General features: G+C 29.6%; 2 protein-coding genes across 3 annotated transcripts; both read left to right on the top strand.

The window, feature by feature from the left end:
* Positions 1 to 21,619: 21,619 nt before the first annotated feature.
* On the top strand, positions 21,620 to 35,726 carry LOC111287969 (uncharacterized). 2 transcript variants are annotated; one of them, XM_089759145.1, is made up of 4 exons: positions 21,620 to 21,730; positions 34,467 to 34,750; positions 34,868 to 34,924; positions 35,462 to 35,726. In XM_089759145.1, the coding sequence occupies exons 1-3, from the start codon at positions 21,635 to 21,637 to the stop codon at positions 34,899 to 34,901; spliced, it is 414 nt and encodes a 137-aa protein (XP_089615271.1). In that variant the 5' UTR covers positions 21,620 to 21,634; the 3' UTR covers positions 34,902 to 34,924; positions 35,462 to 35,726. The 2 variants fall into 2 exon arrangements, with proteins under 2 accessions (XP_089615271.1, XP_022734402.2); XM_022878667.2 differs by lacking the exon at positions 21,620 to 21,730 and adding an exon at positions 31,951 to 32,415.
* A 23,459-nt stretch (positions 35,727 to 59,185) lies between these two features.
* On the top strand, positions 59,186 to 64,927 carry LOC111288568 (uncharacterized). The gene is made up of 4 exons (XM_022879502.2): positions 59,186 to 59,928; positions 61,627 to 61,720; positions 64,276 to 64,556; positions 64,687 to 64,927. The coding sequence occupies exons 2-4, from the start codon at positions 61,688 to 61,690 to the stop codon at positions 64,724 to 64,726; spliced, it is 354 nt and encodes a 117-aa protein (XP_022735237.2). The 5' UTR covers positions 59,186 to 59,928; positions 61,627 to 61,687; the 3' UTR covers positions 64,727 to 64,927.
* The last annotated feature ends 7,162 nt before the right edge of the window (positions 64,928 to 72,089 follow it).

Below are 72,089 nucleotides of genomic sequence, written 5' to 3'. Positions count from 1 at the left end.
GAGAAATGAAAATAATAACAACAACAACAACAACAACAATAACAACAACAACAATAATAATAATAATAATAATAATAATATAAGAATATAAGAATATATATACAGAAATACCAAAGAAAGAAAATAATAATAATAAAATAATAGTGACATTAAAAAAAGGTCGATCTAATTAGGCCCGGATAAAAAATAGGCCCAAACAAAAAATGGGCCTAGTTGGGCCTTGATACAAATAGGCCTAATTGGGCTCAAACACCAATATGCCTAATTAAGCCTGGACACCAATTAGCCTAATTAGGCCCGGACACAAATGGGTGTCTAATTAGGCCTAGACACCAATAGGCCTAATTGGGCCTAAACACAAACAAGTGTTTACAACTACCCTTTTTTGCACATCTTTGTTAGACAAGGATATTGCAAAGATCTAGATACTCACTCTATTTGAGTTGAATCAAGAATGATCTTAAAATCTGAAAAATGACTTGGATTGAACCAAGATTGGGTGACTTGGACTAACCACGAGTTAAGATGAAGCGACCAGGACTGGGTTAAGGTCGAAAATAAGTGATTAAGAAGAAACCACTAATCATAAGAAATTATCTGGACTGAGCTAAGATCAAGTGGTCAAGGTAAAATCACAAGTCAAAACAAAGTCGCCAGGACCAAGTCGAGGTCAAAAATAAATGATCAGGATAAAACCATGAATCATAAGAAATAATCTAGATTGAGTCAAGATTAAGTGATCAGGACAAAACCACAAGTCAAAATAAAGCGACCAGGATCGAGTCGAGGTCGAAAATAAATTATCGAGATGAAACCATAAATCATAAGAAATGATCTAGATTGAGCCAAGATCAAATGACCGAGACGAAACTACAAGTAAAAAATGAAGCGATCAAGTCGAGGTCAAAAATAAATGATCAAGACAAAAATTGAATCACAAGAAATGATCTAGACTGAGCTAAGATCAAGTGACGAAGATGAAACCATGAGCCAAAATAAAGCAACCAGGATCGAGTCAAGATTAAAAATAAATTATTGGGATGAAACCACGAATCATAAGAAATGATCTGGACTAAATCAAGATCAAGTGATCGGGACGAAACCATGATGAAAAATAAAGTGACCAGGACTGAGTTGAGGTCGAAAATAAATTATCAGAATGAAACCATGAGTCATAAGAAATAATCTGGACTGAGCCAATATCATATAAATGGATAATGTAAGTGCATGTCCTATCTAGAATGCAAACATCAATTATGGTACTAAGGCTTCTGCATTTCTCATTTCTGCACACATTTGGCAAAGAAATCTTCTTTCGTTAGCTTGAACACTTATCCTGAGGAAAATTATGGAAGCCATTTTTCTCTTACTTGAAGGAATTCATCTTTGGTCCTTGTCTCTTTTAATCTTTCGAAATATCACACATTTCTTGTGACTTTGTTTAATTATTAATCATTATCTCAATTTCAAAGAGTGGGATGCAAGTTATGCACTTTTTCCATTCATGGCAAGGTACAAAGAGAAAGGATAAATATATTGACAACGTATAAAACTAAGAGAGAACAATAAGATGGCTTTCATTTATTTGGATAAGCAATAAATTACAAATAATGGTATAGAGATAAAAAAAAAAGAGTATTCAAAAGCAGCTATTTAGGGTAGCGATGCCCCAAGACAAATAATTAGATAACCATGACAACAAATCTTGGATCTTTTTCAAAAACTTAATCAAAACACGATGCCCTTACACTTTAAAGCTCTTTGAAATTTACTGTCCCTGGTATGCCTTCCAAATGATGTTGTATTCTATTTACCCGAGTTTACTTCCATTCAATTCAAGCTACTTTTTAAGATTTTTAACTTGAACTTCTTTTTGGGGCCAAGCTACCTTTTCAGGATTTCAACTTGAAATCTTTTTTTTTTATTTTGTTTTTTTTTTGTTAAGAAAGTACTTCTTCACTGCATCAAAATTAACAAGACTAAGAAGTTCATCTTCATCCATTTTTGACAAAATTAAGGCTCTTTTTATAATATATGGTCTCTCTCAATTTGGGGACCATTTTCTTCTATCATCATGCTAACTTGGAAGAATTTTTTTCAATACTAACTCTCATTCTCAAAATTGATGAGGTCTGACCTTTTGGTTACAAGCTTTTATCATTTTCTTTTGGTACAATTAGCCATGGCAAAGTGTCATCAATCTTTTCTCCTCAATAAAGTTCAATTGCTTATAGTGCTCTTGAATCTATTCAGCTTCTTCTAATCCTACTTCCTTTAAGACCTTTAGCAATGGGATTTCTACTTCTACTAGCAATACAACTTCCATTCCATAAACCAAGAAAAAAAGAGTTGCCCTAGTAGAGGTGTGCATGAAAGTTTGATATGCATGTAGAGCAAAAGGCAATTTCTTGTGCCAATCCTTGTATGTTTTAGTCATCTTCTCTAGAATTTTTTTGATATTTCTATTTACAGCTTCTATTGCCCCATTTATTTTGGACGGTATAAAGCTAAATTGTGGTACTTGATCTTGAACTAAACACATACTTCTTGCATTATCTTGCTATTCAAATTCTTTATATTGTCTGAGATGATTCTTTCTGAGAGGCCATATCTGCAGATTATTTCTCTTTTGATGAATTTGCATATCACTAATCTAGTCACAGTTATGAAAAAAATGGTTTCAACCTATTTAGTAAAGTAATCAATCATCACAAAAATGAATCTATTCCCATTTGAAACCTTTGGGGTAATAAGACCAATGACATCCATTCTTCACATAGAAAACGATCAAGGTGGTGCTATAACATGTAAAGCACTGAGAGGAACATGGATCTTATCAGTATAAATTTGACATTTATGACATTTTCGAGCATAATCAATGCAATCTTTCTCCATTATCAACCAGTAATATCCAACTCACATAACCTGTCTTGCCATCATATGTCTATTTGTATGTGCTCCATATACACCATTGTGAACTTCTTCGAAAATCTTTTTAGCCTCAGAGGCCTCCACACAATGTAATAATACTTGGTCCTTACCTCGTTTGTACAAAATTTCTCCATCCAAAAAAAATCCCATAGCCAATCTTTTCAAGATTCTCTTATCATTTTCTATTTCTTGATCTAGGTACTATTGATTCTTTAGATGTTGCATAATATCATGATACCATGGGTGGCCATCCTTCTTCTGTTCCAAGTTGCCATAATGTACTGGCATGTCTTTAATATGTAGTTTGATGGGTTAAATTTCAGCAATATCACCGATCTATACCATTGTAGCCAAGGTCACCAAAACATCTGCAATCTAATTTTCTTCATGAGGTAAGTGTTCAAACTAAATTACCTTGAATTGTTTGCACAGTTTTAAGATGTATTTGTGATAAAGGATGAGTTTGGAATCTCTTGTTTCCCATTCACCTTTTAGTTGATAAATGACTAGAGCTGAATCCCCATACACCTTTAATGTTTCAATTTTCTTTTCCAAAGTAGCATGTAACCCCATAACACAAGCCTTACATTCGGCTACATTATTAGTGCAGTTGAAATTCAATCTTGTTATAACAAGATAGTAATGTTCTATTGGAGATATTAAAACTGCTTCAATCTCATACCCTATAGCATTGGTGGCCCTATCGAAATACATCCTCTATATCACTTCCTCATCATTAGCTTCTTCTAACTCTATGATGACCATTAGTTCCTTATCAAAAAATCAAGCTTCATGGGCTCATAATCGCTAATGGCCCTATCTACCAAGAATTCAATAATGACACTTCTTTTGATTGCTTTTTGGCTCACATATACTATGTTATATTCAAAAAGCATCACCTGCCATATTGTGATTTTTTCTGATAGTGATGGGTTTTCAAAGATGTATTTAATGGGATCCAATTTAGCTATGAGCTAATTTATATAGTAAAGCATATATTACCTGAGTCTTTTAGCTGTCCAAGCTAAAGCACAACATATTTTCTCTAGTGATGAATACTTAGACTCATATTCTATGAATTTCTTGCTCAGGTAATAAATAACTTTCTTTTTCTCATCGGATTCATCTTATTAGCCCAACACACATCCCATTGATCCCTCATGTACCACTATGTATAGAATCAATGGTTTTTTCAGAATAAGGGTGCTAATATTAAAAAGTTTTATAAGTATTGTTTAATCTTATCAAAAGCTTCTTGACATTGTTCATTCCACTCCTCTGGATTATTCTTCCGAACGAGTTTGAAAATGGGATCACATTTAAGAGTGAGTTAAAAAATAAACTGAGAAATATAGTTCAATATGTCTAAGAAGCCTCAAACCTCTTTTTGTGTGCTTGAAGGAGATAAATTCTAAATGGCCCGAATTTTGTTCTAGTTGACTTCTATTCTTTTTTCACTGACTATAAATCCCAATAACTTTTCTGACCTAGCTTTAAATGTACATTTAGTCAGATTCAATTTAAGCTGAAACTCCCTTAACCTCTCAAATAATTTTTATGGTTAATCACATGATCCTCTCTTTTTCGGGACTTGATAATCATGTCATCCACATATACTTCAATCATTTTATGCACCATATCATAAAAGAGGGTTACCATAACTCTTTGATAAGTTGTCTCGACATTTTTTAGCTCAAAAGGCATGACCTTGTAGCCAAATGCTCCCCACATAGTGATAAATGTGGTCTTTTCCATATCATTTGGTGCCATCTTTATCTGATTATAACTAAAAAAATCATCCATAAAAGAGAACACTAAATGTTAGGCTATATTGTCCACCAATGTATCTATGTGAGGTAGAGAAAAATTATCCTTTCGGTTAGCTCTATTCAGTCTCAATAGTCTACATACATTTATACCTTTTAATTTTTTTTGGGAACAGGTACTGTATTAGCTACCCATTCAGGATATTTAGCCACTTATAAAAAGCCTACATCAAACTATTTTTTAACTTCCTTTTTTATTTTCAACAACATTTTCGGTTTCATCCTTTTTAGTTTTTACTGCATCGGTTTGCATTATGGCTTCAATGGTAGCCTATGCTCCACTATTTCAGTGTTAAGTCCAGACATATCTTGGTAGGACCAAGTAAATACATCCACAAACTCTCAGAGCAAATCCTCTAACCACTACCAATCAATCGCTAAGAGTGAAGTGTCAATCTTGACTTTTTTCTTATTTTTGGCATCACTCAAATTGATCAATTTAATAGTTTCTCGATGAGGCTCAATGCTCTTATCTTCTAGCTCAATTAGCCTCATTAAATTCGAAGATAAAGTGTATTCCTCATAATCTTCTTCAGTATCAAGTTCATTGGTATTAATTGAATTTTTAAAGTTAAACCTTAGATCATTGTCATGATTACCTTCACATTCATTTGGTGACCTAAAAGTTAATAAAATAGGAAATATTGGCAATAAACTTTGATGGGGTAGTGAATGGAATGAAAGAAATGAATAAAATGTATGCTCCTACTTTTATTGACATAATGAAAAATAAAAGGCCCAAACATAAGAGTTCATCCCAATACTTTTGGGCATAAATAATTAGGAGATATGATTACATTGAAGAAAAATTGAAAACAATAGGCATTTAGATCACCCTCCAATTTTGTAATTCATATCTCTATGTGTAGGGTAAACTAAAGCTTCCTCATTTTTACTTTCATTATCCACCATATGAATGGATAGATTAGCCTAAGCTTCCTTTCATTTTGGTTATTCTTTTTTGTTCTCTTTAGCTCCCCGGTACATGTATCCTCCAAGAATGAAAGTTTAATTTAATCGAGGGAAGATCATTGGCCCATTTTGTACCTTTTTGCTGTTGTTTTGCCATTTTTCCATCTTATAACCCAATCTTATTCTATAGCTATGATCTTCTATCTTAAAAAGCTCTCTCATCTCTTAAAGGCTTTTGCCTAAACCAAACCCAATACTTTAACCCTTGTTAATCATCTGATTAATCATAATCCGACTGAACTTGAGCACTTCGCCTACTGTATTAACTAGTTCAAAAGATCTATAAAACATTTTAATGATTCTTCTACTACTTCCATATATAAGGCATTTAAGGTTTGAGTTAAAGGATCTGTAACAACATTTTAATGATTCTTTTATTATTTTTATATATAGGGCATTTATGGGTTGAGTCACAATAGATCTTCTTCTCTAGCCACAAACACCAATTGTTCTTTTACATTGAATTTGATCTTTTGATGCAATGAGAAAAAGACAGTGCCCACTTTATGGATCCATGATCTTTCTAATAAGCAGTTATATGATGGAAAGATATCTATCATCTAAAATTTTATGTTAAAGACACATTGCCCAATTTGTATAGACAACTCAACATCTCTTAAGACTTCTCGTCTAGTCTCATCAAATGTTTTGACCATTAGCTGACTATTTTGAATATGAGACATATCAAAAGGCAGCTTGGCTAAAATAGACATAGACATGACATTAATAGCTAATCTATTGTCAATAACGACCTTAGCTATTATATAGCCTTTACATTTGATAGTGATATGCAATGCCTCGGTGCTCTTTTTACCCTTAGGTGAATCTTATCATAGTTGAAAGCGATGTAATATGGCACTACTAGATTCCCTGTTAAGTGGGCCATATAAACTTGATTAAATACCTTTAACAAGGCATTACAATATGGTTCAGAGTTTAAGAGAAGTGATAGTAAAGAAATTCTAGCTGGCATCTTATTCAGTTACTCCACCACAGAATATTTACTTAGTTTAAAAGCTCATAGGCCTCTTTTTCAAGCATAAACTTTAAGGTATCTTTCATTAAAATCTCTAGTTCAATCTGCTTCCCCTTTTTATTTTTCAAAGTTATTGGAGCGTAACATCTTTGACTTTTAGTTATGCCTTCTACTCAGGTTATATTGGTAGATTCAGATTTTGGCATACCCTTTTATTGCCCCTGAGTTGTCACCTCATACTCATGTCTCCAAGGTACCACTTTGTTTTTTTTATAAGAAAATAGGTGTAGAACTTTGAAAGCTACTAGTTTAGGAACAAACTTATTCCTAGCTTATTGTGGCTTCTTTTTATAGCATATAGTGATAGGTTTTAGCACCAACCTCTCTGTCATAGCCACTTTAATGTCTTTTAAGGCCATTGACTCTTTATATAACTCTATTTGATAAGAGTCCATCAGCTTTTAAACTTTACCATGAAATTGCTTACAGATGTTAATTGAGTGTCCTAGTGCCTCACTACGATACTTACATCCTTGATTTGATATGCATCTTCCTACATAAATGTATGGAGTCACTGGTTGTATCATCATAGCTTTACATAGAGCTTCATACAGTTGGTTAAATGGCATCTTAAGCTCCTCTAGTCTCTTTTTCACATGTTTTTCACCTACATCTAAAGTGTTGATTATATGACTGTACATGGGATTCCCACTAACATTGGGTGCTAAATTTTTATTAGTATCAAAGCTTATCAACCCTTTCTTGATTAAACTTTATACCTTATGCTTGAAAGGCATGTAAATTTTAGTAAAGTGTACTACTCTAAAATGGTAATCACAATGAGCATTGAAATCATACCATTTAGGGTAAGGAGGTTCAAGCTACTCAGCAGGAATATGAGCAATTAAATGGTTTTTGTAGAGCTCTTGATATAGCTCCATGTAGCTTATGGGTATAAGATAAAAAATGGGTATTTCCTTGGTTCGTGGTTCTCTGGCATTACTTGTAATGCTAATAGATGAGCAAGATATCTTGGTGAAGATAGATAAGATGGTCGGGTGGTTGGTTGGTAGAGAGATATAGAAGTATAGTTCACCGAATAGTGGTATGTAGGGTAGGTAGGTTGAGAGTAACTTTTGAATTACTGCCCTTCAAGACTCATAGCTTGAGTCTCATTTTTCTTCTTCTTAGGTGCTTTTTTGGAAAACTCAAATTCTTTAAGCTTATCATTTTTTATGGTATTTTTTATAATCTCTTATGAAATCACCATATCAGCAAAGTTTTTAGTCGTATTTTTTATCATCATTTCATAATATGATAACTTTAGAGTGCTCACAAATAACATAGTAATTTTTTTCTCTTTTAAAAGAGATTGTACTTAGACAGCTACATCCTACCACTTTTGGCCGTATTACTTGAAGGATTCAGATGCCTTCTTTTTCCATTGCTTGCAAAAAAAGACGGTCAAGAGCTATATCAATAATGTGGTGATATTGATTAATAAAAGATCTAGTAAGATCTTTTCATGTCTTTATGCGGGTCCCATCCAACTAAACATACCACCTCATTATAGATCCAGTTAAGTTGTCTTGAAACACATTCATAAGTAGCTTCTCATTACTAACATGTGTTACTATTTTATGATAGTACATAGTTATATGTGTGATAGGACACTTAGTGCCATCATACTTCTCAAACTCTGGTACTTTAAACTTAGGTGGCATCACCACGCTTGGTACTAGACAAAGTCTTACTACATCTATGGATCCATAAAAGTCAATTCCTTCTACAGCCCATAATATTTCTTCTAGCCTGTTCATCGCATGATCAATCTTAGAATTCTCTAAGGGCACTACAGTCTATAGCTTTTTTTTCTCTTTTGCTTTATCTACAATAAGGAGTTGAATGGGTTTAGCTATCTTTTTAGCATAAATAGAATTTTCATAACTTTGGACGTTCTCATGACCAGGTGCATAAATCATCCCTGGGTAATTGTATATTGGAAAAGTTGCCTATTGAGGTTGGAATATCAGGGCCATTTGATTCTGTCATGGGTCGAAGCCTTAAAGATATGTTGATTTAGTAGCTTCTTGCAAAGTATCTTCTTCCATTAATTTTTCTCTATTTACCTTTTCCAGAGCTTTTAGAATTTTACTCAATTTGTTTTTAAATACTTCTTGGGTATTTTTTATCCTTTCAAGGTGACTTGAATTGTCATGTTCCATATTTCTAGCTCAAGCCTGGGTGTTGTATGGACGTGTAACTATTTTTGCACCTTAGTATCATAATTGAAAATTCAATGATGATGTTATGATAATGAATAAATGAATGAGTGTGATGCAAATGCATGAAAGAGAAAAGAAAAGAAAATATTTGCCCCTTAAAAATTTAACAAAAAAAAACTTTCATTTATTTCATAAAAGTTTATTTTACATCAAATATAATATTGTCCTTTTATCAAAATGCTTAACTTGATTATACTGATCCTTATCCTCTTCAATAAAGTTTAACAGCCTCTATCCATGCTCCCCTACTGGTGTAACTGAAGCTCTCAATATATCAGCCTTTTCTGCTATCTCGCTCGCTTTAATCACAACCTTGTCTATCTGAGCTGTGAAGTGCTTTATGTATCTTTGTCTTCTCGATCCTTCTCTTTTGCTGCCCCACACCTAATAAGATAACTCATTGTGCCCTCCATGAGGATTCTAACATGATTTTTTTATTCATTCAACTTCAATGTTAGAGTCAAAATGTAATCTGCAAGCATTTGATTCTCTTGCTTAACCTCTTCAAAGTCATCTTCTATTTAGGCACGCTCCTTTTTCAACTCTTCATTCTTATAAGCTAGATTTATGTTATTTATTTTTTTGGCCTGCACCTATATACGTAATCTCTTATGTTCTTATCATAGCTCTTTCAGCTCTTTTAAGGTATCATCCCATTCTCTAACAACTTTTCGGGCCTTGCTGTATTCCTTAAAAATCCTATGGACTTAGATTTTTAATTTTTTAATTTTATTTTACCATTGGTCTTTTTTTTCTTGTAGCTTTAAAATTTCTTACTTCATTTCTCTTTCTCCATTTCATGCTCTAACTCTGAAAGCTTACTGTCTGACTCTTGGCCCACTGGCAGGTGATGATCTTAAGGCATAAATGTAATCTCCTGACCCTTCTTGTTTCTCTAAATCAGGTACCTTTAAGTGATTTTATCAGTGAATGGCCTTGGGCTTACCCTATTGGACTTTTTTCAAGCCTTAATCATGCTATCAATCTTCTGAAAAGTTTGATCTCCCCATGTAAACAATCAAACTAGCTAAGCTTATAGGTCATAAGAGTAAACTATTCAACCCATGCTGTCTTTTTACCATCAATGGTGCATAACTCGTTGATCCTTATAGAACTAAAAATGAAACCCCTGTCTTATCTCCATATTGATATAGCATAGGTTCCCTGTTCATCCACGGAGCTAACCATTTTACTTGACTAGCTGTGAGCTCCTGTAACAAACACTTCCACTCTTTCTGAGTTTTTACTTATGGCCAAGTGCTCTGACAGAATTCCCTAATCGAACTTCGAGTGTAGAAATAAAGTTTGGTAAAAGCACTTTTCTTGCATTTGAAATGACTTTTTATCCATATATATAGTAAGGGTATACAGCCCATGAAACATGCCTTGTCATTCTGCCTATAAAAATTCAGAGATCTGATGGTTTTTGTCAAGATAACTGGTGAAGGATTACACTTTTTTTTAATCTGCTCAAATAAATCCACCATTTCTATCTCAATGTGGCCTAAAATCTTGGGAAATAAACAACCCATATAAGGCTAGAACAAATACATTCATTCCTTGATCATCATCTGGATGCTTGATAATGAAATCTCGAAGAACCTCTCATAGAATACACTTGTGATGTCTTTTCTCTCAGATGTATGAATCTATAACCATTTTTCCCACTCCTAAAATCTGACCCAGCTTCTTGCGACTTCCTAATTTATATTTTTTCATGTATATTCTATCTAGATACAGTACATGCATACCCATTAGAGTTGAATACTCCTCTATTGTTAGTATTAGATCAATCTCATTAAAGATGAAACATCGGTAGGAAAGATCTTAAAAGTGTACCATTAGCTTGATAAGTGAATGGTAAACTTCCAGTAACAAAAAATACATAACATGCTTAAACTTCTCACAAAAAGCCTCTTACCTTGAAGGAGTCATAGTGTTTCATATATCTGATAAGCTTTTTAGATCATTATGTTTGAGAAGTAGGCGAACTTCTTTTGATAGTGTAGGGACATAACTAAGTGGCAAACAATCTTCTTCTTCTAGCTGCTTCTTTTTTTATTCTATCTTCACATATATAGAAGAGTCACATTTAAACAGTGTAGATGAGGCACAAACCTGACATTTTATGGAATACATGAAAGCTTTTGTTGAAATAGCTTTGGGGTAAAAATACTATGCAATCTGTAAACATGTTTATAAATGTGCAAAAATAAAATCAATAAAAGAAGACAAAGAGATTAGTTAGTCACGTCAATAAAACAAAGAGTAAACATCACATAGCAAGTAAGATAACAACATGGCATTGAATTTTGGATTATCTATAAATAGTAGGAAGATAAGCCTCTATGGTTAGGCTTTTAGGGTTGACTATATGTGATTTGGGTTAATTCTAAAATATTCCCAAATTGTTCCCTATATCATGGTCTTTTACAGACTAGTAAGGCACCACAATCTTCACCCATCATAGGCTACCACCGGAAAGGGTTCAATTTGAGTAAGAGTGTTTCGTAGACCTATGTGAAGACATGAAATCTCATGAGAGCATAGGTACTTCACTCCTTCCTAAAGGTAGAGCCTAGGTGGAGGGCTTATGTTATCTACATACAAATGAATGACAGGTATATACATACAATAAATAAATAATTAAGTAAATATGAACAAATAAATAAGTAGGTATACACAAGGAAAATAAATAATAAAGCAGATATAAGCAATTAAAAGGAATAATTCCAAATTTATTAAGCAAGGCTTGGATAATAAGAAGTCATTTACTAACTTAACTTTCAACATCTTGAGTAGAGTCACCAAACTATCATAACGTATAGATCCATAGATCTACTACTAGACATGGATTAGAGGAGTTGCCACTAATCTTTTTTGTTTAGGTGTGATTGGCCACCTGAAACATATTTTGATATGTGAAAACAAATTTTAGGTTCAAAAGTCGATTACGCATGGAGAAAGTTGTAGCACCCCCACAATGCCCATTTAAATGATGGTACCAGTATGATTTCAAATTATCCAAGCCTTGATCATTTTTATGATTTATCGTATAATTTAATATTAAAAATTAATCTTGAAATTATCCCAAAAGTTTGGTAGCAATTTAAGATAATTTTCACACATCAGGGGTATTCATAAATACTAGTGTCATATTCTGAAGAGGCTCCGTCATTGGATTCACTAAAGTATTTTATTCAATAAAGTCTCCCAATAGTTTGGTAACTTAATTCAAAGCAATCCTCCAATAGTTTAAAAGATAAATTTTTTTTTTATCATTTTTTAAAACTAATTTATGAAATTTTCCAATAATTTGGTGGATTCCACAAATTTATTTTATAAAGATTTCTTTTTGTTCAAAAAAGATTTATATATATTTTGTTAATTTTTATTTCAAAACTATGTTTTTTTTTATTTGAAATGACTTTTTATTATTTGAACAAAATTTTTTTTATTTTTAGAAATAAAAGTGGTAGAAATAACTCTTTTTTAAAAAAATAAAATAAAAAAGTAATAAAAAATGGGTTAAAAATCAAATAAAATAAAAAAATAAAAATAAAATGAAAATGGGAAAACTTGCGATCGAGTCTGGTCAATACTAGGGTCAACGCGCAGATCCTCGCCAAGTCACCCGTGGGTCAAGATCTTCCAAAACATTGCCATTTCAGAGTAATATAAAAGGTAGCACCTCAGCGCTTTCTTCAGAATTACCCAAGCTTCTCTATCTACCTCTAGTTTTCTCTACCTTCTCTCTAAAAACCCACTAGCAAATTCAATTGAAAACTAGAAATCTCACTGGTTTCTAAGGATGTCATTAAAAAATTCAACTGAAAACTAGAAAATCCATCAGTTTCTAGAAAACTTGTTAGATTCTGGAGATCTTGTCAGAATCTCATCAAAAAATTCAAATGATCATCGAAAAATTCATGTTCTTCCCAAAAACCTAAAAAAACCCTAGAAAAACCCAAATTTCTTCAAATCCTTTTAGATTTTTCCCAAATTTTATCCCAATTGCTCCCAAAGTTGTCTTGAACCCTAATTCTAACCTAGAAACCTAAAATTAAACCCACAACTTCATATTGAACCCAAAATTAAACTCCTAGAACTATTTTGCCCAAAATTTCTTAGATTTTTTTTAATAATTTTCTCTGCGTATCCTCTGTTAGAATTAATCCAATTTATAGGTAACTTTAGAAATAATTTTAGGAAATGGATAGAATTAATCCCAGGCTTGAATCTTGAGTTTGCATTTTGTCCAACGTGACTTTTGATCCAAAATTCCAACAATTGTGCACTGATATGATTTTGGCATTATAGTTTGACCATATAATGGGATTTTGATCATACTCTAAATTTCCACGTGCAAATTAGAACAGAAAAGGAAAGAAAAAATAAAAAAAAAAAAGCAAAGAGAGAAACAAAAAAATAATAATAACAATGACATTAAAAAAAGGTCGACCTAATTAAGCCCAAACAAAAATAGGCCTAGCTGGGCCCAGACATCAATCGACCTAATTGGACCAAGACACAAACGGGTGTCTAATTAGGCCCAGACACTAATAGGCCTAATTGGGCCAAGACACAAATGGGTGTCTACAATCCTTTTTATCTATTTTCTTTTACTTTAATGGCTGATGTCCATTCTCAAACACCAAACCCAGTAAACTCATCCTCCTTAACACCTACAATCTTTAATCCTCATGACTCTAATTGTCTTTTTCATCTATATCATATTTTAAGCTTTTCAATTTTATTCTATTTTATTTTAAAGGAATTCTTTTAAATTATTATTTTGCTATTTCACATTTATTGTTAATGCATAAAATGTATATATGACAATATGAGTAGTGATGTATGTAATTATATTTTTTTCAAAATAGAATTTTATCTAGGATGAAAATGGCAACATTGGTATGAGAAATATTTATTTATTATTTATTTTTTTATCTTAATAACTTGGTGGAATTAAAAACATTTACCTTTTGTTGTAATGTGCTTGTCCAAGAACTGATTACAAGATGTGAAAAACATTTTAAAGTTTCAAAACTAAAAGAGTCACAACTAATTTTTTTTTAAAGGTGCAATTGGCCATTTAAAATGTTAATATTTTATTTTTAAAAGTGCAATTGGCCATCTAAAATATTTATCTTTTTAATAGAATAATAAAAACAAGTTTTAAAGTTTATTAAAAAATATTTTGGTTTATGAAAACAGTGATGGGTTTGAAAGTTAATTATATGCAAGAAATGATTAGCACTCTTACAACACCCATTAAAATTGGTACTAATTGATTACATGTTTTCATTGAGTTTTAATAAAAATGGTCCTGAGTTTAAAAAATTAATTCCTTGAACTTCATTTATTCCTTTCAAAATCAATTTTCTTGAAATCAAATCATTTTGAATTTTGAACTTTGAAAATCAACCATTTTATTTTTGAATTTTTGAAAACAAATCTAATTGTTTCGGATAAAGATGAAAACTTCTTAGTATTAAAACATTTCTTTCATTTCCTTATATTTAGGTGAAATTCCAAAAATATCCCCTTATTTTGGTAATTTTCATAATATCCCATAAAACCCAGATAAATTTCTCATAAATGATAATTATTGATAATCCTTCTTATATTTAGTTTAGATCTCAAGCATTATGTTTACTTGAAATATTACCTTATTTTATTTTTTTTAAATATTTTTTAAAGAAACTTTATTCAAAAATCATGTAAATGATATGCACGTGTATAACAAGACATAATATATGCAAAACAATTAAAATGTGAATGACAAATAAAAATGCATGAATGCAATGACAATTTAGGAATGCATAACAATTTATCAAAATGAAATGTAAATGTATGAGAATGGGTCTACGGTTAGATTTTAAAGTTTTAGTTAGGTTCTTAGTTTAAGGTTTGGTTTAGGGTTTAGGATTTGGTTTAAGGTTTAGGTTTTAGGATTTGGTTTAGGGTTAGGTTTAAGATTTAGAATTTAGGGTTTAGGATTTGGGGTTTGGTTTATGGTTTAGGATAAAATTAGGTTTCATTTAGGGTTTAGGGTATTGAAGAAAGTTTAATTAGCATCATTCTCACTTTTTCTTGTGCGAATGCTTATGATAATTAAATGCTAATCATGAAATGAAACTACATATGAATGATGAATTCAATTAGGCTACCATGCAATTACATGACAAAGACAAATTCACAAACACTTGAAAACATAGTAAAAGACCACATTTTTTTTCACCAAACACTTAGAAATTTCCTACAATATTAATTTTTTTAAAATTTTCATCAAAAACTTAGAAAGCAATATATAAAAAACATTTTTTAATGAGAACATTTATAAAAAAAACATAACAAATTACCAAAATAACTAGTTGAAGAAAACCATTTTTTAAAATCACAAAACATGTAGCAGACAAATCACAATACAAGGGAACATATGATCATAAGATTCCATCACCAAAAACTCATTAAAACACATAAGAGCAAAATGGGGTATTTTGAAAGAAAATGAGGTTTGTGTCTTTTATGTTATTTTCAGGGGTTTATGTATGCTATTATCTAATTTTATCCATAGAATCGAAAAAGAACTAATTACGATGAAAAATGCATTAAAGAGTAAAAGCAAATAAAAATTTAAAAATAAAAATTAAAAATAATAAAAAAAGCAAGAAAAGTTCCAAAATAACTAAATTCTAAAATTTTAATTTCCCTTAACCACTTCACTTGAATAATTCCCCCACTTTGGTTAAATTCACTAACTAAGTTGCTAACCATGAGCATTAATTTAACTACAGATCTGTTTCAATGCTCTTGTAAACATGTTCTTCTTAAGTAAACCCTATATTTCTATTATGATTAATCTAAAAAGGATTGATTAAGTATAAGCTCTATTTGGTTCTATTTAGTGCCAATATTTGTAAAAGTAACGTTCCCAAAACTTATCGCCAGCAAAGAATTTTGCCAGCCATTGACTAATTGTAAGCGAAGCTCTTTTGGTTATTCACTTTAAGCAAAACAAAAGAAAAAAAAAAAAACCATAAAGTTTGAAGCTAAAGATAGAGTTTGAAGTCAAATTCACATGTTTTTGTAGAGATAGAGGTTTAATAAAAAGCCTCTATTTGTAGAAAAGATGTATAATAAAAAACTTGTATTTGGTGAGTGTAAAGATATATATATTTATAAATATAGGGCAAGATCAATTTACACCAGTGTAAAACTTTTTAGTTTTACATATTTTTTTTATCATTAATTTCAATAGATCCAAGAAATGAGAGAGATAAGCAAGAAAAAAATAGTTTAATCTCATCCCTTGAATCTATTAAAATTAATGTTTAAAAATGTGTAAAACTAGGTAAAAAAAAAGTTATATTGTATAAGTTAATCTCTCATATATATTTATATATATATATATAGACAACCTATTTCATTGAAGCCTAGGCCAATTAACTTAGACTTGATTCAAGCCTAATTCTTGATTTTTTATATTTTATTATTTTTTTATCTTTTTATTTTCACTTTTTATTGTATTGTAGACACCCTATTTTGTCTAAACTTTTTTTTCTTTTTTTGGAATTAGGCTTCAATTGAGAGATTTTTGAAATTTAATTTTAGAATCAATTGGCATTAAAACTGATGCGGAGAGATTGTCGAGATTTAATTTCATAATCAATTCACATTAAAATGATAGGGAGAGATTTTTGGGATTTGATTTCAGAATCAATTCTCATTAAAAAGGAAATCAAATAAAATTATAGATTTAAAAGGAATTGATTGAGCATAAATTCTTATATAAATCTATGATCAAAGTAAAATGGGGACATTCAGAAAAAAAGATTATGTAGAAAATCTTAAGAGAAAAGAGAGAAATTTGTTTAGCAACTAAGAGGTTTTAGGTTCTGGGTTTGATTTGTTTAGATTTTCTAGAATTGGGATTTGATATTTTTGGGTTTGAATTTTTGTAGAGTTTTGCAATATAGGGATTTCTAGGTTTAGTTTTTTAGATAATTTATTGGGTTTCTGAAAATTCTATGTCAGCATTTGGGATTTATTCGTTAATTTTTGAAAATTAGTTAGAGAGAAGACAGAAGAATAATTATTTTTAGAAAAAGAGACATACTCATACACTTATGAAGAATAGCCTAAAATTTGAGACCCCTAGATTTGTGTGTTTTACCATGCACATTTCGACCCAATCGCAGGTATTCTCTTCACATATTCCACTCCAATTTTTATTTTGACTTTATTTTTCTTATTTTTTTATTTTATTTTGTTTATTTTTATTTACTCTTATTATTTCTTATTTTAAATTGTAAAAAATAAATTATTTATTATTGTGATTTTTTTTCTTTGTGAGTTTCATTTTACTTATTTACAAAAATAAAAAATAAAAAAAAAATATCTTTTCAAATAAATTCATGAATCCTACCAAACTATTAAGGAATTTTCATGGATTTAATTTTTAAAATGGAATCCACCAAACTTTTGAAAAATTTCATAAATCAATTTTTTTTAAAAAGTAAAAATAAAAAATAAAAAATAATTTTTATCCTCTAAACTGTTGGAGGATTGCATTCCAAATTAAGTCCTACTAAACTATTAGGAGACTTTACTAATTTTTCAAAATAAAATTCTTAAATAAATTCGACGACGGAGCCTCTTTAGAGTGGGACACTAATCCCCATGAATACTCCTGAGATGAGAAAATTATCTTAAATTGCTACTAAACTATTGAGACAATTTTAAGACTAATTTTAAATATTAAATTATTTGGTAAATCACAAATATGATCAAGGCTTGGATAATCTAAAATTAAATTTGTACCATCTTCTGGATGAGCGTTATGAGGGTACTATAACATTTTTCATGTGCAACCGCACTTCTAAATCTAAACTCTAGTTTCATAGATTAGAAATTATTATTTAAAGATACCTAAGTCAATCTTAAGACTCTTCTTTAAATAGGACAAATTCAATTAGGTGGTTAATCACACCTAAATAAAAAAAGATTAGTGGTGACTCTTTTTATCTATGTCTAGTGGTAGGTTTACGGATCTATACATTATAACAATTAGGGGACTCCACTGGGGAAACCAAGAGTCAGGCTAACGAATGATTTCTTGTTATCCAAGCCTTGCCTAATAAATTTGAGATTTTTTTTCTTTCCTATTTATGTTTTTCATTGCTTATATTTGTTAGTTATTCATTTATTTGTTGTATATATCTACCATTCATTTGCATATAGATAATATAAAGCTCTCCACCCAAGCTCTATCTTTAGGAGGGAGTGAAGTACCTATGCCCTTGTGAGATTTCATGTCTCCGCATGGGCCTACGAAACACTCTCACTCAAATTGAATCATTTTCGCTTGTAGCCTATGATGAGTAAGGATCGGGCTGCCTTATTAGTCTGTGATGGACTATAATGTAAGAAATAATTTGGACACCTTTTAGAGATAATCCAAACAACATATAGTTAATTTTAAGAGCCTAACCATAGATAGAGCAATGTCATTCCACCCTTTATAGTTAACCCTAAATTTAGGGACATGCTGTTATTTTACTTACTTTATAGTGTTTATTCTTTATTTTTAGTGATGACTAATAACAAAGCTGTTTTATGATTAAGGTTGGTAATATTTATATTTTTACCATATACATAATTATTTTTTATGACACAAAAGAGAACAAATTGGTATTGGTAGTAGAAAGTAATAGAAATATAGCCACACAAGTGGATCAAAAAATTTTGCAATAAAGCAAAAAGAAATGTAAGTTTATGATATTAAACTTTTTCGAATGATTGAACTTGGTTTTCGTTATTGATATATGTGTCGTAATTTGTAATTTATGTCTATTTACAACTTTTTGTGCCGTTACAAGGTAAAAATGCAAAGTTATAGTTATTATTCTATTTTAATATTTTGATAGTTTCAATACATAATATTAAACTTATCCAAACTATTGAACTTAGTTTTCACGGTTGATATGTATGAAAAAGTTATTGTTTACGTTTATTTAGGACTTTTTGTGCCATTAACAGGTAATAATACAAATTTTTGTTATTGTTCTATTTTAACAATTTAGATAGCTCTAATACATGATATTAAACTTGTCCAAATGATTGAACTTTGTTTCCACAGTTGATATGTGTAAAAAAGTTATCATTTACATATATTTAGGACATTTTTGTCGTTAAAATACAAAAATACAAATTTGCTGTTATTATTCTATTTTAATAGTTTGGATGACTTCAATACATGATATTAAAATTTTTCGAATGATTGAACTTGGTTTCCGTAATTTCTATATGTGAAATAGTTGTTGTTTACCTTTGTTTAGGATTTTTTAGGCCGTTAAAAGATAAAAATACAAATTTACTATTATTGTTTTGTTTTAGCAGTTTGGATAGTTTCAATATATGATATTAAACTTTTTCGAATGATTGAACTTGGTTTTCACAATTGATATATGTGACAAAGTTGTTGTTTACCTCTGTTTAGGACGTTTTTTGTTGTTAAAAGGTAAAAATACAAAGTTGCTATTATTCACCATGTTTTACAGTTTGGATAGCTTCAATACATGATATTAAATTTGTCCAGATTGAATTTGGTTTCTATGATTGATATGTGTGAAAAGCCAAAATACTTCTATTGTTTATGTTTGTTTAAGACTTTTGCGCTGTTAAAGAGTAAAAATATAATTTTACGATTATATCTTTATTTTAACAATTTAGATAGATTAAATACATGATATTAAACTTATTCAAATTTTTGAACTTGATTGACAAGCTTGATATGCATGAATAATTTGTGGTTGATATGTATTTAATAATAACATATATTTTTATATAGAAGATTAAAATGAGTGAAAAAAATTGGACGTGTGAAACTTTTTTGACTAACCCATGAAAAAAAGACGAATCTTACCTGAACATCGAAACACAAAAAATTATGGTAATTGGTTACATATGCTGTATACAAAAAGTATATATTGATTGTTTTAAACATATTATTAATTAATCATTAAACTTAATAGTTTTATCTAATTAATTTATAGAAAAAAGCAAAAGAGAAAATGGCTGCTGAGATTGAAGTTATATCTTATTGTTTTGTCAATATGCAAGAATTGAAAAAGCAAATTTTTACAGAGGTTGCTGGAAAAGAAAGACATGAACGGGTCCGAGGTCTTGAATTGGGTCCAACACCATCAAGCTACTATAGATATAGCTCTCAATAATTTACATTCTCAACAAGTCAATATTCACAAGACATTTTTATAGTCAGAGAGGAGTTGCAAATTATGCAATAATGTTTCTAGCAAATGAAAGTAGAAAGAGAACATGAGTGTGCTAAAATTGAAGAAGAACCAATTAGAATGGACCAAAAGCATGCAAAATTTTAGCAGTTGCATGATCGATTCGATACTCTTATGAATTTTACGCAACAACAATTTTCAAGAACTAATCTAGGTGGTCCACCAACTCAGATATTATATTTAGTAACCATTTATATTTTTTAATATAAATAATAGCTTATTATTTAGTTTTAAAACTTGTATGAAATTATTCAGTAGGTTCTTGAACACGCTAGTGACCAAGGTGAAAAAAATCCTTTATCAAATAGCAGTATTTCAAATTTATGCGGTTATCAATTTCATACATTTTAAATATTTTGGTTAATGTACTAAATTAATTTGAATGTTATTACATGTATTATTAAACTTTGTGTTACATGCATATTTGAACAAATTGTGTATTTATAATATTCAATTTATGAATTGAAGTTCGTTTTTATTTCTTTTAACATTTTTATTTAATGATAATAATAAATATAAAAATAAATTTAATAAAAAAATAAATTTTTTAATTTCGTGACGTTTGTGTTTAAAAACATCACTAAATTCAAAATTTAGTGACGTTTGTTGCATAATACGCTGCTAAATTAACGACGTTTATCTATATAAACGTCTCTCAATAAAGTGAAATTTTACGATACAAATATTTCTAAATTAGTAACGTTTTCTTGATAAAATATCATTAAATTAACGACATTTATAAACACAATCGTCATTAAATTAACATTTCTTATAAAATGCTACTATTTTCTTTGATGCAAGTATAACCAACACTCTAAATAACATTTTTGTCAAATGCCACTAATATTCTAATAGTATTTATAAATGTTGCTAAATCTTAATAAAAACATCATTAAAAACTTAAATATCTGTAAGACCGTACTATTATATAAGGGTTCGTCCTTGATCGTCTTTATCCGAGCAAATCAGTGTCGGATCTGTTCTTGTAGGGTCATATCCGAACAAATTTAACCTCACATGATTGATGGAGCAATCATATCAACATATAGAAGAAAGGTAGTAAAATAATTTGAAAAAATTAATAATGCGGATAATCCGATTTCTGTATTGGTAGGTTGAGATTTTTTTGTCCTCCATTGCACATCATCAAAATGTCGGCAGAAGAACAGTCAGAATCAATTCGATCGGTCGATTAGGCCCGTTGACTCGCGCTAATACAAAATAAATCTTTCGCCCTCGCGCGACCCCTCGCTACATAGACCTTATCGGCTGCCGTGTCAAGTAAGTGGAAGCAAAGGGCAAGCAATATCCGGGCACAAATTAAGAATGAGGAGTCCCATGACTATGAGTAGGAGGAAAAGTCCCTTCGCACTTCAAATTATAAAGTTCCATTGTCGAAATTCCCCAAGGAACCATCAACAGGTACTTAAAGGACCCTGTTTGTCTTTTATATATATATTTTTGCTAAGCCAAGGTTTTATTTGGATGATTACAGTAGCACATTAAGAACTACAGTAGTACATTCCAGGATACACCACTTCCAGTACAACCAAACATAATATGAAGATTCCAACAAATCCCCTAATACCACTTGCAGTACAGCCAAACATCCAAATCCCAGATCTTAACTAATAAAGTTGGATGGTTTACTCACCGCCAGGCCATGAAATTCTCTAATCTGTCAACCCCAGCCTTGGTCAATACATCTGCCACACCATTTGCCTCTCTTGGTACTTTGCAAAACTTAACATTCTCCATCGCCTCCATTAGGAACTCAATTTCCATGAAAATATGGTGCAGACTCCAGGGTTTCCTTGTCATTCTTAGTCCAACTCGGGACAACCATCGAGTCTGTTTCAACAATTAGACCACTTCTTACATTGCTGTCAAATTCTGCAACCACCTCAAACGCAAATTTTATTGCCCATAATTCAGCCACATATGCAAACTGCCTACCCAGAGGGCAAGAAAACATTGCCACCAATTCTCTATTTGAGTTCCGAATAACACCACCACACCTAGCAGGACCGGGCGATCCTCTAGCAGAACCATCGACATTAGCTTTCAGCCAACCTGCTTTAGGGGGAGTCCACGAAACCAAGGGTCTAACAACTTTTGCCTGGCCTGTTGGTACACAAGGAATAGGATCATCCCACCACAACACTTCCTGAAAACTGCTATCTCCCACGGCTTTGATCCATGTAAAGTTTCACTAGAAATAAAAGCTCTTCTACCTTTTAACTTTTTCTGTTCGAAAACAACTTCATTCCTCATTAACCAAATAGACCAAAAAGCTGCAGCACAAGTAACGAGCCACCATTGTTTAAGCCTTGCATAGAATGGGGACTCGAAACGTTGTAAGATAAAAGAGTACCCAGAATTAGGGAAGCACCACCTGATACTCCACCATGCAGAAAACCCACACCAGAAAACTTACATATAGGGACAAGCATACAGCATATGATTAGATTCCCCTTCAACACTGGAGCACCAGGGACAACAACATTGGGAATCTTCCAGGGATGCCTCTCCTTCTCAAGAAGGCTTTTGTAGGAATCTTATTCAACAGTAGCAACCACAGAAAACATTGGACCTTTGGAGGAATCTTAAACTTCCAATTCTGACTGCCCTCAGGTAGTATTGCAAGGTTATCGCCCTGGCAAAGTAGATCTGAGACTTTTTTAACGGTGAACTTACCACACCTATCATGCTCCCGAATAATCCTGTCATTTTTTGAGGGCCTTAATACAACTCCTTGAGTGGATCTTTGTAGCTCCAACAAACATGCTGATTCCCATACACTAAGTTGCCTCCTGAACCGTTCACCAGGATAGAGACTAACATTTGAGACACATTCCTTGATCCATTTTATCCATTTCTCAGCGAATCCCATTAACTCCAGAACATGAAACAAGAAAACCCAATTAATGCAGTCATAAGCCTTCTCAAAATCCAGTTTTAGTATCACACCACCATCCTGCCGTGGGTCTTTTTTCATCGAGTGAACCGCTTTATTAGCCAGTAGGATTCCATCCATAATCGGTCTCCCTGCAATGAATGCCTATTGAGTGTGTATTTCTTGCAAGATAATTGGCAAAGAGCCTAGGTAATGGCTCTATGGATTGAGGTTATGTGTGGCCTATTTACATACAAATATGTGGAATACGGAATATGGGAAGACGTATTTGAAGTGACAGATCATTGTGTTTGCTTTGCTAAAGGTGCAGTTGAGACACTTAAATTGAGTACAGGTTTGATTTTGCTACCAGTCTGCCGTAACACCATCACCTGGTTAAGGAACAAGACAAAATTAGGTGTTGTCGTTCCCTTTGATGACAACCTCAATTTCCACAAGGTAACAGAGAACATGTGTTCATATATGTTAAGAATTATAAGCTTTTAAATTCATTACTGGGGTTTATTTAATTGCTTGATTACAAGTGATAGCAATTGGAATTCTAATTAGGGTTGGCATACATGCAATTTCCCATTTCGCATGTGATTTTCCCTGCTTGCTTCTTGCCACTCTTGATAAGTATAAACCAATTATAAAATATTTTGGAGAACAACCCAAGAGCTACTAGCATTTTGTGAAGCACACAGAAGGAGTAACTAAGATTGTAATGGTGGTGTTAATGGCCATAGCTTTCACGTTGGCAGGGTAGGATGAACCTCCCCAAGCCTCTCAAGAAGCTAATTGGCTTTAACGCCTTCTGGTACTCTCACCATCTATTTGTCATTCTTTACACTCTCCTCATTGTGCATGGAATTAAGCTGTTCCTAATCCACAAATGGTACAAAAAAAGGGTAAGTGATGATCTCGAAATCAAATTCCAACAATTCAATGCTATATTTATTAAACATCCCTGTTAACTTGATTCTTTTGGAAATGATAGACATCAACGTATTTGGTAGTTCCAGTTATTCTTTATTTATATGCTACATATATTAAACATCCCTGTTAACTTGATTCTTTTGGAAATGATAGACATCGATGTATTTGGTAGTTCCAGTTATTCTTTATTTATGTGAATGACCAGGCTGCTTAGACAAGCATCAACACTGTTATAATATAGAAGGTAAGCAATTTCTCACTTTACATAATCCAATGCAATATTTAACTTCCTAGGTTAAAAAGAAAAATAAAATTCATCAGGATTTCTATTTCTATCTTTGAAATCTTTAGGTGGCTGTTTATCTTGGAAATGTACTAGCATTTCACATGTCAAAGCCGCTTGGATTCAGATAAAATAGTGGACAATACATGTTTGTCAATTGCGCTGTGGTGTCTCCATTCGAATGGTAAGCCTTAGCCTTTAAATTCAAAATATGGGTTTGGCATATCCTGTAATTAGTTTTTTTTTTTTTTAACCCTAAACAAACACTGTCAAAAAGATACTTTTGTTTTTAACCTGACAATGATTGCTGATCACATAGGAACTTACAGGCACCTATTTTCGAATACTTCACCCTCGGAGAAGACTATCTCAGTGTTCATATTAGGACTCTTGGTGACTGGACACAACAACTTAGGATCGTATTCTCAAAGGTGCATATTAATATAATTTTTACTCTTTTTTTAAACCATTCTAATGTCAAACTTATGGAATAGCTTAAAATTTTGGCTTTAATTTGATGTAATTATTTTTACTATTATCTTTCATTTTATAGCTAACAATTTTATTAACATGACTAAAACAAACCCACAGCATCACGCGAGTTTTCTCTCTAGTACCTTACTAAGCTAAAATAGTACTCCATTTTTTTGCTTGCCACTGGGTTCATTAGAGCTTAACAAGCAACAAGCTCTTCTTAAAAGAAATTCATTTTTTTGCTAATTCATCTTTCATGAATATTGTCAACAAAATCTTTGTCGAATAAGAATTAAGTTAATTACTCAAATGAAAAAAAAAAAAAAAGAATAACAATAATATTATTTAAAGTTATTTTTATTTTTATTTGGACTTTTTTAATTTCCATATGGTTTTTATTTTATTTTCTCATATTTATTTATGTATAAATTTTGTAAAACAATATATATTTATTAAAGAATAATACAAGAAAAATTCTATGTATGCATTAAATTTTGAAATTATTTTTAAAAGGGATAAGAATAGACATAGTTAAAATATTCTCACACAACACAAGGCATTATTCTAGTAAATATAAAGTTATCATCATATTTGACTATAAATAGTAGTATAGTTTGATAAAGGGAATACAAGAGGAAAAAAATAAAGAAAGAAAATTTTGTTTGAAAGAAGATTGAGTTTTGGATAATAATACTTTACAGAGATTTTGTTTGTTTGAAAGAATACATTATTTTTATTTTTTTCAATTTTTGCTTTTTTTTCTTTTTTTTTTTTTGGAAAACAAAAAAAATAAAATCAAGGAATTAAAATTAAAAATTAATTAAGAATATTAAATCAAAACTTAGGATAACATGTAATTCTTTTTGCTTTAAGTCTAAAAAAGAAAGTCTCTAGTTGAGTGGACAAACTATCGTAATGATTTTGGAATCGTTAGATGAAATTTTAATATCAAAATAAAAAGTCATCTATTTTTTTTTGTTAGGTGCGATTAGTCACCTAACAAAAATATCTTTTTATTAAAAGCCTAAAACTAGTTTAAAATTTATCAAAAAGATAATTTTGGTCTTTGAAATCAAATATAAGTTTAGCAATATAGTTACGAGTAGCGAATGGTTAGCACTTCTTGCTGCTCATTTTAAAAATAACACTAATTGATTACAGGTTATCCTTTAGTATTGATGAAAGTGATATTAATTTTACTATTTAAAACAATCCTTATAATTTCATTTATTTATATTTTTGTAAAATCCTGTTAAGACATTTTATTTAGAAATAAAATGAAAATATTTGGTTTCAAAAAATTTTTTGAATTCCTCAATATCTAGACAAAACTTCAAAGAATATTTCTCCACTTAGATTCTCATAATAATCTTTAAAATCTAGTATAATATGCCTTTATAAATAATAATAGTTAGAAAACTCTCTAATATCTAGGTAGGATCCTAAAAATTATTTTTACTTAGAAATATTAGCTTTTATTTCTAAAAGAATAATTATCCAAAATCACTAACTATTAATTTATGCTTTTTTTATAACAAAACAAAGTGATGTAATATGAAGCAAATGAGTGATGCAAATATAAATTTAAAGATACAAATGGCCAATTTAATTCATCTTATAAATTTTATCCTTTTTATTTTTCATCATTATTTATTTTTAAAAAAATTTAGTGATATAAGATATTTTATTTAATTTTACTTATTTGTGTTGGAAATTTTTCTTTAATTCCTCAATATCTATGTGAAATTTAAGAAAATTGATTCTTTCCGTTGAAAAATCCTTATAATAATTTTTTAAAACAAAATAATATTCTAAAAAATGATCATTTGAATTTCCTCTAATATCTAAGTAAAATTTTCAAAATCATTCATTTACTTAGAAATATTATTCTAATTTATTTTTAAAAGAATTATTTTCAATTGTTATTTTGCTATTTCACATTTATTGTTAATGCATACAATGCATACATGAGAATATGAGCATAAATTAAATGAAGTACGTAATTATATATTTTTTTTCAAATAGATTTTATTTAGCATGAAAATGGCATTTTTTGTATACGAAATATTTATTTATTATTTATTATTTATTTAACTCTCAATATCTAGGTGGAATTAAAAATATTAACCTTTTGTCGTAATGTGTGGGTCTGAAAACCTAACCATAGGACATGAAAAACATTTTAAAGTCTCAAAACCAAAGGAGTTACCACCAATCTTTTTAAAAAATATGATTGGCTATTTAAAAAGTTTATTTTTTTAATAAAATAATAAAATGAATTTAAAGTTTGTGAAAAAGATATTTTAGTCTATAAAAACAATGATAAGTTCGAGAGTTGATTATGCATAAGAAATGATTACACTCTTATAATGCTCATTAAAATCGGTACCATTTGACTATATATTATCGTTGAGCTTTAATAAAAATGGTCATAAGTTAAATGTTTGAAAATTAATTCCTTGATCTTCATTTATTCCTTCCAAAATCATTTTCTTGAAATAAAATCACTTTGAAATTTGAACTTTGAAAACAAACCATTTTATTTTTGAATTTTTGAAAACAAATCTAGCTATTTTGGATAAAGATGAAAAATCATTAGTATTGGAACATTTCTTTCTTTCCTTTATATTTAGGTGAAATTCCAAAAATATCCTTTTTGGGAATTTTCATAATGTCCCATAAAATCAAGATAATGTTTCTCATTAATGATAATTGTTGAGAATCCCCCAATATTTAAGTCAGATCTTAAGAATTATTTTTACTTGAAATATCTCCTTATTTTATTTTTTAAAATATTTTTTAAAACAAACTTTATTCAAAAAACCATGTAAATGATATGTATAAGTGCAACAAGACATAATATATGCATAAGAATTAAACTGTGAATAACAAAAATAAATCTATGAATGCAATGACAATTTAAGAATGCTAATGCATATAATAATTTATCAAAATGAAATGCAAATGCATGAAAATGGGTTTAGGGTTAGCTGTCACAGTTTCAATTAGGTTCTTAGTTTAGGGTTTGGTTTAAGGTTTAAGGTTTAGGGTTAGGTTTAAGGTTTGGGGTTTGGTTTTGAGTTTTAGGTTTAGGGCTTGACTAGGGTTTAGGTTTAAGGTTTGGGTTTGGTTTAGGGTTTGACTAGTGTTTTAGGTAAGGTTAAGGTTAGGGCTAGATTTAGGGTTTAGGGTTTGACTAGGGTTTTATGTAGGTTTAGATTTTTACATTAGGAAAAAAGACCATCAATGATAATTAAAACTTCTTCACAAATCTCCAATATTTAGGCAAACTTTTGTAGCAAGTTTAATTAACATAATTCTCATTTTTTCTTATGTGAATGCTTATGATAATTAAGTGCTAATCATGAAATTAAACTACATATGAATGATGAATGCAATTAGGCTATCATGCAATTACATTACAAAGACAATTTCACAATCACTTGGAAAACATAGTAAAAGATTGCATTTTATTTCACCAAACACTTAGAAAATTCTTACAATATTATTTTTTTTTTGTAGAGATAGAGGTATTTGGTGAGGGTAAAGATATATATATTTTTTTGTTACATCAAGAGGGCAAAATCTTAATACAAGTCAAGGGGAGGGGGAAGGCCTAACTCAAAACTAGGCCCTTGGTGTCCCCTCAAACGCTTTTAACCACTAGGCCAAAGGCTTGGGGACGAGGGTAAATATATATTTATAAATATGGGATAAGATTAACTTACACTAATGTAAAACTTTTTAGTTTTATCAATTTTTTAACTATTAATTTCAATAGATCCAAAGAATAAGAGAAACAAGTCAAAAAAAGAAAAAATAGTTTAATCTTATTTCTTGAATATATTAAAATTAATGTTTAAAAAATGTTTAAAACTAGAAAAAGTTACTGTATAAATTAATCCCTCATATATATATATATATATATATATGAAGTACTAATAGCAAAGGGTGTATCAGGATTTTGGATACTTTTGAAAGTTGTTTCCAATTTTATAAAATTTGGTCTCTCTTTTATTTTTTCCATTTCCTTTCTTGTTTTTTTTTTTTTTTTTTTATTTTTTTTTATTTTTTATCTTGTGTTGGCATTTTCATATATACTAGCATTTTAGTTATAGATGGCAATGGCGTGGATATCTATTATTTTTTAGATATTTGTATCTAAATCTATTTAATACTCATAATATCCGAATTTGTTTAAATATCCATTTAAATTTGGTATCACTATTCAAATATAATTTCATTTAAATCAAGAATATCCATTTAAATATTCGAATCTATTAAAATATTTATTTATTTTAAAATTTTTGTCAACATATAAAATAATAAGAATTAAATTTAAAATTCAAATTCACTTTTAATTAATAACAAATAAAGATTATTTGCTAAGGTTTGAAACCTTACACAAATATAAAATTTTATATATTTTCTTATGTAAACAGGTAACGGATCATGTAAAGATTCGAATATTCATTACTATTAATTAAAATTTAAACAAATTTAAATTTTGGATATTTAGAGAATACTAGCTACATCTTATTCAAATATGTCACGGATAGTAAATTTTTTATTTGAATCTATTAATTTTCTATTTATAACTATCCAAATTTGATATAAATAAATCAAATAATGATGAATATCTATTTATTTACTATTTAATTCATCCTTAATTTTAATCCTCTGATCCTCAACAATAAAGATGCAAAATTTTTAAACTCAAAATTTAAGAAAAAAACACAAAGAAAAGTTACTGTCTAAGGATACTAAAACTAAGGGAAAAGAAATAGGCTGTTACAGCCCCTCTAAATTCTTTCCCTAATGAGGGGCTACAACCCTTCTAATTATGTCCTCAACTGTGCTGGTATAACCCCCTTTATATGAAGGTGGAGAACCGATTTTAATTGGCTGGTGCATATTCGGCTGTAATGCAATGCTATCAACACAATTCAATTTTTCATTCATTTTTATCTTCAATAGTGACAGCAGATGGTGGTGCGATTATAAAATTATGATTTTTGTATCATTACGCTACCATTATTTAAATATTTTGTAAACATTTAATTTACTATAAGTCTTTTCAATGAATTAAAAAAGATTGCATCATTTTATTAATTTTAATTTTCAAAAGATCAAAATAAAAAAAAAAACCCATAAATGGATCTGCTTATGGGTCAAATAATTAGTTCGAATTTTAAAAAGTTTTGATATAAATATTAAGTCCGTTAAAAAATATTTAGACAAATAAATGACACTCGATCAAAAAATAAGACTGAACTTAAGTTTTACCATTTAAGTTCTAGGCTTGGCTCCATCTGAAAATTTAAAAAAAAAAAATTTATTATAATGAGATAAAAGTCCATTAGTTTATTTTTTTTATAATGAAAAAGATCTATTTATTTTATTATTTATAATAAGATAAAGCTTAATTTTTTATACAAAATATTAAAACAATGATTTAATTTTAAATTACATTCAACAAAATTAAATTAGACTCAAATTCAAATGACTCATAAATTTAATTAAAATTAATTAAATTAATAATTTATAAAAAATTTATTTTTTTAATTTTAAATAATAATACTTTAGGTGAATTTAAGTTTTATTATTACATGTAAGAACGAATTTAAATTAAAAATAAAACTTAAAAAATTATATCAAATCAAACTTAAACTTATTTAAAATATTAAAATATCATATTAAATCGGATCAAAATATGATCTAGGCTGTCCTATGAGCAACTCTACCCATATTATAAAGAAAAAGTATGGAACATGAGAAAACCACAAGTAGTTGTCAATCTTACTAAGAGATTAAGGGTAATTGGGTAAATGCTAAAATGGATAATAAATAATAAACCATTAATTTATATTATAAAATAAATTATACTATAATTTAAAATAAATTATATTATAAATTTATCAAATATGTTTGATGTATCTTATATATTTACTTATATATGAATTAATTAAACATGCTTTTTATATCATATAATATATCGAATACATGTGAGATATAAATTTTGATTGTTCAAAATTTATGTCAATATAATTAAATAAAGGATACATTTTTTTTAAACATATACACAATATTTTTATATTATTTTTATTTCATATTATTATGTATTTTAAATTATTAATTTAAGTTTCATCACCTATATCTTATTTTATGAAATGAAAACATATAAGTTATAATTATTATATTATAATTAATTATAATTATAAATTTATAGGATTCATTAAAATTAAATATAAAATTTAGACAAAAAATTCTTTACATAATTTTTTTTATCATAGTATAACCATTGTTGTAGTACAGTAAAAAAATGGAGTAAAAATCCTGTCAGTGAAACAAATTATTAAATGGTGACCATAAAAATCTATATAAAAATACGCGATTAGTGGAGAGTAGGTCCTACTCCCTTCTTATGCCTTCTTCGTTAAGTTTTCGACTCAGTCGGCCTATCAGATCACTATACAAGGGTTCGTCCTTTATCGCCTTAATGGTCCCTTTTACGTAGCAGAATCAGCTACTACAGCAGAACAAATTTAGACTCAGGGAGCCGGATCGAATCGTTGTGGGGGCGAAAACAGTCGTTTCAAGGCCATATCCGACCAAATCAGTATTGGATCCGACCATGTAGGGCCATATCCGAACCAATATAGATTGATGGCGCAATCATGACAACAGAGAATTGAAAAGGATAAATATATATATATATATATATATTTTGATATAATCAAAGGTAATCCTCTTTGGCCACCTTTTTTGTTGATTGCTTCTGCTCTTCCCTCGAGATTTTTTTAAAAATAATGTTATTCCCTATTTTGCGGTGCAGGCATTAATGATGGGCTTTTCTCTTTTTTTTTTTTTTTCACAAAAACAATAATTTTTTTAAAGAATTTTGCATTGATGCGGTTGTTGTTACAAATTAGGAGTGCTGAGTATTTTCTAACCTTTTTTGGCCAATCAGGAGTATTTTCTAGCTTAACACCTATCAATTGAATTATAATTTTATTTATTTTAATAATTAAATTAAAAATTTATATTCTCAGTTAAAGCTAGATTTACAACTTTTTTTAATCTAAAAAACAATTTTGACATGGTTGTTTTAAACTCTCAAAGCACATGGTTTGTCTTTTCTGGTGGTACATTCATATCAACGTACAGAAGAAGTTAGTAAAATAATAAAAAAATTAATAATGCGGATATCCGATTTCCGTATTGTCGCATGTCATCAAAGTGCAGGCAGAAGTGCAGTCAGAGTCAATTCAATCGGTCGATGAGGCCCGTTGACTCGCGTTAAAACAAAAGAAATCTTTCGCCCTCTCGCGACATCTCGCTGCATCGACCTTATCAACTGCCAAGTTGTATAAGTAACTTTGGAGGAAAGGGGAAGCAATATCCGTAAACAAATTAAGAATGAGGAGTCCCGTGACTCTGAGTAGGAGGAAAAGTCCCCTCGCACTTCAAATTATAAAGCCCCATTGTCGAAATTCCCCAAGGAGCCATCAGCAGGTACTTAAAGGGCCCTGTTTCTCTTTTATTTATATATATTTTTTACTAAGCCAAGGTTTTATTCATCACGAAACTGGATGATTACAGTAGCACATTAAGAACTACAGTAGCACTTTCCAGGATAAACCACTTGCAATGCAGTCAAACATAACTGGATGGTTACAATAAACCCATGGATATCACTTGCAGTACAGCCAAACACCCAAATCCTATATTTTAACTAACAGAGTGGGATAGTTTACTCACCACCAGGCCATGAAATTCTTTAATCTGTCAACCCCAGACGTAGCCAACGCATCTGCCACGCCATTTGCCTCTTTTGATACTTTGCAAAACTCAACATTCTCCATCGCATCCATTAGGAACTCAATTTCCATGAAAATATGGTGTAGACTCCAGGGTCTTTCCTTTTCATTCTTAAGGGACCCGTTTGTCTTTTATATGTCTTTCACTTTTGAATTTGAACCCCCTTTTTTCTTTATGCAATGTTTAAATTTATGTTTATATCGGTGCTTGGTGTCTCCTATAATTGGTTGTTCAAGTAATGCAATAAGTTTCAATTAGTTGCCAAAATATCAATATTTACTGAATTTAAATCTTATTTTAAATTAAAACTTATAACATAATATTAGAACTATCCCAAATGCATGAGATTGTTACATTTGGGAAATTGAGACTTAACTTTTAACAAACTAAGATGTGCAAAAAACTGATGATTTGGAGGTTAATTAGGACATAAATTATACTATTTAAAGATAAATTAGACTTTTAATTTAAGAACGGATTAATTAGGGCATTTAAATATAGATTTAATTACATAAAATAGAAGTATATGCAAAATTTTTATAATAACTTATTAAGCTAAAACAATACTCCATTTTTTGCTTGCCACTTGGTCATTAGAGCTTGACAAGTGGCAAGCTTTTTTAAAAGAAATTAATTTTTGGCTAACTCATCTTTGTTGAGTATTTTCGTCAAAATCTTTGTCGAATAAGATTTAAGTTAATTATTCAAATACAAAAAATATATTATTATTATTATTATTATTATTATTATTATTATTATTATTATTATTTTGACTTTTTTATTTTCCATATGTTTTTTTTTGTTTTATTTTCTCATCTTTATTTATGTATAAATTTTGTAAAAAAGATATATTCATTAAAGAATAATACAAGAAAAATTTTATGTATGCCTCAAATTTATCAAATTATTTTTAAACGGGATAAGAATAGAAATAGTAAAATATTCTCACACAACGCCAGGGCATTGTTCTAGTAAATATAAAGGAATCATTATATTTGACTATAAATAGTCATATATTTTGATAGAGAGCATACAGGAGAAAAAAATAAAGAAATAATTTTTTTGAAAGAAAATTGAGTATTGATATTAATACTTTACAGAGAGTTCTCTACTAAACATAAGATATAAGTGGTGGAAATCTAATTAACAATTTTCAAATAAGGGATTTTGTTCTAGATTAGTTAATCAAGTTCAAGATTTTGACTCTGAATCTGTTAGGGCAATTTAAATTTCATAAAATTTTGTTATATATATTTATTAATTATGTTAATATATATATATTATCTTACAATTTCTTTTTCTTTTTGTTTTTTTAACTGATCACTTTCGTAAATAAGTAGACGAGGAAAAAGTAGAGAACAATATTGTATATCCATGTGAAAATTAATTCGTAACAATCCATTTAAGATGGCCCTTTTTGAAATTTATAATGAGAAAATTGAAATTATAGCTAACGACTTTTCGATTAAGTAGTTATTTAAATGTTTATCAACATTTATTGTTTAATTTAGTGTTTTGGAGCATTTGAATGGTAAGTTTTTTTTTTTTCCACATTAATTTAGTCCCTTCAACGCGTATGAAAAACTCATGTCATGTATTGATGGTTTTGGGGTTAGATTTCGAGCATATATGATACAGGAGACCATATATAAGAAATAAAAACATATATATTTTGTTACCTTCACCTATTAGCAGCTTGTCATGTAGAAATGAAATCTCTAACATGAAATTTTATTTTGCATCAGAAGCTGAAAGGAGAGTCGAAATACCTGATCAACCGCTTGAAAATGCTACGATCAGAGATGGAAGAAATAAGCGAGGAGCAGAAAGAGATAAAAGAAGGGCAAAGACAAGTAAGAGAAAAATTTGAAGCCGTTGAAATGGAATGTGACCAACTCAGAAAGGAGACCAATCTCATAATGCAGCAGAGTTTGAACACCCAAATCCGCCTTGCATTCATGTTCCAAATCTTGAGCGCACGACAAAACCAAGAGTTTGACAAGGCAGCCATACTCACTGTTGCTCTCCGGTAGTACTTCTCTTCACAACTATTCATAATTATTTCTCAAATTACATATACTCTGTAATCTGTATTTAGTTGCTTATAAAACATTAACATCGCCTTTTCCTTTGCTTGTTATTACAGCGAGCTGATAGCAAGAGAGAATCAGAAAAAGTAAATTATGCACCGAATAAATAAACGGTGGGGAAGACGACCTCTTTTTGTATAATATTTAGTTAGTTTACCCATAATTCTAGCTAGAAGCTGACAATAAATATGTTTGTTGTGCATGTATATATTAACCTTTTTGTAAAATTTATTAAGTTAGTTTAAAACAAGTAAATTGCTTCATGCGTTGATAGTTATTTTGCAATATTTCATTTCATTCACGATTTAAAAATTTTTTTTTCATTTACGATTTTTCCAAAAATATTATAAATTCATTCGTTTCTTTGATCTTTATTGAAAATTGATAAAATTTATCACTTTAACTTGTACGTCCCTCTGCATGTTTAATTGGCAAAAGTTGGACTCTGATTTTTGTAGTAAAATTTATGCTATATGGAATGCATGTGATATTGACGTACATATTTTCATTAAATTTTAACAGTTATGGATGAAATTGATGAATTTTAAAAATTTTAAAGAAACCGTGAATCCACAAAAATAATGAATAATCGTTCAAACAGAATTTAATTATAACTTACTTGATTTTCTATCATATTTTATGTGAATTAGGTGGTTGAGTATTCTAATAAAGACCAAGATTTCAATCGTTGCTGTTGCCCTCAAATGGTCGCGTTTGGTGGTTTTGGTGTGACTGGTGTATCCGTCTTTCTATGTTCAGCGCGACAATCATCGTCGACTCTACTACAGCATCTGCGTTTGGTGATGCAGATCTGAGTTGTAGGGATTTGATGTCGTGTTGAATATCCTATATATTTCAATCTATTACTTCCGTGTGTTTTGAGTCATATATATGCATAAATTTATTTATCCATTATTCTATTGTCTCATGTTTTGCCATTTTTCTAACATTTTCCTAACGGAGGTTGGGATGTTTCGTAGTGACATAATCGAAGAATATTGGTCGGCTCAAAGGATCATAAGAAATAGAGATATCAAACCAGGTAAAAAATATAATTATTCAGTTTATAAATTTTAAGTTTATATATATATAAAAGGTCAAAATTTAAGGAAAATTTTAAAAAAAAATTACAAAGCGATTAAGAATCGAATTTCAATTTAATAAAAATCCACCTCTTTAGGTTAAGTCTTAAATTTTTATAATTTTTAAGTTAAAAGGGTTTTTGTAAAATTACCATTTTAACAAAGGAAAATATTAAAAAATGTTTTTCATTTAAAAAAAAACACTATTTTGTGAACTTCCCAAAAGGGTAAACATTTAATAATAAAAGAAAAAAAAGTATATTTACCTTGAAGTTTCACATCAAATAGACTTATCTTTTTTAATTTGAAAATACCCTCTTACCCCTCTAAAGTTTGGTAAAAAATATAGTAATCCTCTTTTACGTGTAATTTACCAAGTTAATTTTAAATGAATATATACATATTCCCTTTCTTAATTATTAACCATTTATTTCTTTATTTTGTTTCTTTTCGTTCTTTCTTTTAGTCATGATTTTTAAATACAAAGTAATGAGAATTTAATTACTTTTGAAAAAAAAATAACTTAATTATAGTTTCATCTTTTGGGAAGCAAGCCAATAACGAATTAGGCAACAGCATACCACTCAAAGCTAAAGATGGAAAACCATTATATACAAAAAAAAAAAAAAATTGTAAAATAATTAAGATTTTGAAGAAATAAAGTGAAGGAAATAAAACAAATAATATAACAAAAATAACTGTTTTGCAGTTTGGTTCACTAACCTTTGATGGTGAGCAACTTTCACTGGTCTTAAACTTCCTAGCGGAGCCATGGAAGAAGAAAATAAAATCATTGTCCATCGTTAGTGGAGTTGATTTGTGACTTGCTGAGTTGTGATTTAAAGAAACAGAGAAAGAAAAGAAATAGTCCAAATTCAAAAACGAAAGGGCAAAAGGCAGGCTAGTGCTGGGTTGATCAGTGGTCACCGGTGAGGATTAGTTGGTTGGTGGCAACCGAGTATCGAATGTGAAAGGAGTCAAGTGGCCTATTAGGTGGTGTGGGTGCGAGGGTAAGGTTGCAAAAGACAGAGCAAACGAGAGGAATGCATTTAGGGCTAAGGTTTCATTTGGTAAAATAGGTAGAACTGTAAAAGGTTAAAAAATATTAATAATATATTTATTTAATTTAATTAGTGTGATTTGATTTTTCCTTCGATCAATTCGAGTATCAAAATCTAACACTGACAATCGATAAAAAAACTGCTAAAATTGAGAGTGAAATTGCTATGCACTAGAAACCGACTAAACCTACCTGAATATACCAAATACAAGTTATTTTTGTTCGGTTAGCCAATACCAAATACAAGTATTATATCTTAAAGCATAAGTCCATAAATTTATCAATAGACACAAATTTAGAAGTTGCTATTAATTTTTTTTTGTTTAAATACGATTAGTTACCTAATTAAATTTATCTCCTTTTAAAATGAAATCTCAAAATTGGCTCAGATTTTTTAAAAGAATAAATTCTAGTATAAGAAACCAGATAAAATCCAAGAGTACAGCTACGCATAGAGAATGTTATAACACCGCAATAACGCCATATAACAAATAGTACTAGCTGATTTCGTGTTATCCAAGGTCTTCAAATATTTTAAAATTTTTTATAATTTAATATCAAAATTTATTTTTAAAATTACTCTAATAGATTAATAGTAATTTAAAAAAAATTTCTCATTTAAGAGTATATAAGGAAACTACTATTATTCTTGAAAAGATTCCGTCATTGAATTCATTAAGATTTTTTAAAAACTTATTATTTTTAAAATTATTAAAACCTTTTAATAATTTGATAAGATTTTTTTTTGAGATATTTTCTAATAGTTTGTAGGATTAAAAAAGAATTTATTTTAAGAAATTTAATAATTAAATTTTTTAATAGTTTGATAAGATTTAATTTGAGGTTTAAATTCTTAAATAGTTTAGTAGGATAAAAAAATTTATAAATTTAATTTTCTTGTAAAAGATAATTAAACCTTTCAATATTTTGATAATATTTAATTTTAAGATTTAAATCCTCTAATAGTTTAGTAGGATTAAAAAATTTTATTTAAAAAAAATAATTAAACCTTTTAATAGTTTAGTAAGATTTAATTTGAGATTTAAATCATTTAATAATTTGGTAGGATTAATTTCAAAAAAATATATTTTTATTAAATTTTCTTATGAAGTTTTCAAATAGTCTAGTAAAATTCATAATTTTAAAATAATTTTAAACCTATAAAATTTTTTTAATAGTTTGATAGAATTTATAAATTTAATTTTAAAATTTACATGAAAAATATTAATTTAATTAAATAAATGAAATAAACAAAAAATTACCAAAAAGGATGGTAGCTTGTCTTAACAAAAAGTGGCTCAACATGGCTTAAGATATAGAGATTGACTCAACTTGGCTTGGTTGGATTGGCCACGCCTTGGCTAGGATGCAGATGAAGGGAATAGAACATCAATATCAGAGTAACAATAGCAAAATTTAAAAATGTTCAACTCCCTATAGCCAAGATTAATCAATAAGATCATGCAAATGTAACAAATAAGTTTTCGCTTGAAGCTTGTTACTTCTTATGCCGATTTCTAATCACCAAGTATGAGATCACCAATTTTGTTTGTTACAACCCAAAAGGTTTCAAACTTCTAGCCTCTAATAGTGATCTACATGAACAAGTATGAAAAAGCCTTCATAAAGGATCGAAGGAATGAAATAGATACTCTAGCTAGTGATTATTATGAAACCTCTTTTTTTTTTTTCTCAAGTTTGTTTTCAACACATAAGATGAAATTATATGTTTTTTCTTCTATATAAAGAGGGACGGCTTATGTTCTTTATATAGAAGAGGGGTTGATTACTCTAGGGTTAGCATAGATCAACTCTATTCTTAGTAGGTTCTCATGCATGTTGATTGTTACAACAATGAGATGTAGGGTTCCTTGTTAATTTCTCTACTTTTAGGCTTAACCTAATCTAAATTAAGTTCAACTTAATTTTTACCAATTTCAATATTTTATAATTGTCCTATTGTGTGTAACCCATTAGGTCCCTTAACATGTTGACAATAAACAAAAGTATTGTAATCCTTAGGTTTGGACTTAGATGAATCAAACCTATTAATTTCATCACTAATTCTCAAATTAGCCAACCTTATATTTATAGATTATAATCAATGCTAGCTACATTGCCATGATGTCCAATTGTTAAAGAAAATCAATATGGCTTAACAGCTTATCCATGTATGGTCTTCTAGTATAATTAATATCATTTCATCACTAGGCATCTTGATTTAATATTGAGTATGGATTAGTGTCTACTCAATCATGTCTATCCATACTAAATTTTGTTCTTGACATTAACTCACAAATAAGTTTTAGAAAAATTTTAAACTTTCATTTCACTATGGTAAAAAAGATTTATTGAGTTAATTCAATCCAGACTAATTTAGATACTCTCTTGATCACATAAGGTGATGAGCTCTATCTTAATTACTCATACATCGTCATATGTTTTATGTTATACCCAACCATACTTGACTAAAATATTAATGATTAGAACCATGAGTAAAGTCAAAGTATAACATTCATTACATAAGATCATAAGTAATCTCGTGTCAAAGGATTACTTATACAACTATTATATGATAATATTGCTATAGAAACTATGTGAGCTACCATATAACATTCTCATCTGGAGTCATATTCAATAAACTTATTCTTATAACAAGTACCCATATTTTAGCTTAAGTTTAACTAAACTTCAACCTATAAAATCGGTTGCTTACTCATGAGTAAGAGTATAATCATGTGCTAGTCTCAATAGCTTTTATCAGTATCCTCTTATTGATAAAAGTATCGATTATGAATATTTAGGAATATAGGTTTATGCAATGATCTCATAATTACAATCTCATTATAATTCCTTTGCAAAACTTTGTTTATATTTGAAGTACTTTATTATGTAAGCAACAATAACAATTATTTATATATATAAGCTCAAAGATAAAATAATAAAGACCTTTATAACATATTAAATATCACAATATGAAAATGTTTTCAACAAAACCAATTTGCTTGTAGGGTGCATAATAATAATCTCTCTCTTGCGCTAAAGCCAATTCCTTAGGTATCTATTATCATATTTTACTACATGTTTACCGTGTTTCTACTAGATAATGGCTTAGTAAAAGGATCAATAATGTTATTCTCAGTGAGTGCTCATTTAATTTTAACATCACCACTATAAAATAAAATCCCTAATGAGATGATATCGTCTCAATATATGTTTGGATCTTTGATGAGATTTTCATTTCTTGGCTTAAGCAATTGCTCCATTGCTGTCACAAAAGATGGCTATTGGATCAACAATGCTAGGAATATCACTTATCTTATTTATGAACTTCTTGATCCAAACAATTTCTTTTATAACCTTATATGCAAATATGTATTCGATTTCAGTTGTAAAATCAATAATTATACTTTGTTTGGAACTTTTTCAACTTACTACTCCGTCATTCAAGATAAATAATAACCACTTTAAAATTTACTATCATCTTTTTCAAATTAAAAACTTACATCACAATAACCCTCAACTCAAATTTTGGCTCCACCATAAACAAAAAACACATCCTTAGTTATTTAATTTAGAAACATATAGATTTAAGTTACCGAAAATAATAAATAATCTTTTCTCAATGTTGACGGGGAAGTGAAACTGTTGTGACAATGAAATCATGTCCAGATCCTGAAATCTTAAGTCTCAATCTCAAGTCCCGATGTCGCGTGATGTAACTCTATCTATTTAATGGCAACAAGACAATTCGTCAAAAAAATGAAATGCAAAGAGAACCACGGAAGATCACAAGTAAGTTTGGCTGCCTTGTCAAAGTCTTGGTTTTCTCTTTCTTTCAAGATTTGGAACATGGTTACCATTTTTTGTTTTCAGCCAAGGCATAAATTCTTCTAAAAGTATCTTTTAAAATGAGACCATTTAGCCATTTGTCGCTTCAAAAGCTTATCCTTGATCCATCACATGCACAAAGAAAAAAATTAGAGTTTATAAGATTAGAATTGCTTCCTGAGTGCCAATTATTATAAGTATCTCTCCAAACACGAGAAAAAGAACAGCGCAGACAGGATCAATCCACAATATATTTATCACATACAACATTCCTCCAAACTGCATTACTTTCTAGAAATTCTCCCAGGCCATTTCAACAATAATGCTTCATTACGGGAATCAAAATTAACAATTCCAAAGCCACCATACCGTTTACTTTTACAAAGTCCAGTCTACTGGTCTCAGTTTTCTTTTAGCATCAAGATCTTCCGATAAAAAACTGACGATGTATTTATTGAAGTTCATAGATCACCCCACTTAGTATTTTGAACAAAGACGAGTAGCATATTGGAAGGTTGGCAAGAACAGATTTTATCAAGGCCACTTTACCATCAATTGACAAAAGTTTGCTCTTCCACTAGCTGAGTCTTCTCTTAAAAGTGTCAATCACCGATTGCCAAATTTTTTTGGCCAATACCGGTTGCCAAGTTGAGATCAACCATGGATTTGCCCTCAAAGGAAGGCCAGCTTTACAATGACATTAGTAGTCCATTCTTCAATAATTTGATAGTCTACTTTAGTACCAAACAAGGCACTCTTGGCAAAATTAACTTTCAGACGTGAAGATAAATGAAAACGCTAATGGATTCTCCTAATTTGAAGTAGTTGATCAGCTCATGCTTCACAGAAAATTATTGTGTCGTCTGCAAATTGCGGATGGGAGATTTGCAAATCTCTGTCCAATTTCGATACCATTGAATAAACCCATTGAGACAGCCTCTCTTAATAATAAGCTCAAACCTCTTACAACTATAAAGAAAAGAAATAGGGAAAGGTGAATAGGACTTATAGGTGAGCCATTTATGAGAACCGAACTGATACTGTGGAGATGCAGCCCCAAATCCACTTCCGAAGCCCATAGATTCGTAATAAAAATGAGAAAAACCCAATTCACATTATCTAAGGCTTTTTAAAAATTTGAAAACTAGGCCACCATTCTTTGACTTCTTTATGCAATCAATAAGCTCATTTGTTATCAAAATACCATACAACGTTTGTCGACCTTCCATAATGTAGACTGAGTGGAATGAATTAATGAACCTAGCACCTGTATATAGGTCGAAAATCATTAAGAGATTCTGTACGTAGCTTCTTGGCTACTAATGCAATAAAAGAACAATTAATACCCTTTGGTATCTTACTTGTTCTGTAAAAATCATGGAGAATTTTCAAGATATCATATTTTAGCAAATTTCACTTCTTTTTTATGAAAATTGAAAATGAGCTCATGAGGACCCAAAGCTTTATCACCATTATAATCCTCCATTGCCGCCCATACTTCTTCCTCAGTGAAAGGCAATTAGTTGCTAAGCTTGACGAGTTGGCAAATTTTTAGGCTCGATATTAGAGAAAACGAAGGAGGGGCCTGGAGGTTTCCTAAAATATTCTTGGAATTGGCATTCCACAGCTTGTCTTACTTTTGGCATTAAGTTGCTGCCACGAAAAGATATATGACTCAAAAGTTATTTCTTCATCTGTTGTTTGCAATGCAATTAAAAAACTTTTTGTTTTTGTCCCCTACTTGAATCCACTTCAATCTTGCTTTTTTGCCTCCATGTTTTTTTGTTCAATGCTTTGAAGGTGCCATAGTTCTTTCTTTATTGAAATAATAAGAGCCAATGGTATCATTGATGGGCATGCTTCATGTTCCTTCCCCAAAATAGTAATCTCTTTATCTGGTGAATCAATGGAGGTAATCATACCATCATTCACATAAACATTCCATAACCTGATATTCCTTTTTAACAATTTCATTTTTTGATGAAGCCGAAAACTAGCCAATGATTGAATTCACCTTGTAACTTTTCCACTTCTTTTGTACTAGACAATTGAATTCACCATTTTCAAGCCAATGATTGAATAACTTGAACGATTTAGGCCCCCAATAAAAAACATCAATTCCCAAACAAATAGCAAAATAGAATGAAATTGAATCCTCTAGCACCATTGGTTGGTTGATGAATAAGTTGATAGCCATTTTGGTGAAAGAAAGAATCTACCCAATCTACTCATTTTTGTTGCATTGCTCCTCCTATACCAAATGAATTTTCTACCAGCCAAAGGTAGATCTACCGGTTTAGAATCTTGGAAAAAATTAGCAAAGTCATTAGTTGATCTTAGTATATCTAAAATACTGAACTGTTCTTCCTCGTTCAAAACAGCATTAAAGTTTCCAGCGAAGCACCAAAATTCATCATTGTTGGTTTTCAGTTAAACAACTTCTTCAATAAAAGCCTTTCTCTCTCACATCATTTAGGGCATACAAGTTGAATAGATAAGAACACATAGCAATTGGAAAATTTTCCTTTTAACCAAATATAATGCTGTTTGATTATTGAAGAGAGACCCAAAATTTAGTTCACGTTTGGGCTCAATGTCTTGGTTTTTAAGATATAGTTGGTAGTAGTTATTATATGTGGTTGGGCGATTCCTAATATTCAGCCACTTTTTTTGCTTTCCATTATCTGTTAACTGTTTGAGCTTTTTATTATGTTAGTTATTTTGTAAGCCTATTAAAAGGCTGATTGAATTTAATAGAAAAGTAAAGCAATTTATGTGCAATTACCCAAAATGATTCTTTCCTTGGCATCAGTGATTTAATTTCAAAAAGCTTACCTTCTTTCCAAATAAATTTTTGTTATCAGAGCCTTAAGATTCTTACCCATTTTTGTGTCTGCTGAATTGTTAACAATGGTAGTTAATGGCAATTCAAATGTAGCTCAACCTCTCATTCTCGTATTTGACTAAAAATGTTACGACTTCTGGAGCATGAAGATGAAGACTCTTGTCAAATCTTAAGATCTTTGGGCTTTTGTAGAGACCAAATACGATGAGAATGATAACGATGAAGGATAGCTAAAAGACAACAAGAAAAAAGATTCTAAAGCCCTATTTATCATTTAGTTGGTAGTTCATAAGATAATTTTCTTCAGGATTGTAGCAGCCAACATTTCAAAGAAAGCTTGGGAAACCTTGTAGAAAAGTTTCAAGGCTCTTTAAAAGTTATTGCTATGAAACTCCAAACTCTTTGGAAGTTAGGCTAAAAGGAAAAAAAAACCTGGACCATGAAAAAAGTTGCAGCAGATTGCTAAGTGAGTTCAAGGGAGTTGTCACGTGAAGTATAAGGACCTTGTTGAGTAATTTAAGGATAAGAAAATGTTGATTAGTTATGGGTAATCATGCCATAGTGGTGCGAGTAATTTAGGAAATGAGCTATAGTTATGCATAATGGTGGGATAGTGGTACAAGTAATTTAGGGAATGAGTTATAAATATGTAAAATAGATCATTTTGTGGGGGTTGATTCAACACCTTCATTTGCTGCATTCTCACATGGATTTTCACTTTTACTTCAAATCGAAATTATCAAATGAAATACCTCTAATAAGGTTCAAATCTTTGAATGATATTTATGAAACTTGTCAATTTTCTCTCCTTGTTTCAGATCCTACAACTTTTAAAAAAAATAGCAAACCCAAAAAAATGGTAGAATGCAATGCAAGAAGAGATGATGGTAATCTAGAAGAATGAAACATGGGAGATGGTATATCTACCTAAAGATAAGAATGCAATTGGCCTTAAATGGGTGTTCAAAATGAAATATCATGCTAATGGAACCATACAAAAGCCCAAAGCCTAGTTGGTGGCAAAAGGATACTCACAGCAACAAGGTATTAATTTTGAAAAAACTTTTTCTTTGGTTGCTTGATTCAAAAATATGAGAATTATTTTAGCCTTGGCTGCACAACTTCATTAGCTTGTTTATCAATTTGATGTCAAGTTTGACCTTTTAAATGGAGATTTGAAAAAAAGAGGTGTATGTCAATCAACTTGAAGGTTTTGTGATCAAAAGCGATGAGACAAAGGTGTACAAGCTAAAAAATGGCATTTTATGGGCTAAAGCAAGTACCACAGGCATGTTATAATAAGATTGATAGCTATTTTTGTCATAATGGCTTCACAAGGAGTGAGAATAAGCATATTCTTTATGTGAAGAAGAAAAGAAAAAATGATCTTATAATTGTTTATCTTTATGTTGATGATATTATTTATTTGGGCTCATGTGATTCTCTTGTTGTTGAATTTAATTCTAATGTGATGAAGGAATTTTAGATGTCAGGCATGAGTTTGTTACATTATTTTTTGGGGCTTGAGGTGAAGCAAGGCGAGGATGGAATTTTCATTTCACAAAGGAAATATGTAATTGATCTACTTAAAAGAGTTAATTTGCTTAATTGCAATCCAACTATCACACCCATGAACATGAATGAGAAATTACAACTTGAAGATGGTTCAAAAAAGGCTGATGCAAGGACTTTTAGAAGCTTAGTAGGAGGTTTGATTTATCTAACCCATGCTAGACTAGATATTGCACTTTTTGTTAGTGTAATATCTAGGTTTATGCAAAGTCCCATAAAATATCATCTTGGAGTGGCATAAAGAGTCTTATGTTATATTGTTGAAACTTGTGATTTTGGGATTTGATATTGGCAAATTACAAACTTTAAGTTATATGGATTCATAAATAGTGATTGGGCAAGTTCATTGGATGACAAAAATAGTACTTCTGCAAGTGTTTTCACTCTTGGATCAGGTGCCATCACATAGAGTTCAAAGAAACAAGCTAAATAGCTTTATCATCTTCATAAGGTGAGTATGTAGCAGCAACTTTAGCAATTTGTCAAGCAATTTAGATTAGAAGACTTCTCACAGATATTTGTTAAGTTCAAGATAGTGCAAATAAATTTTTTTGTGACAACAAGTCAATGATTGCTATGACAAAGAATCTGGCATTTCATGGGAGAACAAAGCACATTGACATTTTTTTCACTTTATTTGTGACTTAGTTGTAGATGGCATAATCAAAATAAAGCATTGTGGAACAGATGAGTAACTAGCAGATTTTCTCACTAAAGCACTTTCAAGAGAGAAAATTTTCTACTTCTGATTACATCTTGGAGTATGTGATTTTGATTCAAAGGGGAGTGTTGAAGAGTGATCCAAAATTTAGTTCATGTTTGGGCTCAATGTCTTGGTTTTTAGGATATAGTTGGTAGTAGTTATTATACGTGGTTGGGTGATTTCTAATATTCAGTCATTTTTTTCACTTTTCCATTATCTGTGAACTATTTGAGCTTTTTACTCTGCTAGTTATCTTGTAAGCCTATTAAAAGACTGATTGAATTTAATAAAAAGGTAGAGCAATTTATGTGTAATTACCCAAAATTGATTTTTTTCTTAGCATTGGTGATTTAATTTCAAAAAACTTACCTCTTTCTTTAACATTGATAACATCTAAAGCTAGTTAAAATTATCCCTCTAACCATATACATATTAAATCTCCCACCGACGCATATGAATCACTACAGACAAATTTGCTTCCACTTCTACCCTAAAGCTGGTTAATTATCAAGTCTAAAACCCTATAATATTTTGTTTCTTGAATAAAAACAATACTTTTTTTTTCCTTAATAATAAGCTAGTGAAAAGCCTTCTTTTCTCTTTCATACCAATACTTCTATTTAACGAGAATATTTCCATTATGACAAAATAAAAACCTAGAGGGAAAGAAAAACAATGAGTGAAGTTTAAAGGTTACCTTTTCACTCCACCTTTTCTATTTCAATTCCATTAATTTCTCAGTTATTTCTTTTTTAGCTACTCCCGCTATTAATCCCAACAAATTTCCCATCTTTAATGTTCTTTCAGCTTTCTTTCTAAGAGCCATTTTCCAACTCCTTATATCCTTATCAAATAATTTACTTCTTCAAAAACTTGTAGATTCAGCTCATTTTTCTCTTTTGAGCGATTTTGATGATAAGTCTTTTTTCCCTTTCCTTGTTCTCTTGCCTTCTTTGTTTAATCTCTTAAAGTCTGATATTTGTTCTCCCACTAACAAGAACTTTCTACCATTCTCTCATTTCTTTTGTTTCTTCATGAACCAAAGTAGCTCATATACTCTCCAAGTAATCTTCTTAAGCCATCATTGTATTTTCTTTTGGCCCGTTTTGTGTTGCTGTTTTTTTTAAAACATCTTTTTCCACTGTCTTGTGGATCAACTCATCAGAACATGATGGTCCATTCATAGCCCAATATTATTTGAGTTAGAATAAAAATTCTCAATTAGCCTATCACCATTTGCCAAATATTGACTTTTACCTTTTTTATATATTTTAATCTAAAAATAATCTTTTTCTTGTAAAAAGTTATTTTTTATTCTTTTGCTTAAAACTCAATCCCATCTTATCAGGAATACCTTGTGAAAGCATTCTATTTGAACTAGGTAGCAAATAATAGCTTCTCCAACTATATTACCTATTTCTAAAATTTCATTATCATTGTCTATTTATGCTCCTATATCTACCCACAGATTGTTCATTTTCTACACCAAGGCAAACACTATTTCTCGATTTTTCACCATTAGAATTTTAACTTTGTACTTCTTCCCCCAAACCTATAACATCGGATGAACTCCAACTTGATGAGAATTAAACTGACTTAACCTTGTTTTTTTGCTTTGCACCTTGATTCCAAAAGAAATTAAGACCAACTTCTATTGACATTCTTATAATATTTGAATAAAAATAAATATGAACACAAAGTGGGTAGTAGTAACATCAGTGACAACATACAAACTGAAGTAGCCATCAAAGACATCCGTGCAAAGTTGATTGCATGCATATTTTAAAATTAATCAAGAAAAACCCATGCAATGTGTGAAGGCAAAGTAGAAAAAACTAGCAAGGGCCTCTAGCTAAACCTAATATTCAGTGCATGTAATTTCAAATGAGAAATGAAATAAGACTTAAGAAAGCCACAATGACTTGAAATAAGAGAAAGGACCACAAAAAGGAAAAATGAAATTGGAATTGTGAAAAGACATAATGTGAATAGATCGGTGGAGGACAGATTTTAGCTTCACTAGAAACAATGAAAACCCTCACATAGAATTGTTGTAGGCTTGAAAACCCATGAGCAGTTAGGGTGCTTCACAGCTTCGTGAAGAAAAAAGATCCTAACGTAGTGTTTCTTAGTAAAACACATGTAAAAGTAGCAAAAATGGATATAATTAGAAGGAAATGTATGATGGATTCTTTTTTTGAGATAGACATAAAGGGTAAAAGTGAAGGTTTAGGTTTGAAATGGAAGGATAATTGTACTCTTAACCTATTTAACTTTTTAAAAAACCACATCGATATAGAGATCATAATAGGGATAATAAGAAGTAGAGGATAATAGGCTTTTGCGAAGAACCAATAACCCACCTTAGAAACAGAACATGGCAACCCTTGAAACAATTATCTAGGATGTCTCCTTTTTCATGGCGATGTTTAAGAGATTTTAATGAAATCTTTTGGGATTCTGAGTGGATGAAAATAGTTCCTTAGTATGTAGTGACAAATTTGATAACTTTGATGTCAAACCATAACTTGATAGTCATGGATACCGAGGGGAAAAAAGCAGTAGACATGGTAAGAGAAGGAAAAAAATCTCTTATTTTAAGGTAACTTGGACCTGGAATAAGAATTATGACAATATTATATGATAAAAGATGAAAAAATGCATAGATGGGACACTGACCAAGAAATTAGAGTATGTGAGAGAGAAGTGATGGTAATGGAACAAGAATGCTAATATTGAGGGCCACCAAATCATGGAAAACTTGGTTAAAGGTATGAAATGATTAAGAGATAGGAGCCAATAAGTGGCTTGTTAGAAGAAGCTGGGGTTGTACAAGAGCAATTAAATGAAGCAATTGAAAAAAAAAGAGTTATATTGGGCCTAGCATGTAAGGATTTCATGGCTCCAAAGTGGGGAAAAAATACCAAGTTTTCCCACTCTCAAGCCATATCCAAAAAGAAAGTAAACCCTATTAAAAGGCTTGTTGATGGGGATGATAGGTGGTGTGAAGATGTGGCCAGTATTGAAACCATTGCTATGGAATATTTTGAGAATTTGTTTAAGACGTATAGGCTGAGAAACATTGAAAACATAATTGGAGTTGTAGATGTGTGTATCATAGATGAAATGAATATGGCTTTGATTGTAGAGTTTAGAAATAAAATAGATGCACCCAAAAGAGGCCTAGGGGTTTGATGGTATGCTTGGTCTTTTTTACCAAAAATATTGGAATATTGTAGGTCAGGATGTTACCACTTTCTGTTTATCGTGTTTTGAATACGGTGGGTAACATTAAAGAGGTAAATAGCACTAATATCATTTTTATCCCTAAGGTGAAAAACCCATAGGAAATAACTAGTTTCAAGCCCATTAATTTATGTAATGTAATGTATAAGATAATTGCAAAAACATTGGCCAATAGACTTAAAAGTGTTTTGCCTTACTGTATGAATGAAAATCAAATTGCCTTCATGTTAGGAAGGTTAATTACTGATAATGTTCTCATTGCTTATAAACTTTTCCATAAACTTAGCATAAAAGAATAGGTAGAAAAGGTTTTGTAGCTTTTAAGCTAGACATGAGTAAGGTGTATGATAGAGTTGAATGGATTTTTCTAGAAGCCATAATAAGAAAGTTACGTTTCCATGAGAAATGGGTGTTTATTATCATGAAATGTATTTCTATTATCTTTTACTCCATATTGGTTAATGGTGATATCACAGACAGGTTCTGCCTTAAGCAAGGCTGAGACAAGGTAACCCATTCTCACCATATTTATTTTTGCTATAGACTAAAAGATTCTCTACAATGTTATTAAGATATCATAAGGAGAAATTAATTAGTGGGATGTATGTTAGCAAAACCTGACACAAAATCACTCATTTGATTTTCACAAATGACAGCATACTATTCATTATAGCAACTAGGCCAAATGCAAAAGAATGAAGAACTTGCTATAGGGATTTAAAAATGGTTTAGGTCAACAAATTAATCATAAAAGGTTCTCTTTATTTTTTAGCAGAAACATTGGGGAGAGAAATAGCGAGATTGTTAAATAGATCATGGGATTTCAAGCTACAACAACTCTTAAAAAAATTTGGGACTACCTACACTGGTGGGAAAAAACAAGAAAAGAGCTTTCCGAGAAATAAAAAATAAATTTCAGATAAAAATAGACACATGAAGTAACTGAATGTTATCATGGGGAGAAAAAATTTTTATTAAATTTATTTTCCAGACTATTCCATCCTATGCAATGAGTTATTTTTCTTTCCAAAGGGATTGTGCCTAGAGTTGAATGGTCTAGTTAGTAAATATTGGTAGAACTCTAAGAAGGATCGTAAGGGGTTTCATTAGGCTATATAGGAAAAATGTGTAAGGATCTAGGTGGAATAGGGTTAGAAAACTTTATTCACTTCAATCGGGAGTTTTTAGTAAAATAGTGTAGAGATTGCTTATGAATTATGACTCTCTGGTATACAAAGTTCTTAGTGCAGGGTGTTTTCCAAATATGACTTTCCTTGAGACCCTAATTGGCCACTATCCCTTTTCAATATAAAAGAGTATTTGGTAAGTAAAAGATGTACTATAGATAGGATTGGTATAGAAGGTAGACGATGGGAAACAAATCAGAATATAGGGAGATAAATGGCTACTTTTAACCATTCCATAGATGCAAACACTGAAGATCATGAGCTTAATGAAGATGAAACTAAAGTGGTTATCTTCAAACAAGGATGTGGAAGATGAATACTAATCATAGAATTTTCTCAAAGGATGAAGCAATGTTAAGTTGTTCCATTCCTCTAAGTAAAAATTAGCCTAAGGATAGACAAATTTAGAGCTTGGAGAAAAATGGAAAATTTACCATAAAAAGTGCCTATTGCCTTTTATGTAGGGAATAGGAAATGGTACAAACTCAAGATGATGATCCATGCAATAAGGTTAAAAAGAATTTTTTAGGGAAAATCTAGAAAGCAAAAATTTCAAGCAAGATACAGATTCGATAGGAACTTAAATAATGGTTACATACTAGTGTCAAGCAACTTCTAAAGAAAAAATATCAAAGTGAACCAAGTTTGTTTGAGATATGGTAAGAACTACAAAAAGGTGACACATACAGTCTGGGAATATGAAAATGCAAAAGCAGTGTGGGATTGCATGGCCATTTCAAACATGGGGAAAACTGTGGACCCAAGTCTGCAATATGGGTGTTTGTTTAAAATTTATAATAAGGTTAGTAACAACAACTTGAAAAAGGGACTGATTGTGATTTAGGCAATTTGGCACAATCGAAATATGAAAGTTAATAATGCTATAAAGTAAGATCCAACAGCCATGACAACATTTGCTAAAGATTACTTGGGAGTGGTAGATGTATTATGGTTATAATAAGAAATCATGAAAATCACTGTATAGGTGTAGTTGTAGCAAAAATAAGTTATGTGTGTAATCCACTTATGGTGAATGCTATCGTAGCACTCCATTCTACAAAGTTAGCCCATGAGATGGATTCACTTGAGTCATCATTGAAGGGTACTCCATCCAAATAATCAACATTAACATAAGAACAATGGACATGTCCATCATATGGAACTTGGTAGCAGTTGTACACATGATTTGGCATAGGTTTGAATCTATTGAAGCAGTTTTTGAGAAAATGAAGGTAATGGCTATAAATGGAGAATGCCCCTCTTTTATCCATGATATCATTTCTACTTAATGTTAGGTTTTACATTGAAATGAAAACTTTATATTTTCTTAAAAAAAATAAAGGAATATAAATGAGAAATTGAACTTGGAAGAGAAATATCTTTTCTAATTAGAGATAATACCCTAATTACATTCAACCGTTTTTTCTTCATCATACTATCATCAATGGTAATAAAGTTGCCACATTGATTCCCAATTCTCTAAATGAAATCATTGCACAAGGTGTGAATAGGAAGGTTTTCCAGTTTCAACTATACAAATTTATCATAAGAAATTAAATATGTATTCCATGGTTTTGTCTAGAATTAACATTCACTCAGCCACGTTTTACCATCTTCTAGCATACCTATCATTTACTCCTTTGATTCAAATGTAAACAACACCATATTGCCTCTTATGAATATGATAGAAAAATGCATAACACCTTGACAAAAGATACATGTTAAAGATGATGGATGGACTGTGAAATTTTCACCTTAGCCACCACACATTTATTTAGCCATTCCATTTTTCAAGTTTTTCATTTTTCATAATGATTATATTGAAAATCTAGATACTATGTTCAAGTCATAGTTCTAAAACCTCTTTAAACTCTTTAACCACTATGTCCTTTCCTTAAGGGGGAGTTTCGATATTGATTTATGTCTATTTGGATTTTTTCCTTTTACCACATCAACATAAGATGGTTTTTCATTTTTTGTAATGATCTAATGACATGATGATGCCATTTTTATATCATTTATACTCTATGTTTTGTTAACTGATTTGCTTTTATGATCCTATTTAAACTTTGCTAAACTCACACTTAGCGTCTATTCATTCCAATTTGTATGATTTTGTTGCTTATATGACTAAAAAGCTTCTCTAAGATCTTTGAATCTAAAGAGGCCAAACTTGCTATGTCTTGTCTTTCTTTTATTTAAGGATTATAAAAATCAAGTACCCTATCATACTACATAATCACGTCTCTTAAGTCTCCATCTTTTATCTTTTGGATGAATATTATCCACAAAACAATTACAAGTTTTTTTTTCAATTGTTCATTTTTTGAAAACTACGTATGTGACCCTATGCTCAATTATGGCATATTCATTGTGTTTTTTATTTTACTTTCTCTCTCTAGCTCTCTTTCTCTCATCATGGATTCCAATAGTTAAGAGCAACTTAAATTTAAATATAGGTTTATTGTAGTTAGAATTGATATGACAATTCTAATAAAGTATTAACTATTTGTTATAAATAACCAAAATTAATTAGTATTCTCAACTGCTTGTTGGGAGTGATTAAAATTGCATTAGAGATTTGTTTGAGATTTTTTTAGATTGGATAGATATTGCTTGATAGATAAAAAAAAAAAACTTGCAAGAAAAAAATTTTAAGAGAAAATAGATTCTTGATAGGTAAGTTAATAGGTTTATAAATAGTGAAGATCTCTATAGGATAAAGTATAAGAAAAAGATGTAAAAAATTTATTGAGTTTTATTGGGTAGACATCTTAAAGGACTAGAAGAGAATGACAAGATTCTTATGGGTGTGTATTCTTAAATGTTTGTAATGAACCAGAGAAGAATGAGAGAATCTAAACAAGTATGATGATTATTATGTTTTTTTAGATGGACTAAAGAAGATTAAGATAGTCCACATAGGTATGGTAAGCCACATGGGTATGTGTGAATGTTTGTTTGAGTTAAGAATGCTCTATAGGACTATAAGAGAATGAAATAGTCCATAAGTATTGTTTGAAATTGAGTATTGATTTATATGATTGTATGTTTATAACTCTTTACAACTAGTGGATCATTTTTTCATTTATAGATATATATCAGTTAAGCTATATCATGTTAAATTACTTTTTCTTGTATGGTTGATTAAATGTTTGATTATACTTTTGCTAACTTAATTGTATAATTGGGTTAGGGCCTTTTGGCCTAACAATTAGAATCAGAGCAATCGTGATCAACTAGTATCAAATTGAAAGTTTAATATGTGAGAAGAGGTAAGCACAAAAGAGCTTAATTCAAGGAGGAGTTCGAGTTCATGTGTTGAAAGATTAGTTTGAGTGAAATGATGAAGACATATAAGAGAAGATAATTGTAAGACTTTCATTGTGTGTGGAGCCAAACATATCTAGTATAAGAATGATTTGATGAAATTTAAGTCAAGAAGGAGATTGTTGGGATTGACTCAAATCACATAAGAAATTTGTTTGAGATATTTTTTAGATTAGCTAGATGTTGCTTGATGACAAAAAACTTGTAAAAGCAAAATTTTAAAAGGAAATAGATTCTTGATAGGCAAGTAATATACTTATAAATAGCGTAAGTCTCTATAGAATTAGGTATGAGAAAATGATATTCGATAGTTATAGGATTTTATTGGGTAAACTCCCATAGGACTAGAAAAGAATAAAAAGGTCTTTATGGGTATGTATTCTTGAATGTTTGTAGTAGACTAAAAGAGAATAAAAGGATTCACATAAATATAACGATTATTATGTTTATTTAGGTGTATTAAAGGAGATTAAGATGGTCTACACAAGTATGGTGAGCCATATGGGTATGTGTTAATGTTTGTTTAAGTTAAGAATGCTCCGTAGGACTACAAGAGAATAAGAAGTTCCATGGGTATTGTTTGGGATTGAGTGTTGATTTATATGATTATATGTTTATAATTCTCTACAATTAATGTATCTTTTTCTCATCCATGGATATATGCCAATTGGGGTGAACCACGTTAAATTACTTTCTCTTGTATAGTTGATTGAATGTTTGATTATGTTTATGTCGACTTAATTATTTAATTGAATTATGACTTTTTGGCCTAACAATTGAAATTAAAGTTGTCATGATTCTATCAACTAGTATCAAAGTGAAGATTCGAGACATGAAAAGAGGCAAACCTAAAAAAGCTTGATTCAAAGAGGAGTTTAAGTTTATATGTTGAGATATTAGTTTATGTGAAATGAAAAAACCACATAAGAAAATATGATTGCAAGACTTCCATAGCATGTAGAGCTAAGTAAAAAGATGATTAGATAGAATTTGAGTCAATATAGGATTGTTAGATGTTGCTTGATAACTAAGAAAACTTGCAAGAGATGAACTCTTAAGAGATAATTTATTCTTGATAGGTAAGTTAATAGGCTTATAAATAATAGAAGATTTTGTAAGGTTAAGTATTAAAAAAAGATGTAAGAAATTTATGCAGTTTTATCGAATAGACACACCATATGACTAGAGAAGAATGATAGGTTCTTTATGCTTGTGTATTCTTGAATGTTTGTAGTAAACTAAAAAAGAATGAGAATGTCTACATAAATATGATGATATTATGTTTGTTTAGGTGGACTAAAGGTGATTGAGTCGGTCTATATAGATATAATAAGCTACATGAGTATGTGTAAATGTTTGTTTGGGTTGAGAATACATTATAAAATTAGAAAAGAATGTGAGGGTCCATAAGTATTATTTGGGATTAAGTGTTAATTTATATGATTGTATATTTATTATTCTTACAGCTATGATATCTTTTTTTCATATGTAAATATAGGTCAGTTGAGCTGAATCACATCAAATTGCTGTTTCTTGTTTAATTAATTAATTATTTGATTATACTTCTACTGACTTAATCTTTAATTAGATTGAGACTTTTTAACCTAACAATTAAACTAAGAGCTGTCGTGATATTATCACTGCTTTTCTTTGCAAAAAAGTTTACTATCTCTTTTGTCTTTGCCTCTCACTTCGTTTTTTCTCATCTAGCAACTTTTTCTTTTCCCTGTAAAATCAGATTACTTTATTTCTTCTCATATCAATCTGATTCTTAGGATGCTGTTTGGTTGATGAGAGATTTTATTAACAAAATTGGATAGATTTTTAACGATATTGATGCATTATTACAGAGTTGAAATATGGAATATATTGAAGATTTTTTAACTAAGAAGAAAAATATTATTGATCAACAAGAAATTACACTAAGATTTGGATTACCAAAGTGTCCTAGAGGACCTGACCCTTAAAGCAAAGAGAAGCAACCAAAGAAGCTAACGATGCAAGTTAATTAAAATGGAATGATCTATAAGAGGTAGCAGTTGAGTTTGATTTTTCATGCATTTTGATTGGTTGAACCACCTCACATTTGCCTATAAATAGAAGGGAATGACCAGCCATTAAAAGAACTTTAGCTAGTTTTTACATTTTTTTCCTTGCATTTATTTTCTTTTCTCTTTAAACAGATTCCTCTTTATTCATTTAAAGGGCTGTTTGGAAGAAAATTGCCTTTATTTTCTAGCAAGATTTACTTTTCTTGCTTTATTTTACATGCACTTTAAGAATTCTTCAATAAAAGTTCATGATCTTTATGTTTTCAAGTTCAATTTGATGCATTTGCATTTGATTCACAAATCAATTTGGCAAATCTTGGTTTCGACCTATCTACAATTTTTGTATTGGATCTTGATCAAATCTTGCTTATTTTAATCCTTTTTTTTTTTTGGATTCTTGATTCATTGTTCTAAAATTCTAGTAAAAATAACAACCAAATTCAATCTACAAACTTCCAAAAAAATCTTCAAATTTTCGGTTTGATCTAGAAGGTAAGCTAAAGCTTGAATGAGTGACAGCACTTCAAGTGTCCTCTCACCTAGCTGGGTGTATAGTTTGCAATTTCTTTGCTATGCACTCTTTAATTTATCAATTTACTTGTTAAATTTTATTTGATTACATTTAAATTCATGCATTTCAATTATATTTGGCTACATTTTCTTGTAACCACTCTGTTTTTGCCATTCTTGCACTTGGTTTGTAATTAAGTTCAATGAGCTAACTTTTTTATTAATTCATGTGATTTCTTTGTTAATTTATGTAGCAAACTCATAATCTATGTTGTCTTAGTTCAGTTTGAGTTCATTCCAATTAGAGAGTTGTAGATCTAATTTTTCATCCAAGAATTGTTAGTTTTTAGCTTTCAAAATCGGCTTCGATTTTGCATTTTGCTTGCTAGATCTTGCGATTTCCTTTCATTACTTGCACTTTAATTCTATTTCTATCTTAGTTCAGTTACTGTTTTGCAATTTACAAATCAATTTCATTCAAGTTGTAGCACCTTAGATGTATTTTCCTTGTTAAAAATTTGATTTTATAGATTTGCATTTGCATTCTATTCTGTTTGTTTCACTTGGATTTTACAATTTTGCTTTTGTAATTTTACTTCAATTCTATTTTAATCTTAGGTTAGTTAACATTTTTGTCATTTTCAATTTGTTTGGATCATTTCTTAAGAATTTTCTAGATGTTTCTTTTATTGAAAGTTGAAAGTTAGTTGAAGTAGTTAGTTTTAGGTTATAGGTAGTTATTTCAGTTTATGCATTTTGGCTAATATTTTACTTGTTAGTTAATCTTGTTGTTTTCGATTATTAGATTTGCATTTCAATCATCTTAAGTTAGTTTAATTCATTTTAGCTAATATTTTTGTTGAAATTTCCAAGTTGCTTATTTTACATATTGCTAGTTTACTTTTTACAAGAATTATGTTTTGTTTCATTGTTCTAATCTACTTTTCTAGTTAGCTTAGTCTTGTGTCAACTTTTCGATTGAGCCAACTTTAGAATGAATGTGGGGATAATAGGTGGTTAGGCTAAGAACTTTTTTAGCTAATCCTTGTGGGAACAATATCTAGACTTTCAGTCTCTATTATTACTTAAACAACTTGTGCGTATGCAGAAATAGTCCAAACTCCAGGATGAATCAATTTTTTTAATATATCTAGTGCCCAACTATATTTATTATAATGCTTAGTCTCTATGTACACAAATGCAACAGAAAATGCCATCTCAATAGAAGTCACACTAATAATCTCAAGTAATAGAATATAGTATTTGTTCGTTTTATAAGTGCAATCCATCATCAGTACACTTGGAAGGTATCAACAAATTTATACCAACAGAATGAGCCTAAAACAAGTCTCTCATACATTTAGTTGAGTCATTAGTCCTATGCCACTCCATGTATTTATAATCGGTCAATTTTTTCATGCATTGTTTCATTTGTGATCTACCAGCTTTTTCAATATAACTATGTCTTTGACGTTCATTATATATAGTCTTTATAGTGCTAATAATATTTTTCTCATTAGAGTTAATAGTATGTTTCTAAGTCTGACCATACTATTTGACATATCAGCCATAATTTTCTTTTTTTTTTTTTCTAATAATCGCCCTACAAATGAATGTCACTCTAATTGTCTGCTGATAGATAATTGTGAAACTCAACTACTTTCACATCCCATTCGTCATCCATTGTCAACTTAATCCCATGTAATTTAAATAGGCATCATAATTTTTTGTTCTCATTTCCTTCTATTGCATTTCTTCTACTTTGACCTTATCTTTACCCGCTTGTATTTTCTACTCTATTCACATACCAATCTTATTCTAAGTTTCTACGTTGGACCTCATAAATCGAAGTTTTTTTTTTTTATCACAATCACAAAACCATTATCTTTTCCAACTTGTCTAACCCATGAAATTAAAACTTCTCTATAACAAAACACTTGCTCAACTTATTACTCTTTACGTCTATATAAAGTAACATGTTATGTCTCCATAACAAACTAACTTAAAAGAAACTAATCTTACCTCTCCAATAATAAATGAAAAATTGCAATAATATCTAGTATCTAAATTTTCTAGTGATTGATTGCATGTTATCAATGTGGTTTCCAAATTAGTATGCATAACTTATTACTCTTCACGTCTATCCAAACTAACATGTTATGTCTCCATAACAAACTAACTTAAAAAAAAACTAATCTTACCTCTCCAATAGTAAATGCTAAACTACAATATTATCTAGTATCTAAATTTTCTAGTGATTGATTGCACTTTATTAGTGTGATTTTCAAATTAGTCTGCATATTGCAAGATGTTAAAAATTATAATAATACAATATTATTAAAAAAAATTTAGTGATTGCAAGAACCAATTTTGCATTTTTGAATTTGTATTATTGGTCAATCATTTTGAATTATTGGATATGCATTTCCTGTAATCAAATATGATATTCGAATATGCATATCTACCAATCATAAATGATATTGGAAATGCATATATGGTAATTCAATATGATTTTTGAATATGCATATTCGATAACATTGTTGTGTTTTTGGATATGCATATCCGTAAATCATATTGAATTATTGGATATGCATTTTTTGTAATATTAGACACATACCAAATATGCGTATTTAGTAATACAATATTGATTCCAAATATCCATTTTCATAAGAATCAAATTTCTAGATGAAACTAAATTTTAAACAACTTAAAAGGTATTTTGGCAAATATGCCATTTCACTTGAAGGTATTTTTGTAAGTAAAATATTAGGTGTATAAAGCATATTTTGGGGCGTATTAAATTTGTCATTTACTAAAAATAAATATATCGTTTCACTTAAGGATATTTTTATAATCAAAATATAGGGTGTGCAAAGCATATTTTGGGCTGTATTTAGAGCACTCATAAATTAATAAGAAGAAAATCGGTGTCTTTCTTCCTATTCCATTCCAGGTTGGGCAATTGTTTTTACCTAACCTTTGCCTTTTAGTCCGACAACCCATATTACTCTGTCTTTGCCTCTCACTTCGTTTTTTCTCATAGCAACTCTTTCTTTTCGCTGTAAATTGCCACATAACAACATCATGCTATTTCTCATTCTTCTTTATTGCCATTTTGCTTTTGTATAATTGGTTTGCTTGCTTTCAGCTCCTCACATCAATCTGATTCTTTGGGATGGTGATTCGTTGATGAGATATCTTATTAACAAAAGTGGATAGATTTTTGGTGATATTGAAGATTTTTGTTTTTTCACTGAAAAGAAATATATATTATTGATCAACAAGAAATTACTCAAGATTTGGATAAAAAATGTGTCCCAGAGGACCTGAACCTTACGGATACAATATTTTGAAGCACAATGGATAAGGGGGCCGGTCAACAAAAGAGTGGCATCTGTAGGACCGAAAACCGTCAGGGATTTGATGGTCTGAGTTTGGTCCAGAGGCCAGCTTGGATGATAGCCTGTGTCTATTAATCCAGCCGTAAGCAAGATTGATCTTGTGGAGGAAAGAGCGTCTCCCACCAAAATCTCTGACTCACAGCTTGCTGCGATCGAGCGAGATGGGCAGCCCTGCCAGAGCTTCAACCAGTAATGGAGGACCGATGTGTGGGGAGTGAAATCAGAGCCAGAGCTTCATTTCAGGCTTGGATGACACTCCTTTCTCGTTCTCCACGGTAAAGGAAGAAAATATTGAACAGGTGACGTAAAGAAGGTGAAGTTTTCGGTGTGTTATTGTTTGGTTACTTCAAAGTAGATGCTGCTTTTGTCTTCATACACGCATGCATTAGCTCACATTTGCAAGCATTTACCTTGATGTTTCGCATCAAATGTTTAATAGTATTGACATGACAAAAAATAAGTATTCAAAAGAAAAACAGACTGTCCAACTTTTTGAAAGGGACAAGAGAAATTACCATTAAATTGCATGATAGTTTAAAAGTAGAGTGGATCCAACTTTGACGTTGGTTCATATGTCTTAATTTTGTAGGAAACATCTCATCAATATTTTTCCGTTGGATACGTTTTGTCGACTTGACTCCATCATTGATTATTTTTTTTGTCCAACTCTAGTTTAATTTATTCAACATAGCTGTTTATTTATAAATAAAGCAATTTTAATGGACAGGAGACTCAATTATTCTATGCCACCGAAAAGAAATAATAGAATCGCGCGACACACTGCGAAAATGAAACCATAATCGTTCGACTCACCCGTTAACCTTGCAGTATAGCACGATAATTGCATTGACTTCTTCTCTTTTATTACTTCTGCCAGTGACTTAAAGTCGGCCGTCGGCGGCTTGAAAATTCTTTTTGCTTTTTGAGTTTGTGTTAGCTATTTCACGTTAGAAACTAAAGTAAAAAAAATTAAGTCATAATTTATAGATAACTAGTAGAAAATCGTAGTCTGTGAATATAGTTTCATTCTTGCTACCCTTTTCTTTTAAAATTTTTTTTTTTTTTATTTCAGTCGTTCATAAAAAAATTTTAAATATACATAAACAATTTAGAATAACGTGACTTTTAAATATATATTTACTGAAATTTATTTCGATAAAAGATTTAAAATAATTAAGATTAATATTGAAAATTTTTTTAAAAAAATAAAAATAAAAACCAAAATGTTTTTATGTGGTATTGAGTGACTAATAATACATTGGGTAATACCCAAATAAGCCATTTAGCTTTATGCAAAAACGAAAATAAGTTATTAATCTATTATTGCATAAAATTAAAGTTATGAGCTTTTCTTTTTTCTTTTTTTTGAGATTCACCAGAGTTCGATAGTCACTTTGTACCCCAACTAATTTGGAATCAAGCCGGATCAGATTCTACACGAGAAACAAGCTCTCTCAACACCTATTTTCTCTATTTATAAAATTCAAAATCGAGATTTTACTTTAAAAAAATCAAGCTTCTTAACCACTTCAATCAACAAGGGTTAGTGTGAACTTTTATATTATTATAGTTAGAAGCTTGAAGGTATAAAATGTTTGATTTTGGTTAAAATTTTTTAGTTGGATAAGTTAAATGATAACTATTTTAGGGAATGCTATTTTAAAATTTTTGTCAATTAAACATTATTCATAAATTTGTAAGGTTTAATAGGTATAAATATAATAAAATAAAAGTTCATAACATTATTTTTATGCAACAAAAAATCAAGAATTTATTTACATTTTTAATAAAATTTGAAAGTTTATTTAGGTAAAAATAGATTGAACAATGTGATGTGATAATATTATATTAATTTCTTTTGTTATAGCAGGACGGTAAAACCCTAGTACAAGTAAAAAAAAATAATATTATATTAATTAATGTAATTAGAAATAGAAAAAATTATTCATGGGTAGGATCGTCACTTGGCCATAAATATATGTGCTTGACATTGGCAGGAGAATAGAACAGCAGTTGGCCTTGAAAAGTAGGAACTTCAAGGTAGCATTGGCAACAACGATGCATCGCAGATCATCAAAGAGAAGCGATCAGGTATTTTAATTTGAGGTCATTGTTATCCTCATCGTTATTCTTTACATATATATATAATATTAATTTATATTACGATGACCAAATGCAATTATTTTGAGGAACCATTGCTTTATTTTGAAGCAAATCGCCTTGAAAGTAGAAGTGTTCATAGTAGGAAGACTCTCTCTCTCTCTCTCTCCCTCCCTCTACATATGAAAACTATCGGAATTAATTGCACATTTGGTAAATAACCATATTCTAATGTTTGATTTGGTAACTAAAGTTCTAAAATGTGTGATTAGGCATTTGAATTTTGCTTGTGTTTATCTGTTTGCATGTTGGTTTATTTTTGTTAATTAAATGGGTTATGCGTTCAAAAATAACAACTTATAAGAACACAATGTGTATATAAACGAGCCATTTATTTATTTTTTATTCTTAATTCTTTCAAATTTTTTATTTTAATATTAAAAAAAAAAGGAAATAGAAAAGTGAAAAACTAAAAAAAATGCCATGATTTTTTTCAATACATGCCACGATCTTATAGGTTATTTTTAACACGTGATCCATTTAACTAACAGACTTGAGGTGTCTGATAAAACCAAAAAGTTTTTAATGTGTTTGATAATTTATTTTTTGAAAAATTTTAATGTAAGATTTTCAATGAAAATTTTAATTTCTGTAAATTTTTTTCTTATCTCAAAGATGTTATCTTGTATAAAAAAATATTATAAATGTTAGCAAAGGAATGTGAATATACTTTTTAGGTATACTTGTTTTTAGGTCGAGCTACTCGTCAAGCCTGAAAATTTATTCAAATTTTAAGAAAGTTTGAATAAAAAATTAAAACTCATTAAATTGGTTAAAGCATAATTTTTAAGACATTTAAATGTTTGAGCTGAACCTTAGGTAAAAGAATTATAGCTCAAGCCTGGTTCAATTTGAGCCAAATAAAATATATATCATTAAAATATTATAATAATATAAGTATGTATATTTGAATTTTTATTTTTATATTTTATTTTTAAAAATAATTTTTTTTAATTTTTATTATATAAATTAGGATTATTTGATTAGTTTGAAATTTATTTTTTTCAATTTAAATTGGACTTAAAAAATTTTTTAGACTCAAAATATCGACTCAAGTGAACTTGAACAAATATATAAATTATTAATACTGTATATGAACTTAGCCCAACCATGAATCCCTCTTCTTTTAGGAGAATAAAAAAAAAAAGAAGTTGAACATTAATTCAAATTGAAATAAAGGAAGTGTAAAATTGTGGCGAAATTTCTTAGTAACTATTGTATAAGTGATTATATTCCACTTATAAAATAATATATAAACAACTATTTATTACCAACTCCCCAAATCAATCACCATCGCCCAAGTAATATTTGGTACTTAAACCACCAAGAATTGGAATTTTAAGTACGAGTTGCTAATAGTAAATGTCTTGAACCCTTATATGGGTTTAATCAATATTCATTCCCTCTCGCTCAAATATTTGATTTGCTCATCAAAGTTGCATATTATGTGATCACAGCAATTATCAGGTTTACTGAGAAAAAAAAAAAAAAAAACAGCAATTATCAGGTTCAGTGCGAGCCAAAGGGTAAGGTGTGAAGTCGTATATATTCATCCTTACATGCCTTTGTGTTATCTCATTTTAGAATTTGATAAAATTTGTAAAATTATTTACAAATGAAAAGATTTGTATCCCTGCGAAATATTTTTGTGGGCAAAAGAGAAGCAAATAGTACTTGGTATGTTGAGTTGAATGACTGCTATTCGTACCAAAGCAACTCTCGACCACCAAAATTGTGGAAGCTACGTGCTATACAATATAAGCCAAGCATGAATGGTAAAAGCTACTTCTTGAAATTGCGAGAGTTATCTTTAGAATTCCAGGTAGTTTAATGTGATCTTAATTTTGTGGTCATGCGTTTGAGATTACAAGTATGTAAAGGAGAATGTGCTCCTTCTCAGTAGGGAGATAGGTCGGGTTCAGTTGAGGTATATATAAATAATATATTTTATTATTTATTTTTATATATTGATATTATAATAATCAATTTATTTATTTATTTAAAATGTTAACTTAATAATTATATGCATTTATGCATTCATAAGTTATAATTTACACTAAAAAAATAGTTTTTATGGAAATAAATTTTGAATCAAGTCAAATAAGGGTTATGCATTTTTTTAGTTGAGATTAGTAGTTAAAAAGAGTAAACTAGTGTTTGGTTGGATCGGAGATCGACATCAAAGAGTCTGGTCAGACAAAATCCGCCCGCCGAGCATCGTTATCATCTCTAATATATATGTGGAAAGTTGTAGCCATAATTGAAAACTTCATTTAGTGGAGAAAACAGCGATTTTTACTAAGATAAATCAAACAATCCTTGTACGTTGAATTATAAGAATATTCCTACAAAGTCACACCATGTATAATAATACACTAAAAACTTTTCAATGAAGTGAATTCGATACCAAAGTCTCTTGCACATTAGTACTTTGGACTTCAAAATAAATTGTTTTACTCTTACAATAAATTTTATTTTTGTTGCAGAAGAAAAGAAGGTTGAGAATCCTAAACTCTCGCATGAAAAGGTTAAGAGTGGAGAGGGAAGAAATAAGTGAAGAGCAAAAACAGATAAAAGACGGCCAAAAACAAGTAAGAGAAAAGTTTCAAGCAATTGAGTTGGAATGCGAGCAACTTCGGAAGGAGACTATCCTCGTAATACAACAAAGTGTCAGCACCCAAATCCGGCTAGCTCTTATGTTCCAAATCCTGAAAGCTAGAGAAAGCCATGACTTTTCCAAAGCGTCACAACTCACTTGTGCTCTCCGGTCGTTTTCTTCACAATTTCATTTAAACTACTAAATCCTACTTAATTTCTTCCTATAAAATTAACTATGTATTTTTTTCCTTTTTGATCTTGTGCTAATGAAATCTTTCCTTTTTTTCCTTTTACTGCAGTGAACTGGTAGCAAAAGAGGATCAGCAAAGGAAGCTTTGATGGCCATTGATGAGGCATTCTCTCGCAAATTAATAAATGCATGGTGGACTACAGTCCATTCTACTATAATTGATTAGTTTATGGTTTTTTTTTTTTTTTTTCATTTGAAGAAGAAGAATAATTCGGAACCTCTTCTTTGAGTAGAGGGATTATCTACTAATCATTAATCTCAAATGCTTATGCGAATCAGTGTTAAGTTTAGGCATGTTCACTAAGAAGATGCCTTCCAATGTTTCTCGTCCTTTGTTTGGGATTGATGATGCCTATCTGTCGTTCTTGGGTTTTCTTTACTATCTGTTTGTGTTTGGTATCTCGTGGGTTATTAGGGTCTATTAAATTTGAGACTTTTAATTGCTTGTACTGTCAACCTGCTAAACAACCAGCTTTGTCAACTTCTGTGTGTTTTAATAAAACATTTGGGCTATTCGGGTTGAGCAATACCGTACCCAAATTCTTAACTTTTAAAGTGAAGTTAATTTCATTTCAAGTTATTAATGTTTAAATCGTTTTAAATTTGGGTGCAATTAGATTTATGTTTGGCAGGTCCAAATTATTAATTTTCTTATGTTAATTTTTTTAATAAATCAGATTGTGTTGACTTCAAATTTGGATAAATTATGACAAATTACATATAACTCCTCAAGGTTTGGCCCTAATTGTGTAGAAGGACATTAGATTGATAAAACAACGTCCAACTCCAAAGTAAATTATGTTAGGATAGCTGTTAAAATGATAGCCAGGCATTATGAATACATGAATTGATAGCCAACGTGCTCTTCTGTTAGAACAACAGAGGATAGAAGAGTACTACGAATTAATTTAACAATGAGTTAGTATTTGATATATTGTTAGTGTAAATTTTTAATTATACAAGTGGGTTAAGAGATTGACACATATCTTAATTTTTAATTAATTTCTTTTAATATACACATTAAAGTAGTGTTTGATATTATTTTCAAGTTACTATGATAACGTAATCACCGAAGTGATCTTATTATCAAGGTAATCTTATCACTCATTATAATAGTTACATAATTTAATGATTTTAATATTAATAAAAATAATAATTTATAAGTATAATAATATTTTGTTTATTTTATAATAAAGTATGATTAAATTATTAAATTAATAAATATGTTTGTTTATTAGGTAAACCAATTTTTATAATATAAATTATGTAAAAAACATTTGAATTAGAAAATAAAAATAATCTATTAAAATCATAATAAAAAAACAAAAAGATTATATTATATTATAAAACATTAAAAAAAGTAAAAAAAAATAAACAAATTAATTTTGAATTTGTTACGAATATTAATTTGAAAATATAAAAAAACTATAATATAAAATAATTGCAATTTCAAGAAAAAGCAAATTTTTAATTCAACAATATTAAATTAATAATATTAAATATTCTTAATTTTACATATTACTTCACCCGGTAATAAATTTTTTTACCTTTTGGATAGGAATTAAATAACTCTTTAAGGTAATAATCTAATCACACTCAATGATTCAATATCACAATCACATAAGATCACCAAATCCTTACCAAACACGACAATCTAATCATCATGTGTAAATTACCATGATTTTTTGAGTGATCACCCCATACCAAATACTATCTAAGAGTTATTTGTCATCCAACTAACCCTACTTATGAGTTTAAAAATTCCACTAACAGTGAATGTAATAATTTCTCTTTAACAAAAGTGGTTCTCATGTTAAAAAACTTGGTTTTAACACAAATGAATCAAGGAACATAAGAAGTGATGAATCCTATATATAAATAATCTATGTGATATCTCATAAGTTAAATTATAGTTGCTTTATTTACATAAGTTGAAATGCTTTTTTCTTTTTACCAAGGCCATCGATCTTATGAAAGAAAATCCATCATGATGTTGAATGAAACCAGCCTTAATCTTTTTGATCTCCTTTAATTTAGGATTTAAAAAAAAAAAAGATGAGAACAATCCCTATATAATTGTGTAGAATTTGTTGGATTTAGTGATGTAGTTCATCAATGGATAATATCAATGACTCAAATCTCAAAAATGGAAATATAAGAAGAAGAATGACAATAACTATCAAGAGAGAGAGAGAAAGCAAAAAGGAAGAAGACAGAACTTAGGACATAGGAATATTTCACAATTCCATTCACACCTCCCAATCATTTGCAACATTCCTTATGTACCGATAATAATAGATTATTAAGGAAACAACAATATTACCCTTTATAAGTTGAAATTAACAGTCAAGGCCTAGTTAACACTGGCATTGAAAAAACAAAATAATAGTAAAAAAAAATAGAGTAAACTTCAGAAATTTACCTTGTAGTTAATAACAGTATGACAATACCTTTTGAGGTTTAAAATGTGACTCATAACTACCCTATGCCATTATCCCGTTATCACCAATTGAATGCCGTTAGAAAAACATTCATAGCAAGTCTTTCTTTCTTGTTCCTTCCAAGATTAACTTATTCTATTTTCATTTCTTCCATTTGTTTCTCCTCCCACCATATTACTTTGAAAAATTAAGTAAACTCACCCGCATAGATTCTTTATAATTTGCAAAAAACGAAGGGTAGAAAATTTGAAATGAACTAGCTGAATCTTATTCAAGAGAGTTACAATTGAGGCATCAGCTAGTTCAAATTTGATGTAAGAAAAAGGTAATTGTTTTAGTTCGTAATAGTGTTATGGTGTTGTTAATGTTGTTTTTATGTGATCATTTAGATAAAAGAAGCTTAAGACCCAGTTTTCTTGAGTTAATGAATTGATATTAGTAGTTTATTTTGAGTTTGTTATAGGTAAAATATAGGGTATGATTTAGTTGTATGCAAGATTATAATGGTAATTAAGGTGTAGTGTGTAGTAGTACCAAGTGTTTAATGAAATGTTTATGTGAACTTGTTATTTAACTATTAAATGAATGTTTGCCTTTTACGAAAAGAGCTGTGTAATGGCATTTCTTACTAAATTTCTTATCTTGCTAATTGGCATTATGCTATTTTCAACCAAGTTGGATAGTTCTTAAAAGTGTTGAATAATAGAATTGTAAAAATTACCACATCCATTTATAAAAGTATACTCCAAAATATAGCCTTAAAAGTTAGCATTCTTATTGAACAAAATAAGGTGACTCTATTAGAGAAAATAAGGCCATCAGCTATGTCATCATTCCTATTGAATAAAAAAATACCACTAGTTTATAAAACCATCACAAAATGCACAAACTCTATTTGGCCAAATAGCAAAATAAAAGGCCTATACATTAAATCAGTTTATAAGTCAAACAAATTAAATAACATATATTCAATGCATCAACCTAAAATAGCATATATGAGCCTTGTTTAGATTTCACCCAAACAATTCAACCAATGTCTAGAGTTGTATTGAAAATATCATCTCTTTAGTGCTTTTGCTTCACGTTGGTATATAATCATACATGAAATTTCATGAATTATTTTTAATTTTACTCTAGACTGCCCTTTTGAATTTGCACGCTAGTGCCTCATTCTTTCTCTTTTCTCTTTTTTCTTTTTTCTTTTCTCCTATTGATTATTCTACCATGCACTTAAAAACTCCAAATTTATCCAAAAACAAATAAAGATGATGACTTCGTAAAGAAAAGTTCTTTAATTTAGATATCTAAACTTGATTAAAATGGATTTTTCAAAGGATAATGTAGGTGGAGGTTTAAGGTTTTAAAAAAAAGGATAAATAGACATAAATATGGGTTTAAGGGTAATCAAACTAAAGATAATTTCTTTGCCTAAGCACACTTTCTTTTTTCTCAAAACAAACTTCCTTTCTTTTTTTTAAAAAAATTTTCTTCAATTTTTGTTCTTTTTATTTTTTTTTTCTTGCAAGTTTCTACTTTTGACAAATTAACCTTAAATTTTTTGGAACTCGATCTACTACCTACTTACCCCTTGACATAAGGAATTCTTTTTATGACATAAGATCCCTCTTTTTTGTTGAAGAGATTCTTATTTGTATTTACCCCCAATATGGAGAATGATCATTGGTTACGATTCATTAAAAAAAAAATCAACCTGCTCAAATGGGGTGACAAATATAATTTATATTTTTCACCATCGTGACTTACTCAATCCAAAAAATGTGGATACTTTCATTAAAGAGCAATTCTTTGGAGAAGATTTTTTATTTTTGGAATCAGTTGAATATCTCATATACATGATGTTATAATTATATATTTCTTTTCTTTTCTTTTATAACTCATTCTCATAATGCATTAAATGAAGGCTCGATGCAAAACTCATTCTTTTCATTATCCTTTAAGGTTATTCATGTACTTTTCACTCAATTAAAGAAAAAGGGAATGACAAACAAATCAAAATGTTGTACAAAAGGGTTTTAGGAACATCAAGTCATTTAGCTCTTATGGTAATTTTTTCTAAGATATAGGCAAATGATAACTTTGGGAATAAAAGGGATTGAGTAAGTCAGGATGGTGAAAAAAGATATAAAAAATATTAGGTAATTTGGATTTTTAGTAATTTTGCCTCAAATGGTTACTTGAGAACTTAATTTTTGCAAAAGAATTTAAGTGGTGATATGTTTGAAATTTCAACATAGGCTTAAAACCTATCAACTCATCACAATCCAAAATCTTTAAGAGAGTGTCATATGTATTGGTTTACAAAAAAAATTTTCACAAAAGATTTTACAAATTAACTAGTCTTTTCATTACTCATAACCATTATAAAGATCATTAACTTTGAAATACCTCTTGGTCAAATGAACTGAAGATTTATGAAACTTGGGAGTTACACTTTTGAATGGTGTGGTTTTTTAACTAAGATAGAGCATGAAATGGTTAGTGAAATGATCACGTATGCTTATTCTTGATAATAATCATCAATTCTCTAAAGATTGTTAATAGCAAAGCTTTTCTTTCTTTTTTTCTTTAAAAAACATTTTTTACAATCATGGAAAGAAATCATGTGGGCTTTTATTACCAAAAAATCTTGAACTCAAAAAGAAAGAAAAGTGTTTTCAACATTTACAAATCTAATCCTACCCATGACAACATGTTATAATGTTTAAACACTACAACAACAATAAACTAAGCCTTACAACTTTGGGGTCAGCTATATAAAAGTTCTTTTCTTAATTTCTTATCAAGGTTTGACTATGTTTTACGTTAGCCATCAACCTATCGTAATACTTCTTACTTTATCTGAGCTTGGAACTGGCAGTATGATAACACATAGAGGAAATTATGTAAATAAACACTAAAAGACATTTATTTCCAAACAAATAAAATAAGAATTCACTTTTAATAAAACAATGTGCAAAGGTGAAGAGAGCAAAGATTGCCTCAAACAAATGAAAAAATGTATGCAATACATAATGAAAAACAAGAATTCTTTTTTCTATTAAACCATGTACAAAATTGAAGAGAGCAAAAATTGCCCTTAATTGACAATTGGGTATTCACATTTTCTTATACATGGACTAGTAAAACAATGCAAATGCAAAGATGTTTAAAATGTAAATACAAACAAATGTAAGCAATACATGATGAAATACAAAAATTCATTTTAAGTGAAACTTGTACAAAACTAAGGGAGCAAAACTTACCCTTGATTGACAATTAGTATAGACATGAACAAGTACATGATGCTTATACAAAGATTGTCTACATGGATGTGTCAAGATGTATGTACAAATGCATACATGCAATGCATGATGAAATGAATAGAAATAAGATCATGTAATGCAATAAGAAGCTACATTTATAGAGATATACAAATTTATGTATACAATTCATTATAAAATGATATGAAAAGAGTTAAAAATCATGTAATGCAAGAAGATAGTACATTTAAATAAAGGAACAAATGTATGTATCAATTTATGATGAAATGCAAGAATTCACTATCAATTAAACTATATATAAAAATAAGGAGAGCAAAATTTTCCCTTGATTGGCAATTAGGCATTCACATATTTTTATTAATGAAAAAGTGAAATAAAATAAGGCATGCATAAATCGTTTACATGGACAACAAAAATATATATACAAATGCATGTATGTAATGAACGATGAAATGGATATGAACCTAGATCATATAAGAAGATAATGCATTTCTATTTGAAATTTTCCCTTTTTTTACATAAATGTGAACAAATCAAAATCAAGACAAAGCATGTTCCTTCTTGTGTTTTAATCTTGGGTTATTTTCTACACAATAGGGTAAACATGGCTTTATTTGAAGGTTGGCCTCTTAAGTTTTTCTATATAATGGGTTAGGATATTTTTAATAAGCTAAAAGATCCCAAAATTGCTCCTCATGTCATTGTCGATAATAAACTAGTAAGGCACCTCAATCTTTGCCTCTTTTAGGTTAAATGAAAAGAGTTTAATTTGAGTCAAAGTATCTAGCTCATACGGAGGTTAAAACCTCATAAAATATAGATACTTGCCCCTTCTAAAATGACAAAGCTAGGTATAAAGCGCTTGCATAAATATCCAAGTGTAATATGTGTAAAGGAACCAACAAAATCATTTGATCACCAACCCCAATCTTTCATGCCCCCAATTAAATGTTAAATAAATATATAAAAAGAATAAATGAATATACACAGAGACAATGAAAAAAAAAGTAAATTAATAAATAAGATATCAAACTAAAACCATTAAACTAAGGCTTAAGATAACATGTGACTAATAATTAGCTCAACTTTCTAGTATACCTAGTGAAGCTGCCAAACTGTCATAAAGTAAAAATCCTAAAACTTGACCATTAGACACAAATATAGTCATCACCAATCATATTTATGCTAGTATGATTGGCTACCTAATTAAATCTATCTTTTTTAAAGTTGTCTTAAGCTTTATTAAAAGTCCCTAAAAATAATAGGTTTGGTTTTCTAAACAAAACCAAATTTGAGACTTGATTAAGTGTGAATAAGGTTTTAACACCCCTACAATGCCCACAAATTGGTACCAATTAGTCTTATGTTATCTTATTAGCCTTAATTAAATGGTAGTTATTCTTAATTTATTTTTATTAATTTTGACATTTGAATATTATAAATATAATTTTTTGGATTCCTCTAACACCTTGATTGAAACCCTAAAAACCCATTCCTCACATCTATAGTATTCAAGTAACATATCCGTTTCTTTAAAAATGCTCTAACACTAGATTTATTAAATATTTTACGAAAATAATCTATTTATTTTTACTCATTTAATTTATTTACAAATATTTTTTACAAAATAAATGAAAATCCTTAATATTGAAAATTTTCATAAAGTCTTTCAACCCCTTAATTGAATTTTAGAAAACAATTTTCACCTAAACGTTTTCAAGAATAATTAC

This window comes from Durio zibethinus, chromosome 4, assembly GCF_047325235.1.
Source record: "Durio zibethinus cultivar Kanyao isolate XHJ-2024 chromosome 4, ASM4732523v1, whole genome shotgun sequence".
Lineage (NCBI taxonomy): Eukaryota > Viridiplantae > Streptophyta > Magnoliopsida > Malvales > Malvaceae > Durio > Durio zibethinus.
Note: the sequence above shows the minus strand (reverse complement) of the source record. Positions and strands in the feature narration are given on the sequence as shown.

Excerpts from the sequence above, each read along its gene's own strand:
- LOC111288568 (XM_022879502.2), top strand. The coding sequence starts at position 61,688 with ATGCATCGCAGATCATCAAAGAGAAGCGATCAG. Across the intron at positions 61,721-64,275 it reads CATCAAAGAGAAGCGATCAG|AAGAAAAGAAGGTTGAGAAT; the intron begins GTATTTTAATTT and ends TTTTTGTTGCAG. Across the intron at positions 64,557-64,686 it reads CAACTCACTTGTGCTCTCCG|TGAACTGGTAGCAAAAGAGG; the intron begins GTCGTTTTCTTC and ends CTTTTACTGCAG.
- LOC111287969 (XM_089759145.1), top strand. The coding sequence starts at position 21,635 with ATGAGGAGTCCCATGACTATGAGTAGGAGGAAAAGTCCCTTCGCACTT. Across the intron at positions 21,731-34,466 it reads CCCCAAGGAACCATCAACAG|AAGCTGAAAGGAGAGTCGAA; the intron begins GTACTTAAAGGA and ends ATTTTGCATCAG. Across the intron at positions 34,751-34,867 it reads ATACTCACTGTTGCTCTCCG|CGAGCTGATAGCAAGAGAGA; the intron begins GTAGTACTTCTC and ends TTGTTATTACAG.